Source organism: Photinus pyralis, unplaced genomic scaffold (assembly GCF_008802855.1).
Source record: "Photinus pyralis isolate 1611_PpyrPB1 unplaced genomic scaffold, Ppyr1.3 Ppyr1.4_LG4, whole genome shotgun sequence".
Classification (NCBI taxonomy): domain Eukaryota; kingdom Metazoa; phylum Arthropoda; class Insecta; order Coleoptera; family Lampyridae; genus Photinus; species Photinus pyralis.
This window is the reverse complement of record NW_022170511.1, coordinates 46,669,549-46,741,637: the sequence shown is the minus strand read 5'-3', so window position 1 is coordinate 46,741,637 and position 72,089 is coordinate 46,669,549. Positions and strand designations below refer to the sequence as shown.

General features: G+C 35.5%; 2 protein-coding genes across 2 annotated transcripts; both read right to left on the bottom strand.

Annotated features, from left to right (window-relative positions):
- Positions 1 to 39,161: 39,161 nt before the first annotated feature.
- LOC116167809 (nose resistant to fluoxetine protein 6-like) lies at positions 39,162 to 41,829 on the bottom strand. Its single transcript, XM_031483347.1, has 12 exons — positions 41,556 to 41,829; positions 41,356 to 41,510; positions 41,142 to 41,305; positions 41,020 to 41,096; positions 40,778 to 40,971; positions 40,400 to 40,729; positions 40,099 to 40,280; positions 39,940 to 40,051; positions 39,725 to 39,893; positions 39,537 to 39,679; positions 39,373 to 39,487; positions 39,162 to 39,328 (listed from the first exon to the last, which is right to left on the bottom strand). Exons 1-12 carry the CDS (start codon positions 41,812 to 41,814, stop codon positions 39,291 to 39,293), a joined length of 1,938 nt encoding a protein of 645 aa, XP_031339207.1. The 5' UTR covers positions 41,815 to 41,829; the 3' UTR covers positions 39,162 to 39,290.
- Positions 41,830 to 59,394: 17,565 nt separating this feature from the next.
- LOC116169194 lies at positions 59,395 to 60,340 on the bottom strand. Its single transcript, XM_031485223.1, has 2 exons — positions 60,174 to 60,340; positions 59,395 to 60,127 (listed from the first exon to the last, which is right to left on the bottom strand). Exons 1-2 carry the CDS (start codon positions 60,338 to 60,340, stop codon positions 59,395 to 59,397), a joined length of 900 nt encoding a protein of 299 aa, XP_031341083.1.
- Positions 60,341 to 72,089: the final 11,749 nt, after the last annotated feature.

Sequence of the window (72,089 nt, the reverse complement as noted above, 5' to 3'; positions counted from 1 at the left end):
CTTCATTATCATATAATTAAGATATGGCAGTAACAAATCGCGGTATTGTGTGTGTTAGTTGTGATAAGAAAGTTGGCCGATATGAAGACTCCATTATGTGCAGCACTTGTCGGGAGTTCTTCCATATTGCGTGCGTCGATATTGAAATTGAGGAATTTCAGAAACTTGTTTCAAGTAATAGCGACAAAGCATGGAAATGCAACGCCTGCGCTACTGGATGTGTAACCAAAAAATCCATGCTTCCATCTGATCCTGAGTTAGACACCCCAATTCAGTCTGTTACATTGGACCAACTATATAATCTTATGATCTCCTTAAAGAATAATCAGGATTCGTTTGCCAAATCATTGGATTCATGAAAGCTCAGAGGTAAGGCTACTGTGAAATGGACCTGGCCGCCCTCAAAGATTGACTATTTGACCTATTGAGGGTGGAGCTCCAAAATTAAACTTACTTATATAATTATACTCGTCATTCATGGACAAAGATTAATTTGTAATAAATAAAGAAAAACAGATTAGGGGCTACGCCAGAATAGACCGGGCCGCTCCCAGGATGACATCTATTTGCTCTTTTTAAGAGTGACGCTCAAAAATTGCAATTACTTGTAAATGAAAGCTCTTAAATAACTCGTAATTCATGCATAAAAATTAATTTGAAATAAGTAAACCATAACACGGGAGGGGCTACGTCCAAGTGGAGCTGGTCGCCCCATCGATTATATATATTTGCTCTTTTAAGAGTGGCGCTCAAAAATCGAAAATGCTTGTAAATGAAAGCTCTTAAATAGCTCGTAATTCCAGTACAAAATTTAATTTGAAAAAAGTAATTCTGATCAGTGGGGGGGCTGAGTCCAAGTAGACTCGGCCACCCCATAAGAAATGTTCGATTCCTAGTGATTAAAGCGAGCTCTAAAATTTTAAGCTTGCGATATGAAAAACTCCTAAATAGCTCATAAATTGGATACCATTCTTAAATTGATTCACAATGGTGGGGGGGCTAGGTCCAGCGGGGTATTGTTTGGAGGAGGAGCGAAGCGACGACTCCAATTATTGTCTGAGAACGGTAACCCTTAACGTTCGACGTGCTTATAACATTTTTTGCGCGATCGAAATTAAAATTATTCAACCAATATAAATATGCACTAAGAAATTAACGAGCAGAATAAATCGAAATGATCGAAGTGGTATGGTGTACATCACTAGGTACCAGTTTATTTGTCAAAATTGAAATTAATAATTTCATAAAAATGTGCATGTGTCTGATGTAGTTTACTAGCTTTGCACTTCCTTTATGACTTTATGAGCGTCTTGCTATAGGAAACAACAGCACAAATTGTACGTTTAATGTACCTAATAATTAAAGATTAAATGTAATGTAAGACTGTTGATTTTTAAAAAGGCGTCGGTAAGTATTTTTGCTGTTCTGTTTTTAGATCGGTAAGTAATTTTGGCATCGTCGTAATCATAGCAACTGGTAAATTCTACGTACTGTCATGGAAACACCCATGGTAAATAGTCAGAAATGACCGATCGCGCAAAAATATTAACGTCGTTACTGCTGTGGGCCAGGCGGTTTGGTTATCTGTAAATAAAAGTATGATAGACGTGTGTCATAGGTTATCCAAGAATCCTAATAAACCGAATAAACCGAGAGCTATCATTGTCAAATTTGTCAGCAGATTGGATAAAGATGAACTTTTAGCGCGCAAGAAGGTAAAACGCAACGTCCTTAACTTAACTTTTACGAATCGCGTGTTGTTTGCTAAAGCAAGAGAATATGCAAAACGGAACAATATTAAGTATGTTTGGGTACGTAACGGACACATTGCTATGCGTAAAGTGGAGAACAGCAAGATATTTGTCATTAAATCTGAAATACACTTTAATGATGTTCACTAAGATGTATATAACTTTTCTCTTTCTCATTTTAATTAGATTTTATTTACTTAAGTACCAAAACCATGTTAACAACATAATATTTTTGATGATTTTGTATTACCATATTTTCTCACATTTTGTAAATTATAAGAGGTTAAAGATTATGTATGTGTATATATCGTTATTTTACTTGTGTATATTATTTTTTCTTTCAGTTAAATGTCTAGTATTCTAAAGATATCACACTTAAATGTACGGTCATTGTTAAATAATTTTTCTGATTTTAGAGACCACGTACTGACTGCAAATTATGATGTGGTGGCGGTAAGCGAAACGTGGTTGTCGCCTAATATTTTGGATTATGTAGTACAAATACAGGGATATAAATTTATTAGAAAAGATAGAGTCACTAGCACAAGAGGTTGAGGAGTTGGTATGTACATCAGAAATGATATTACTTTTTCCGTTATAAATGTTGCAGCCACATGTGCAGCTATAGAACAAATTTGGGTCAAAATTAAAATAAATGGGTTAACACTATCACTTGGAGCTATATATAGGAGACAGGAATTTAGCTGCGCTGAATTTTTATCAGTGTTGGAGGATTCTCTCACTGCTCTTTTGCCCAGTACCGATGAACTCCTCTGCCTAGGAGATTTCAACATAGACCTCCTAAAATTTAATGATGTGCAGTGTGTACAATTTAATGTGATGATTGATGCCCTTGGTTTGACGCAAATTATATCAGAACCCACAAGAATTACTCGAGATTCGGCTTCGCTAATAGACTTAATTTTAGTACATAATAATCAGTCTGATAGCTCAAAATTAGTGCATTGTGGCGTTGTCGATATGCATCATGTTTCCGATCACTCATTGATATATTGCGATTATCCATTACATGACAATTTAACTAAATACAATACTTTCTATACTTACCGCAGTTCTGAATATTTTGATCTCAATGATTTCCAAAATGACCTAGAATCTATTAACTGGCACATGATTTACGAAATGCATGATATTAACGATAAAATTGAGTTTCTTAACGAGTCCATTCTCTCCCTGTTTAGTAGGCATACCTTTATAAAAATTATAAAAATTTCTAAACCATATGCCCCTTGGCTTACAAATAACGTCAAATTTATGATGGGACTAAGAGACAAAGCATATAGGAAATTTAAACGTACACACAAAGCAGCCCACTGGGAATATTACAAAACGTTACGTAACTATACATCTTTTGCAATTAAGCAAGATAAAAACGCGTATTTGGAATACAAGCTTCGTAATACTTCCTCTAGAAACTTATGGAAAGAACTAAAAAAATTAGACATTTACAGCAGAGCTAAAACAAAGCACTTACCTTCTCATTTACAAGACGTTAATCAAATTAATTTAAATTTCCTTAGCACATGCAGTGCAAATGATGATGTCGGGCTCACAAATTTTTATAATGGTGTCCTTAAGTGCAACATTACATCCAAACTAAGGTTTTCAAGTGTGTCGGAAACAGATGTGCTCAAATACTTAATGAGTATCAAAACTAATGCTGTGGGGTGTGATGGTATTGGTGTTAGAATGCTGATATTGTGCTGTCCATTTGCTGCTCCTTTTATGACCCACATTTTAAATTCCTGTCTGTGTGTCCAGATATCTTGAAATGCGCTAACGTTATTCCCCTGCCTAAAATTAATAATCCACAAGAATTTAAAGATCTACGGCCCATTAGCATCCTGCCGGTATTGTCTAAAGTTTTTGAAAAGATTGTGGCACAGCAAATTACTTCACATCTTAATAGGTACCATATTCTCCCAGATGGACAATCAGGATTTAGGAAAGGTTATAGCTGCACCACAGCATTGCTTAACATTACTGACGATATCCTGGCTGCCACTGATAAGCGTATGTTAACCGCTCTAGTAATGTTAGACTACTCCAAAGCATTCGACACCATCAGTCATCGCACTCTTGTAGCAATTTTGCATTTTGTTGGATTGGACACTACGGCCATCGCACTTATTGGTAATTGATTGATTGATTGATTGATTGATTGATTTATTGTGCTGAGAGACCGTACAGTCTTTACACTTGTCAGGGTTTGTATATAAATTTAACATAAATAATATAAGACACTATACACCTACATATAAGAGACAAACAAAACACAATTGCAGAATTAAAATGACACGATTATAAAAAAAAGAAAATGTAAAATTAAGAGATCAGGTGACTAGACTCAACGAATTCTTCAAGCGAATAAAACACATGTGTCACTAAAAATGATTTTAACCTGTGTCTGAAGTTGTTATACGGCAATTGTCTGACATTTTGGGGCACAGTATTGAACAAGCACTTTGATTTATAAAGTACACCGTTTTGAGTTACAGCAAGGCGAGAAAATGGACGTCTAACGAGATCTTTTCGTCTAGTGTGGTGTTGGTGGACGTTAAATTGTCTTATAAGTTCTCCTTCGTTCTTCTTTGCATAACATAAAGCTTCAAGTACGTAAACACTAGGAAGGGTTAGTATTTTATGTTCTTTAAAAACATTGCGACAATCTTCTCGGTACCTCAGACTTCCCACGATTCTTACCGATTTACGCTGTAGTTTAAAAATGCGCTTAGACGAGGGAGAACTTCCCCATGCCAGTATAGCATACGATAATAGACTGTGGATTAGGGCGAAGTAGGCGTTTTTAACCACTTTTGTTGACGATATAACATTTAGACGTCTAAGTAAGAAAATGGACTTATTAATTCGCGCACAAAGACTATCACAGTGCAGATTAAAGTTTAAGCGACGATCAACAAGACACCCCAGGAAGTTAACACACGGCATGTTGCTAGATGTGACACTTTGGTTCCTCAAACTGAGACACACAACTGAGGTCTTTTGCGTGTTTAATTTTAGGTGGTTTCTCGCACACCAGCTCTCGATGTGCAGCATCCCGTCATTGACAATTTCCCGTGCCTCCTCCGGATTGCTTCCATTAGGTACCTACATTGTCGTCAGCAAAGAGTTATTTTAAATAATGCTACATCCATGTTTCTTCCCATTACAGGAGGTGTACCCCAAGGATCAATTCTTGATCCCTTGTTGTATACTATATATACATGTAATTTCGGTAGCTGTTTACGACAATGCAGATATAATTTATACGCGGATGACACCCAACTGCACCACACATTTCACGAAAATGATATTGGCACTGCAATCTATGCTATTAATAAAGATGTGGAGTGTCTCGTTGAATTTTCCAAATCGCATGGGTCAATCAATCCTAACAAAACTACAGTCTTGCTTTTTGGGAAAGACAAAATTAAACAAAGAGTAGCTAGCCGTAGTTCAAATGCAATTGTTGTTAAAGGTGTCAATATTCAGATTTCGGATGTCGCTAAAAATCTTGGATTGATGATCGACTCTAAGTTAAGATTTTCAGATCACATTTCTTTGTGCATAAAGAAAGCTATTTGTAATCTCAAACTAATTTATGCTTCTTTGTGAATCGCTAGTTTTGTCCCAATTTAATTTCTGTGATGCTGTGTATGGGCCCTGTCTTGATAGTGCTACCGAAAAAAGGATTCAAAAAATACAACATTCTTGCTTACGATTAATTTTTGGCATTCGTAAGTATGAATCAGTTGAGTACAAGCTGTTGGAAACGAATTGGTTGAACATGTATAACAGAAGAAGGCTACATGCAGCATGTTTATATCACCACATAATTACTACCAAAACTCCCTCGTATCTCTATAATAAAATACAGTTCTCATCACAACTTCATGATTTTTGTTTAAGAAATAAAAGTTTACTCATTATACCTAACCATAAATCGCAGCTATGCAAGCGATCTTTTTCATATAATATTGCGAAGTATTATAATGAGTTACCTCGTTTAAAACCTTAGCCTCTGATCATTTTAAGCTACATGTACGCCATTTCCTAATTGGCAGACAGTAATTTACTCTCATCTTGGGATTAAGTGGTAGAACAGTCGCCTAATTTTGGCAAGACTGAACTTCGTTCCTTTGGACACTCCTTTTCTTCTTTTTTTTAAAAATTGTTTTCTTGTTTTGTTATTATATATTATTGAGGTGGAGTATGTCCAATAAATGGCTTATTATTATTATTATCTACCAATTCGAGTTTATTTCATAATTTTAATGAACCATTTTTGTCATTTATAACTTATTAGGGGACCGTTTTTCTGCCAAGTCTTCCTCCACAGCTTATATACGTCTATTCTTCGGTCTTCCTTTTTCCTTCCGGGCCACCTCTTTAACATTGCTTACATCGTCCCTTCTATCCAAGTGCCCTAGCCATTGTAATCTTCTATTTTTAAAGAAATCTCCTGCCGACTTTTCCCCGTACAGTTCATATAATTCTTTGTTCGTTTTTCTTTCCCATCCCTAAAACTATATATCTCCGCCAAGTCTTAGGGTGAAATTCATAGATATTACTTACTTTCGAATGATTTTTCTGGTTCATAACCCAAGTTTTACATCAAAAAGTACGTTGTCTGTATATGCGAGGCACTGATGATTTTCTTTTTATCACACTATTTCCAGGGCTGCATTAAATAATAGGCATGATATTGGGTCATCTTGTCTTAGATTTTTCTTATTTTAAATTCCAGGCTAAGTTTCGCATTGCTCTTAACTGCTGTGACGTTTTTTTTTTGATTGCCCTTCTGATCTGATTAATTTTGCTGTTATTTTCAGTTTTTTTAGTGCGCTCATTAACTGTTCTCTATTTACGTTATCATGTGCTCTGCTGATCTGCTTTAACATAAAATAAAAAATAAAAAGTTCAATACCATGTGTTGTCAGAATTATTTTATACATATTCTCTCCATTAAAAAAAGGGACTGGCGCACTATCCAATAAAAGTAAAAATCAAGTTTCCTTATCATTTCCTTCTCTCCAATGCTTTGTTTCAATTTGAATGTGGAAGTTCTGAAATATTAAATTTAACGAGTAAGGCCGTTAGCTACAATAAGATATTATAAATGAAACCGAAAAGGTGATTCCAGTCATAATTCGAGTATAGAAAATGTCCCTGCTAGAACTAACTCTCCTCTTTTGCGACACTGTAACAATATGCCCTTCCAGTAGAAGCAAACAGAACGCACGATTAAAAGTTGAGTGCTCTCACAACAGCTAAACCTTCATCTACCGGCTACAAACTATATTCCCTACCAATCAATCCGTGTACCTAAACAATTTCAAATGTGAAATGCAATTGAATCCGTGCAGGGTGCATCCATTTATAGTTGTATTGTTGCAAGCAGGATTCTACTAGATTAATCACCGCTATACGCCTGCGAGCATTCAATGAAACTTTTGATACACCCATCAGTAGTCAATTCAGGTGTAATCAATGGAAATTCGAGCGGAAAACGAGATTCCCTAGGGTTTACTAATCCTAAGGGAACCAAGTAAATGGGAAATCCTCTTTTCCACTCGAAATGGATGTTATTTTTAGTTGATCTATTTTCCATTAAAAAAGGTTACTTTTAAATCACAATTTTCTCTAAAATTCTCCAAAGTACACTGGAAGTGTACACTTCACTTACTTAAAAATTAATTATCCTAATAGAGAAAGGCAAATTATAATAATTAGAAATCAAAATGGATGATTTCTTCGACATTTTTATCTACAAACATTAAGAATTATCTACCATTAGATGAGTAGTAGGTATTCATTGCGGAAAAATGTCCTAATTATAGTTAGTTCACTTTTCATTTTCTTGGTTTTTTGAGGTAGTGTTCTGCTGAGTTCATATGAACCTGGCAGAACATGTAATAATTTTTTTAAAAAAAGAGCATTTAATTCGGTAATAGGGCACTTAATTAGCACCTAATTAGCACCTAATTATAGTTAGTTGTATAATGCCTCGATTGTGGAATTTGATAATAATCATGAATGTGTCTGTCTTAAATTTAAAAAATATTCACTACAATTTCTCCTTTTTGTGATATATTTCGTTCCTGGGTCAAATAGTAATTACTATTTATCTTTTTATAATAGTTTAGATAAGGTGAAGGAAATGTATGATTGTAATCTTATTATTGTAGGTGATTTCAACATTCCAGACCTACAGAAACCATCTAAAACTGTTAAACATTTGGAAAATTTTAAATCAGCGTATCATTTGACGTCCTTTAATACCGTAACAAATGTTTTAAATCGCACATTAGATTTAGTGCTGTCATCTTTAGATAATCTAGAGGTAACAAAAGAATCACCTATTAGTATAGAAGATAAGCATCATCCACCTTTATTAATAACGATTCACTTACCATTCACGAAATATCTCCAAGGCCTTTATCACAATCACTCATGTGAAAGGGACATTGAGCTTAATTTTAAAGCAGCAGATTTTTTAAAACTTTACTATTACTTGAACTCTACAAATTTCGATTCTTTAAATCGCTATGCGGATCCTGATGTAGCAGTCAATGAGTTTTATGATATTTTATACCCAATTATCCATTCCTGTGTGCCTCTGCGTAAAAAAGCAACAAACAAAGACAATAGCTATCCTTGTTGGTTTAACAATAAAATAATTCGCGATATAGGTGAGAAACATTACCATTTTAAACGTTTAAAAAGGAATAATAGCAATAAATATTTCCATCAAATGAAATACGAATGTCTGCGCAAAAAAATTAAAGTCGATATAAAAAGTGCATATTCAAAATATCTGTCCAATCTAGAGGTCGAGATGAAGTCCAACATGAATGCCTTTTGGACACATATTAAAAACTTGCGAAAGGACCGGTCATTGGAGCAGGAAATGTATCTCAACAATGTCACGTACAGCAATTCCTCAGAAATATCAAATGCTTTTGCGACTTATTTCTCATCAGTTTACAAACAAATACCTCCGACTTACAAAATTGAACCAAACCATACCAAAGTAACTGTTTCGGAACCATTGTGTATAACAGAGATAAATGAGATAGAAATCGGTGAAGCAATTGAAGAATTAAAGCCCAAGAAATGCTCAGGACCTGATGGTATTCCTGCGTATGTTTTAAAAGGTTGCAAAGATATATTTGTTCCCGTATTTAAAATTTTATTTAATATTTCAATTAAAGCTAACAAATTTCCTTCTAAATGGAAATCAACAAAAGTATGCCCACTTCATAAATCTGGGTTCAAGAAAAACATTGCAAACAGACCAATAGCTGTCTTATCGGCACCTGCCAAAATATTTGAAAAAGTGTTGCAAAAACGCATATACAATCATGTCAAAACATATCTATATATCCGATAAACAGCATGGATTTATGAAGGGTAGGAGCACTGTAACAAATTTAGTTGAATTCTCACAAAACGTATCGAAAGCCTTAGAAAAAGCAATTCAATATGATGTCATATACACTGACTTTTCGAAAGCTTTCGACAGCGTAAACCACTTTCCGACCGCCTGCTAAAGTTCTTTATATCATATCTTGCAGAGCGTACACAATGGGTTACATTTCATTCCTGCACATCTCATACGTTTAATGTTTCCTCGGGAGTACCACAAGGATCCAATCTTGGCCCTCTCCTTTTTCTGTTACTCATTAATGACTTACCTGACGTTGTAACATTTAGTGATCCTTTACTTTTTGCTGATGATTTCAAATTGAGTCATCCAATACGGTCATTGTCCGACTGTTTGAAGCTACAATATGATCTAGATGCAGTGGTGTAAGGAAAATGATTTGCATTTCAATATTAAAAAGTGCAAATCGTTGAGGTTCTCGCGAAAAAGAGAGGATGCAATATTTCATTACAAGTTGGCAGGTCAAATTTTGGAAACTGTAGATTACCAAGACGATCTTGGTATCGTTTTTGATAAGAAATTGTCTTTTAACATTCACATTGAAAACAAAATTAAAGCGGCGTATTCAAGTCTGGGCTTCATTTTCAGATCTTCCAAAGATCTTAAAAACGGAAGTACGTATAAAATTCTTTATCACACACTGGTCAGGCCACATCTTGAATATGCATCCATCATATGGGCACCTTATGCAAATAAATACCAGCAGGCCATTGAAATGGTCCAGAAAAAATTCATAAGACGTATACAGTACCGACTTACATTAACATATCCCCTCTTTGACCACTATTCGGATCTTTTGCAAACATTTTGTATGAAAAGCTTGAGTGATCGCAGAAGAAATCATCTTTTAATTTACTTTTATAAACTTTTAAATAATCAAGTGAGTTCATCACATTTGCTCTCACTAATTAATTTCAATGTTCCCGACCACAGAACTAGATGTAAATTCATATTATTTAAGATACCTCAATCTAAATCCATTTTATTAAATCACACAGCACCGATTACACGCATGATGACAACGTTTAATAGCTTTCATTCTTTGGAAATTTTCGATTTAACATGATCGCATTTTAAGAAACAGTTAATGATTATTTAGTTAGTTTTTTTTTGTTTTTTCGTTACCTTATACTCATCAATTATTTTTATTCATAATTCATATCACGGAATTTAAGAGTTATTTTAGTCCTCAAAACTGTCATTGGATACAATGTATCTGTTGTTTTGAGTATTCAATAAATAAATAAATAAATAAATAAATAGTTCACTTTTCATTTTCTTGGTTTTTTGAGGTAGTGTTCTGCTGAGTTCATATGAACCTGGCAAGACATGTAATAATTTTTTTAAAAAAGGAGCTTTTAATTCGGGGATAGGACACTTAATTAGCACCTAATTAGCACCTAATTATAGTTAGTTCACTTTTCATTTTCTTGGTTTTTTGAGGTAGTGTTCTGCTAAGTTCATATGAACCTGGCAAGACATGTAATAATTTTTTTAAAAAAGAAGCATTTAATTCGGGAACAGGGCACTTAATTAGCACCTATTTAGCACCTAATTATGCAATATGTTTGATTGTTCTGCTGACCTTGCTTTGCTAGGTTCATGGACATGTAATATGTGTCGAACTGGAGAACAGCTATCTCTATCGTCTATGTGTTTGACATCAGACATGAACTAATTATTTCTTATTGTTTCCATTGGACCGAATTTGACCCCCAGGTAGTAAATTGCGCCAACTGTGTCACCGGATTAAACTGGGTCAATAGTTTAAGCTGGGTCACCGAGTCAAGAGGGGTCACCGGGTCAAGGTGGGTCACTGAGTCATGATATGCTTGACCCAGTCCAATTCTAGTGATCGCTGAACCCGCAGAGGTCTCAGTAAACATATCTAAACCCTTTTTTTAACCTCTGCATTTGGTTTGTTGGCAATGTTGCCAAAGTACTAATTTTTTTCGAATAATTCTTTATAAGTCACTTTGATAAATAAACTTTGGTGAAAATTGATACAGGGTGTTCACAAAAATGGTAAAATTTCCGTATTTCAGAGAGAAAACTAACACTGTTCCATTTCTCTATTCGATGGTCTTTAGTGTGCTCTTCACTTTTTTATAAGAGGTGTCTTGTACCTAAACCCCATAGTTTTTAGGTTATTTAGTATTTTTCACAAAAATAGTTACACATGAATTAATTACATGTTTATAAACAGTAGTAGGCCGTGATCCGTGATAATAAAAAACCAAAGATTGTTAGACTGTAAGCAAGTGCCGTAAATTAATTATTTGCTGCAAGTTATTTCGTAGTAAAATAAGATTAAGTAGTTCATATTTTTAGACATTCGCCTTTTTAATTAAACCACTTAGGGGGTTGATGCCAGGGATGTAGATTTGTAAGTAAAAAATGTCTTCCTTCAAACCAAAATCGACCTATTTCCAAAAACTATTTCCATACGAGACCTCATTTATTTCTCAATTAAGATGTTTAAAAAAATGTTGAAATTCAGAAAAGAATTTGGTCATAAAAAAACAGTCTACTAATCAGGCGGTTTGTGTTAATCGAACCAAAGTTCCAACAGTTCACAGACATTGGGGGTAGCACCTTGTTGAGGTTGAGTCGAATTTTCAAACCTTTAGAAAAATAGTCTGCAAGATAATTTTTATCATTTACTTTTAGATCCTGTTAAACGTGAGCTCTCAATAGTTGCACTTTTAAAGCAATTAGAGTTGTTTAACCTACTTTTAACGCAAAAATCTTTTACTAGACGCCAATAGAAATGAAAATGATAGTTTCCGCTAATAAATTAGCTCAAATCATGCATACATATAAATAAGTAGTAGAAAATATGCAACCGTGACAGTCGAGCGCACGTTACAACTTAAAAACACGCACATCCATGTGCATGTAGGTTTTATTCAGCAAATACAACAATTAAATTATAAATAACTTTTTTTTCTTTTATAACAGAGCTACCTACATGCCTCGGTAGGCCTTCATTTGCATTACACGTTCTGTATAATATCAAGTGAACGTACCAATAACAATAAATGATTACATACTTCATACATTCCGATCTGAGTTAATTATACCTAGCGATCGTAAGTAGATATACTTTTTAGTACACCCATACACAATAAAAAACGACATTGAAGTATCTAATTAATCTAAACACTCTGGATTATGCCTTTTGAACCAATCAAACATGTTTCTACTTTAATCCGGACATCATCAAGTTGCATTTTGCTGAAAAATGTGAAAATCGTAATTTCGACCTCGTGGATAATAAAATATCGGATTAACATAACCAATATTAATTAATTCCGTTATCGTCGTATCACAAAGGGAAATGTCACATGCATATTTGATTTGTAAAACCAAATCATTGCGTAACTCATGTTTATCACCGGGCAGCTGCTTAATTTATACATACGCACCTTTTAGTGGTATTATTCTTTGCGCCACCCTTTATTGCCTGCATTTAGCGACGTGTGCGAACGAAATTCATGTACGGGTAAAAATTGCGTAACTTCTTTATTATGCAACCGCCTGCATTTGCAAATGAAATCAAGGTTGGTGAACGAACATGCAGGCGATTTCCTGAGGGGGCGCGTTTGATCTATATTAATGTTACCGATGCAGACAATACTCTGCCCCCTTTGACTCTTCGAGAACAAGTTGAAATTATTCCAATTATACGTCAGAGGTGTTACTTTCTAGTTTGCCTCGTTCGTTATAAATAATTGAAATTATTCACGAAAAAGAAAGACAAAGTAAAATTATAGGAATTCGCGTGCTCGTTTAAATAGGAGAATGCAGGCCGAACGTTAAAACGAAAGAGAAACTATTGCATGTGTGCGCTATTCTAGGTCACGTATTAGCAAACAACAGTTTAATGTAAAGAGCTCGACAAGGACCACTTTTATTTCAATGTAGAAATCGAGATTTTGGTTTATAATTAATAATTTATTTAATTATAGTATGGGCTTTACAAAATTGTAAGATGGAAGATATGAGTAGATTTTTGCAAGCACAATTTCTTCAAATTTCGAAAGTGATCGTTGTCTCGATAGGAATATGGGTAATGTAATTAACCTTCAGGTTGCGGTGGAGAATGTCCATCTCATTTATAAAGACGGATATAGCTATTACTGTGATAGATGGTTTCCCGTTGTCCATAGACTAAAAGTACACGAAAAAACACGACGATAGTGTTTGTCTTGCAAGCCAGGATTCTTCCCCAAACACTTTTTAAGAAGCAGACACGTACATGTGTTGCCAAAGTGCAATGGGAAGTAAATTAAAACGCGCCTTTGCCTTCCACCAAATCAATTTCGAAAACTCAAAAATAGTTCTAAACACTTTAAACACTAAAAAAACCCTAAATCATAAACTGACATGGCAAAGGTCTAACTTAGTTCCTTGCCACAAAATATTTATCCCCATCAGACTCATCCTGACTCTGCTTCTGAATCATCATGTACCTAAAAAGGGTCTTTACTTTTATGGTTGAAGGCCCCAGATCCGTTTAAGACACCGAACACATTTGATCCATTCTTGTCCGCCAAGAAAGTCTTTCCATTGACAACGACAAATAACACACTTCTTCTTTGTTCTTTTTTGTTCGACTCCATATAATCCCGCAACATCTTTTTTCATCTAGTTCAAAGCCTTTGGCGAAAGTTGTGGTTTCATGGCTCTATCTCTGACATCTGTAGAAGCAAATTCATTATCTTGATCTATTGTTTTTACTGGATTGAACTTTTTTCACTTTTTTCCTCGGATTTGCTGCACTGCCAAATAGTGGCTCTAAATCCAGATACCAAGGCTTACAGTCTCAGATATGCCATCTAGAGAGAAAATTTGGAAACTGCTCTTTGGGAAGATTTCCTGGATATCGGTTTTATTTCCGCCAATTATCCAGAATATTCCTTCAGCACTTTTTCAAAACTGCCTTCTTTTGATAATGTTCTCCAGGAATGCTGCCTTTAAAGTCTTCCTAGTTAACGTTTTTCGAGATACCCGGTCTTCACGGCCAGTTTTTTCGGCTTCCTGGTAGGACTTAGATCCAAGGGTTCTTTCATAGGTCCACATCAGTTTTAGTTACTATTTATCTAAAGCAAAAGAAAGGGACCTGAAAAGGCAAAAAAAATCATAAAACAACATTTAAAGCCCTAAAAGCTTATGAGACAGATCAGTAGCTTTCAGGCCACGTGACGTAATAATAACTAGATTGTACATATCTAATGCTGAAACGCCTAACGATCTTCGACTACAGTTACCGAGACCTCGATTGAATTAGAAAAGGAGACATTCAAAGGAAATTCATAAATTATCAACTTCAGGAATGTTTGATCAATTAGGTGCATGATTCAGGGGCCGGGGGCGCAGGGCATACCTCTCAACCCCATAATCCACGGTGATAGTTTTGGCAACAACAAAGAATTAAGTATTCATGAAGATGTCATTAAACTGATGTCCATGAAGAATAAGTACAATATTAGCAGATTTATGCAAATTTATGTACTAATGGGTTAGTGAATAAATATAAGAAAACGGCGCGACCAAGTCACAATGCCGCCAATAATACAGATTTGGTGGCCGTTCTCATTTATCATCAACGAAGGTGACCTTTGAAATATATAATTTGGAATAATATTTGCCTAGCTACCACCTACTATCACTTTAATTTAACATGAAGGTCTTCTCCATTATCTTTGGTATAAGATGCTTACGTTATTAAGCACACTTGGTTGCAATACGTTTCGTCATCACCATCAACAATATAAAAAGACTTTACAAAAAAAAGTAGGGTACGTTAAATGTCGCACTTTTTCATAAGTATGATGGTCATATCGAGGGTCATATCAACGTAAACACAGTATACACTTTCAGAATTGACGGAAATACCCCAAATCTCGAACCACAAATGATAAAATTGATTGATGTCTCGTTTAATATATACCTACGCCAATTAGAACACTGACATTTTAAACCGTTACTAAGATTCATTTAAACTCGTTAAAATTAATTGTTTCTAGTACGCTGTTTAATTTTTCGTACCTAATATTGTTGATTCTATTACCATGGTTACTATACCTCGAGAAACATTTTTTACTTAGACATTTTTTTTCAGTTTTCTTTTGTAATAAAATCTAAAAAACTTAAAAATAATTTCTTAAAAGAATAAAAATCTGGCTGTCATATTAATTAATTTGATCGTACTTCTAGTTTCCTTCGTGTGCGATGTATTCAACTGAAGAAATCGTTGACATTGTCAATTGGTATAGTGCCGGTAACAGTTTAAGAAGCGCGGTCGACTGCACCCAAATTTCTCGGGTATTAATTTTGGTGCGTAGATTCGTAGATCAGCAGGGTCAAACAACCTAGTAGCCCAATCTTGGAACTGTTTGAAATTATGGATTCTTTCTACGGGTCGATCTGAGACAATCGGGGCTCAAAAAAAGCAGTGCGACTGCACCAAATTTCTCGGGAAAACACTTTTTCTTATTAATTTTGGTGCGTAGAATCCAAAACAATTCGTACTTTTTCGATCAGGCTTCTCAATCTAAAGTTATAGACTAGAAACCAATTTCGAAAGAAAGTTCAAAGGGCTGTAACTTTTGAACTATTAGCCCAATCTTGGAACTGTTTGAAATTATGGATTCTACAGGCCACATTCTATAAGAAAAACTTTTTTCCGGGTCGATCTGACACATTTTTTTCTTCGGGGCTCAGAAAAAGGCAGTGTACATACAACCTTCCTTTTTTACCAAAAATCGACTGCACCAAAATTTCTCGGGAAAACACTTTTTCTTATTAATTTTGGTGCGTAGAATCCCAAACGATTCGTACTTTTTAGATCAGACTTCTCAATCAAAAGTTATAGACTAGAAACCCTGAAGAAGCGTAAGAGATTTATTTTCTGTGATGTCAAAGCAACAATATTCAAATTAATTAATATGACAGCCAGATCTTTATTTGTTTTAAGAAGTTATTTTGGATACTTAAATTTAGGTGCTCTTCAGAAGAAATTTTGTCATTTAAAAGTAGACATAGGGAAAAACTATGTACGTAAATCCCTATGTCTACTTCTTAATAAATATCACTGTATATGAAAGTTGTTTAACATTTTATTTCCCATAATAAGGCAGCGTTCAGTTGGTTTATTTCAGAAAACAAATGAGTAACGAAAAACAATTGAATTTTTTTAAATGGCAGGGCACGTTTTCATTCGGCTTATTTGATAAAGATTTTTTTCTCATTTCGATGATGTAACACGTTAGCACCCTAATACAAGAAAATGTTTCAAAAAATCTTATTATAATCACATTAATAACGTTAATCTAGATATCCTACTTCAAAATAAAACAAATGAACGTGTACGTTTCTTATTAAACCTTGAAGACAAAATGAAATTAGCAATAAAATTGTAACAAATAAGTTTTTCTTTAATTTTCTTGTATTAGGGTACTAACATGTTACATCATCGAAAAGAGGAAAGAAATCTCTATCAAATGAGGCTAATGAACTGCCATTAAAAAAACTCAGTTGTTTTACGTTACTCGATTGTTTTCTGAAACAAAAACAACTGAATGCTGCCTTATTATTATTTGAAATAAAATGTTGAAACAACTTTAGTATAGAAAAATTTGGTATACTTTGGATATTTACCGAGATATATTCCATACATAATGGGCACCCTGTATAAATAGAACATATCCGTTGCTATAACTAACTGTCGTAAGAGATACAGAAAACGTTCCTCCCTTGGTGCAAGCCTCAACACCATAACAAACCCAATAGACAAACAAAGTAGCTCTTAACATAAAAATTTAAAAGAGACACAGCCGTAGGGACGGACAGATGGATCCACGGACAAGCGTACAAAGTGGCCACAATAGTACATTTTTTTTTTTTGTGGAAGGACCTTGTCTCTGCATACGATCAATCCATTTTCTGACGTAGGTTTTCAATTTTCGTTTATAAAAAGCATATATTCGGTTCTGCTAATTCCATTATTTCAGAAAAATTGCTCCAGAAATAAACGAATTGAATTTGCGCATGCGCAATCTTTTTTACATATGCGCAGTACCACCTTCGGTTAAAATTTTCAAAAAATTCGTTTAAAAATAAAAAGTTGACTTCTAAACCGGTATGTCCTTGAGGTGTGTTTTCAATTCATTTTGTAAGAACCGTCTCCTGTTAAAATTTCAGAAAACAGTGGTTCACAAGTAAGAAAATTAGATCCGTGCATAAGTAATCCATTTTTTTGGCATGTGCATTCATTTTCCATTTGTAAGATGCAACTTCTGTAAAAATTTTGTAAAAATCCAACCACAATTTGCAATTTTTGATGTGCAATTTGATTTTATAAGAAGAATCCTACTATAAAAGGAAAAATGTCTTGGTCTGATCTATTTTTTAGGTAAAACTCTCAATGGAGTAACAACGCTTTTGTTACCTCAAATTCCGTCAGTTATTCAGACCATGTGTCCTATAGCATAGCAATTTCACTAAAAGAATTCCGTCAGCGGCCCAAAAAGGTCGTTGCCATAATAAATTTTCACGCTTTCCAAGGGTGGAACTATTGCAATTGTGAAAATATTAGCCTGACTGTGACCGCTTTGCATTGCGTACCTGCTACATTTACCAGTTTAATAAAAAAAAACCTGGAACCGAAGGCGACATTAGGTTCAATGTATGCCGCCCGCGGCGTCTTGGTTAGCGTCGAGTTGTTAGCGGAGGCCCGCACCCCTGGTGGGAATTGTTCTTGGATATAAGGACATCATTTGAATATGCACGAGTTAATCCACCCTGACAGTACATAATCAAAAGTGCCAAAGGGGTGACATTGCATTTGATTGGTACTGGCTAGACCCACTTTCAAGTATCGGCCCTCGACCTTTTTAACTCGTCGCCCTCGAGAATATAAACACCACTATTATGCCCTTAATACATAAATAACTATTATCGACCGTAAAGAGAAAATACTCGGGAGTTTTATTAATTGCCTACAGTATTATTAACACACTCCGCGCAACGTGTTTATCGAAAACGAAATTAAGGTGAAAATAGAAGTAAAATTAATGCGTTTTTAGCTATGCCAGAGAATCTCAAACGAGAAATTGCAGTGACCATAAAACAAATGCCACTGTTTATGAAATGTTAAAAATAAACTGTTACAAATGTTGTCGATTTTTACATGCTTTCAATCCACGAATAAAAGGATTTAACTGTTCTAAAAAATTACACCCTAGAACCTTTGTTTTTTTCTGATGGATTATTACCGTCTAATCTGCAATTTCAGGATTTATTCTTTCCGTATCATTGTAAGGAGTCCTTTCTGATCTTATTATTGTGTCACCAGCGTTCTGTTTACAATTCATTTATTATGTCAAATCGGGGATTAAATATCCATAAGAAAAATCCTCATAATTTATGATTGTTTAAAGTGTTACTGCAAAGAAGGGAGGTTCAACTCCTGTTGCATTGCAGTTCATAATAATCCTTCGGTTGACCAAACGAAACTGTCCACGTTCATTTCTACATTAAGGGCAGAGGGGAATTTCTAATGAAGGGTGCAGTATAAAAAAGAATAGTTCTGCTGGAAAAAAAACCTAGTGAGTTTGTTTTTACTAAGATATTTTGAGAGCCAAACTGATTCAGCAATAATGTAGGTAATACCTATATTTTATAATATAATATTATATAATCGTGCACGTTCACTTTGCAGAATCCATCGATTAACCCATCGCTTTTGATCTCGCAGAGGCTTTCATACGCCTTTACAATATACGAGACGCGATGAATGTTCAATTGCTTTCCGATACCCTTGGTGAAGGATTACATAAGCCATTGTCTGCGAAATTCAATTGCGATTACGTAGCCCCTTCGCAAAGCAAAGCAACTAAAAATAACCAATAATCGTAAATATCGCCCCGCATTTTTAACTGGCGGCCGAGCATTATGTGCGAATGGAAGGATATATGAAATTTTTGCAATATCCCATTTACGACGTAATTCACACCGCAAGCCGTGTGGACGCTATAATAATTTTACGGTGTGTTTAAAGGTGGCCAACCATTTTTACGATGTATGGCAACATTGTTAGGGGTTGATATTTAAATTGCGATGCTTTGAGAATCGATCGAGGCACTTGTTAATTAGGCGTTTTATTTCCAGCCTACGACTCGTTTTGGGGTTGAAACATCTTGGAGCTATTCTTATGTTTGACTTAATCAGTCGGCCTCCGCCCCCGAGAAAGGGAATATAATAGCAGCTCTCGCAATCGTAATTGGAAACCCAGCAAAGTATTTTCCGTTTGAAATATAGCTAATAGCAAAACCCACGTGCGAATAAAAACGGACGGCAAATTTAGCTTGATCTAAAGACGTAACAGGATTAGTTTCGGGTGTAATTTCAAAGGAAGTGGATATCCTTTGCAGACAAGTCAGTGATACACGAAAAGGCATCGAAAGTCCATTGAAACAAAGGGCTCTTTGATACATTACTCTATATATAAAATTTAGGGATCGAAACCTCTCCACGTTATATCAGTATCGTTTTGGGCTATTTAGCTTGAGTTGTTAGCGTTAGTTGCAAATTAGTCTTCTTGCCTATTTAGTAATTATACAATTAACAATGAGGGGGCGTTTTTATATATCCGGGCTGGGCTGTTTTGAATTTTCATGCCATTTCTCATTATGCTCTGTTTTAATCACATATACTTTCGTAACTTGTGTGGCAATTCTCGAAACAATCCCAACATTACTATCATTTATTTTATTATTATCATTATTTATTGTTCTGGGCCCTCAACAGGCTTGTGCCCAATTACAGGGTGACTCGCGTGGTGCCTTTTTAAAGCTGCCCCTGCAGAAAGTTACGAATCGGGAAAACTACAGGAAAACTTAATTCGGAATAGCCAGCAGAATGCTCGAAACTGATCTAAGGAAATATGTCACAGATGAAAAATTCTTACCTCGGCGCAGGCTCGAACACCTGATCTCCGGCAATGCAGCCACATAGTTCACTATTATTATCTGCCAGTTTGTGTCGTCAAAACAAAAAACAATTCGAACTTTTTCGATCAGACTTCTCAATCAAAAGTTATAGACCAGAAACCAATTTCGAAAGAAAATTCAAAGGGCTGTAACTTTTGAACTAGTAGCCCAATCTAGGAACTGTTTGAAATTATGGATTCTACAGGCCCAATTCGATAAGAAATTTTTTTCCGGGTCGATCTGAGACAATTTTTTTTTCGGACCTCAAAAAAAGGCAGTGTACAACCTTCCTTTTTTACCAAAAATCGACTGCACCAAAATTTCTCGGGAAAACACATTTTCTTATTACTTTTGGTGCGTAGAATCCAAAACAATTCGAACTTTTTCAATCAGACTTCTCAATCAAAAGTTATAGACTAGAAACCAATTTCGAAAGAAAATTCAAAGGGCTGTAACTTTTGAACTAGTAGCCCAATCTTGGAACTGTTTGAAATTATGGATTCTACAGGCCACATTCTATAAGAAAATTTTTTCCGGGTCGATCTGAGACAATTTTTTTTTCGGGACTCAAAAAAAGGCAGTGTATAACCTTCCTTTTTTACCAAAAATCGACTGCACCAAAATTTCTCGGGAAAACACTTTTTCTTATTAATTTTGGTGCGTAGAATCCAAAACAATTCGTACTTTTTCGATCAGACTTCTCAATCAAAAGTTATAGACTAGAAACCAATTTCGAAAGAAAATTCAAAGGGCTGTAACTTTTGAACTAGTAGCCCAATCTTGGAACTGTTTGAAATTATGGATTCTACAGGCCACATTCTATAAGAACATTTTTGTCGGGTCGATCTGAGACAATTTTTTTTCGAGGCTCAAAAAAAGGAGTGTATAAACCTTCCTTTTTTTTTTACCAAAAATCGACTGCACCAAAATTTCTCGGGAAAACACTTTTTCTTATTAATTTTGGTGCGTAGAATCCAAAACAATTCGTACTTTTTCGATCAGACTTCTCAATCAAAAGTTATAGACTAGAAACCAATTTCGAAAGAAAATTCAAAGGGCTGTAACTTTTGAACTAGTAGCCCAATCTTGGAACTGTTTGAAATTATGGATTCTACAGGCCACATTCTATAAGAAAATTTTTTTTCCGGGTCGATCTGAGACAATTTTTTTTTCGGGCCTCAAAAAAAGGCAGTGTATAACCTTCCTTTTTTACCAAAAATCGACTGCACCAAAATTTCTCGGGAAAACACTTTTTCTTATTAATTTTGGTGCGTAGAATCCAAACAATTCGTACTTTTTCGATCAGACTTCTCAATCAAAAGTTATAGACTAGAAACCAATTTCGAAAGAAAAATTCAAAGGGCTGTAACTTTTGAACTAGTAGCCCAATCTTGGAACTGTTTGAAATTATGGATTCTACAGGCCACATTCTATAAGAAAATTTTTTTCCGGGTTGATCTAAGACAATTTTTTTTCGGGGCTCAAAAAAAGACAGTGTTATAACCTTCCTTCTTTACCAAAAATCGACTGCACCAAAATTTCTCGGGAAAACACTTTTTCTTATTAATTTTAAACTTTGAATTGGAACAAACATCAAACGACTCTCAATTCTAGAAATCAAATTAAGCAATTAACTAAGTAGATCCATAATCAATTAACGAAGCGCGAACATCACGAACTTCGTGCAATAATTTTGGCGTTAGTAGGTCACGTGTAATTCCGACAATGTTCAAGCGAGAACAGGTGCTTATTGAATGAATTGTGTCCCGCGCTGTATTCCTACACTTTCACTTCACTTTCACTATTTATAAAACTATTGATTATTTTATTAGTCCTTTTTTAGTAATCTTTCAATTGAATTGCGTGTATGGTAATGAAACGTTCTAATTTTAGACTATTCGTTTCCTAATTTTATCCTCAATTGCTATTTCTCGTTAAATGTCAATCGTGTAATCAAGTTAAATATTTATAAACAGCGTACTGCAACATTTGCTACTAGAATTCGTGGTGAATGATAAATTGTCAAAAACTTAGCGTGCTCGGATAATTGCTTTTATAATTTATGGCCTTATACCACCCGAAAATGTCATGTAAACAAGCTTGCTTGCGGGAAGTCTACTTACATGGGTGTGCTGTGGGTTGCGTGTGTTTCTAAACCTAACAATAAAGTTTATTCGTTTCATATTCCTGACCGATGTCAAACGGAGTCATCCTGCATGTACTTTCCACATGAACAAATAATAGAGGGTAACCACAAAACTAGAGGGTTGATTTTGTTAACTTTAATGTCACCCTGCATTCACAACTTGATTCAATTAACATCCCTTACGTTACGAATAGTGGGGCATCGACGAAACAGTCTCTTCTAATGTACAAGTTAGCTTTGTTTGATAGTAAAGTGAAAATCTGTAGACAGTTTCCTCGGAGTAGGTACGTGATCATCATCATTAGTTTTCTGCTAATTCTCTCTTCTTCTCTTTACCCCTTCATATCATTCTTCTCGCTCCTTCAGATTGTTAACAAATTTCTTTCTATTTCCTTTCTCCCTGAACAGTTCCCTTGATTACTTCCGTTGTTTCTTAGTACATTCCTTCGCTTTATGATCTTTAACACTATAATTCTACTTAATACTTCTACATGACTTATCTTACCATTCCATTTGATGTTCATCATTCTTCTTCATACCCACATTTCAAAAGCTTCCCGCTCTTATTAATTCTCAGAGCATTCTCTGTTTTCATTTCATTTATATTTTCTAACAATATCTTAAGTTCTTTTTCACTCCCAGCAAATACCATCCTGTCATTTGCAAATCGTATATCAACGATACTCTTCCCTTTTCCAACATATTTCCGCCATGCTTTTTACATATAAATTAAACAGAGTTTGGTGATAAACAGCATCCCTGTCTAACTCCTCTTCCGATATTAATCCAGTCCGTCTTTTGACAGCCAACCTTGATCTTTGCTTTTTGTTTCATTTATAAATTTCGTATTAGTCGTCTTTCTCTCCTTTGACATCTTTCCTTTTTACTATTTCCAAGAATTTCTCCCAGTTTATCCAATCCCTTTAGAATGTCAATAAAAGCTACAGAGAAGATCTTATCTTTCGTCGATCTTTCGTCCTATTGCGTCTCTCATGCTCATTCCTCTTGCTTGCTAAGTCTTTGACCCAAAAAGAGATATGAAATCTTCTCCTACTCGTTTTATATTTATCTTACTGTTTTACTATTTACTTTTATTGTCACTTGGTTGCTCTATTCCGACTATAACTTGTATGAAGAACAGATCTACCATAGTCGTGTATAAAAACTGAACAATAGTTATTTATTATACACAAGACGATAAAGGGATATTTTAACCATTGAGTGAAAGAAGACTTTCACTAGATGGTTTAATTTAGAGACGTCAAAAATAGCAAGCTTAGGTTCTACTGTCGTGATCGTTTCTATAGAAAGAGAATTTTCATATGTTCTGGACGTCATTTTATATCGTGCATTTGAAATAAGAATGACAGGTGTCATTAGAATGCACACTCACCTATTTCACTTTATCTACCTTTATAGTTAAAGTGATCAGTGATCACTTTATCTATCCTCACGGTTAAAGAACGACTTAGCCTACTCATTCAAACCTATTAAAATGTAATTTCAAAATATGCTATAAAATAAAGTAAATAAGGAAGTACCCCATTAAAAAAAGTTTAGTCATTATAATTTATCCCCAAAATTATGAGATATAAGCTGCACTGTCCGAGATATTTGTTACAAATAAATTGGATTAACACATTAACACTTCATTATCCATTGTATAACGAAAGAAAACGCGTAGTTAAAAATCCAAGGCAGCCATTGTCGAAATAATCGTTGTTTTTAAGCTACTCTTAAGCTAAGCTCTGCTTAAATTTGTCGGTTGCAACCGCCATTAGTGCCATATAACACATCCTTCACGCACTCGCCATCAAAGAATGCAAAAGTACGCAAAAAGGTACCAGTATATCTTACTATGGAAATAAAGGTAACGAATCTTTAAAAGTGGTGGTTGTAACATTTGTAGTATCTACATCAAAGATTGCTTTTGATTTTGTAGATTGTGTTCAGATCATCTACCATCAACTCTCTAAGGGCATCCTAAAAATAAAATCTCCTCCCATTTTGAAATTACGTAGTTATATAGAAAACTCTCTCACACATGTTAACAATCTTCAAGTATGGGGGTTGTACATTCTTTTATCATGTATTTTGGTTCCCTTGATGAATTGCGTTGATCTACCAGCCATCCTCTAAGGGCATCTTAAAACACAACCTACCTTGCAACCTACTTTCTACAATTATCTAAACTTTTAGAAATCTCGCCCTTACAATCTTCAGGGTTGTAATGTGCAAACCCTCTAAAAGTCTCCTCAATTTAATATTTCTTCCTATTTTAAAATTACGTAATTTTCTGGAAAACTCATTCTAGGACTACTATTCAAGTATGGTAACTTTTGTAGTACGTCAAGTATATTTTTGTTTCTTTGATGGATTGTCTTTAAATATTCTATTGGCAACCCTCTAAAAGCCTCCTAAAAATAAAATCTTATCATTGGGAAATTACTACGTAATTTATTAGTTCTTTGTAATCAGTGTTTCATCGTGAGCTTTCTCTGTCTTCCTCCTTTGTTGATGTACTTGCGCCTCCATGCCCCTTTTTTGCCAACTAATCTTCCGCGCTTTCCCCTATTTCTCTCCTCATTTCGACCTCAGCCCAACCGTATCCATTCCTTTCATAGTATTTTATTGTGTCACTCCTCGTTGTCACGCATTCTTTTACTGATTCACTTTCTCTTGTTGTACTCCTTTTCTCGAATCTTACCGCCCTGCGTCCAGACGCTATCTGTATCGTCTCCTTTTTTGCTTCCTCCTATAGGTATATATTTTTATACTGGGCGACAATTTGAAAACTTACCACCCCCGATATCTTAGTAAATAATCGAAATATTTAAAAAAAATCCGTTTCGGTAATTCGGAGGGGAAATCACAATGACATAGTTGGCGACGCACCCCCTCACACCCCCTGCGCCCTAGCCACCCCAACTTTTAAATCTTAAATAGTGACCCCCCATGTGTGATACGTCGTTGGAAAGCTCTGAAAAAATGCTTTCCAACCATACCAAATAGCATTACATTTACGTTCGTAATTATCGTGCAAATCAAAAAATAAACTAATATGACACATTTCCATTGCATTGGGGTAAAAAAATGCCCCCCCCCCCACCATTTTTGACGGAAATACACGTTTTAGAGCATCAGTAATCCGAGTCAAACAAAATCTCAAAGGCATCTGTTAGTCTGTCTGCCTGTACTGTCATTTCTTGCTAAACAGCTGTACCGCTTGGAAGGATGGGACAGATGGACGAACAAAGTGGCCACAGTAGCGTATTCTTTTTTCTGTGGAAATGCAGCATTCACAGTTAATTCAGTAGCAATTCTTATTGTATTTGAATTTCATTAGGGGTTCTTAAAACCTCATATGGTTCATAGGGACGAATGTTCCGCACTTTCCATGCGTTAGTGGTGCGGTATCTTTTGGAGTCATTTTTTCAAAATATTTGACTATATTACCGCTACTAAGGAAAGAGAAATGTGGAGGAAACTAAACTATTAGGACTATGTCTTGGTGAAGTTGTTCACCAATTTTGGAAATTTGTCGATACTTTACATGGTGTTCCTATCATCTGCACTTACTTACTATCATGGCTAAGTAGTATAATATAATATAATATAATATATATTTAATACACAGGGTGGCAATTTGAAAACTTACCACCCCCACACGATAATTTAAAAAAATCAAAATCCGTTTCGGTAATTCGGAGGGGGAATCACATTGACATAGTTGGCGACGCACCCCCTCGAACCCCCTGCGCTCCAGCCACCACAACTTTTAAATCTTAAATAGTGACCCCCCCCCCCATGTGTGATACGTCGTTGGAAAGCTCTGAAAAACTGCTTTCCAATTATTATTATTATTATTATTATATTATATAATTAGTAATCATTGTGCAAATCAAAAAATAAAAAAAAATGATAGGTACATTTTCGAAAGTTGGCTTTTATTTCAATAAATTTTCAAAATGGTTTCCGTCATTGGTAAGACAGTAGTATCATCTATTCTCAAACTCTCGTCCAACCTTTTCAAATGTTGGTTTTGCAATATTTCGACATTTTTGAATTATTCTCTGTCTTAGTTCGTCTATGTTCGCCGGTTGAAATGTGTCATATTAGTTTATTTTTTGATTTGCACGATAATTACTAACCTAAATGCAATGCTATTTGGTATGGTTGGAAAGCATTTTTTCAGAGCTTTCCAACGACGTATCACACATGGGGGGGGGTCACTATTTAAGATTTAAAATTTGGGGTGGCTGGGGCGCAGTGGGTTGGAGGGGGTGCGTCGCCAACTATGTCATTATGATTCCACCTCCGAATTACCGAAACGGATTTTGATTTTTTAAAATATCTCGTTTATTTACTAAGGCATGGGGGGTGGTAAGTTTTCAAATTGCCACCCTGTATAATATAATATAATAGTTTATTTTAGACTTCAAAACAGTCACAGAAACTGGTATCGAAGCCTTAAAACTAAAATTTTACAAAAGAAGGTTATCATTAACAATATTGATTTTACTGTCCTATTTTATTTATAAAATAGGTCTTCAGATTTCTGTGCCTTTCGCCTACCCTCCAATTCTGATTTTGGAATGGAATTACAGCATTGAACACTTCTGTAAATAGGGGAATCCTGACCCTTTTTTGTTTTGGTATAAGACGTTCTTAGATAGTTTTTGTTTTCGTTCATTGTAACTATGACTGTATTTGGTTTATTAAAATTACGTAAATTTCATTTTAATAAGTTATTTTGTAAGCCAAAATTAATTTTGTTAGTTCAAAGGATTGTAATTGTTCTACTTTTAGGAAAGAATGATCTTTCTAAATATCTAAACTTGTGGTCAAGAAAGGCAATTTATTAAAAAATAGTCTTTATGACTTTATTTTCTGCTCTCTGTAGATACTTGAGTAGGTAGTTTACTTGCGTTGCCCCTGCAGGGTGTAAGCTATCTTAGGTGGAGTTCAATAAGACTGTTATACAGTAGGTAACATCTTGCTGCTCCAATGATTGGGGTAATTTTTTTAACTATGGAATTAATGTGTGTATTCGAAGTCAAGATATTTGTTAAATTGAGACCAAGATATTTATATATTCTGTGGTTTAATGCAGAGATGTATTATTTAATTATTTAATCTAATTACAACCACTCATAGTACCTCTCTAGATCAGCATTTTCTGTTTCCTCTTTGTTATCGTCTAAAAAACAAGCATCGTAATGGTACAAACTCACCCAAGCTGTGACGTAGAGTAAGTATAAAAGAGGGCCTAAAACTGAACCTTGCGCAACCCCTACTTTTACTTCTGAATAACCACTACACTTCTTGTTGATCACTATGCAATTGTTCCTGTTTATAAAGTAAGTTCTTAGGAGATCTTAACAAACTCCACGGAAGCCAATTGAAAATAGGTTTTTTTTAACATGTGTCAAAAGCTTTTTGTAATTTAATAAAGACCGCAACGGCGCAACCACACACTTGTTTTGGTCCAGTTCGCTATGTAAGTATTCCAGAAGTAGGTACAACACCGATATGAAAGTGAGATGGAGCTACATCTCACGTTACACCTCGGATTAATTATAATCACATCATATACATCTCGCGATTAATGTGATTACGAATTATATCACGTGATTCTAACATTGGAATTACCTTGACCGTTTTATATAGTTTTGTACGCACGAAAAATTCGGAAACTATGCTTGTTCCCCCCCTCCACACTCTATATTATATCCTGCTCCATTTGGAATCAAGAATCAACATGTCTAAAAGTTTCCCAAAAATGACTTTCCCCTTTTTCCAACTACCAGCAGCGTATAGCTCTTTTGAAAATTTCGTATATAATCTTGAGTTTTTTTTGTTATCTCACCGAGGCCCCTCACTACCTTCAAGTACCTCTCCTTAAGGGTCCCTAAAAACTCAAGATATGGTTTTTGCCTAAATGATCATTTTTACGTGCCTATTAGATGCGATTCCTAAGGCTAGGTTAACAATAACGCATTTATTTCTCAGGATTTGAGGCAACCAAGAAACTTACTCACTAAGTAGACAAAAAGAACCTTGCAAACGAGAAAATTAGTGCAATGGTGGATAGATTTCGAACCCCTTTTTTTAGCGAGAATTTTTTTTACAGAAGAAGTTTCAAACGGTAACAGGCTCTAAGCAAACAGTTAGAGTATCATCGAAAGCCATCGCAACCGATTCCCAATAAAAGGTTGAATAATTTTGCACTTGGAAAACTTTGGAGTAGGTAGCATGTGCGGCCTACAAATCGAAAAGATACTAATTAAAGCAGTTCGCCGGAGCTTTCCTCTTGCGAGCCTATCTTCAATCAAATACAAATTTAATTTATAGAGCCGAGAACTGTGTTGTACATAAAACCATAAAAGTTCCTCGTCTACTAAATGGGCTTAAAGTTTCCAGCCACATATTAGGTTTCTGAAAGTAAGTCTAGATAAGAAAACCCAAGTTTGCGTTTCCATTAATATCTATTTGGGGCATTTTCGAAAGGCGATTTTTTTCAAGGTGCCCGTTTCCCGAGACGTTGGCCATCACGTGCGCGGAAATGTGATTAAAAGGCGCGACGAGGGGGAAAACGATTGCGGTGATTAAGGGACGCGATATCAATATTGTTTTCTCACAATGCCACTATAGTAGCTGCTACAGGAATTTATTTACTTAGTGATAGTGTGCAGTGAACCTAATCGTTCTTAATTAGTTTATCGGGGTTTTGTTTTAGTATCAACGCGGGTCTACCTTGTTCAAGTAGTCGAGGGAGCGAGTGTAAAAAGTTGCAGCCCGCGGAATTAGGGGTTTAACTACATATTCAGTAGAGTGAAGTAAGTTTACGCTCGACGGAATTTGGGTTTATTATTTTCGGGTTTCATCTAATCGTGAAGAGTTGTGTGATGTTTCTCTCTCTTATCTCGAGATGTCATAAATTTCGCCGTCTCTCCGGATAAAATCTGAGATTTTGAAGCTTCTCGTAAATTTTCTTTTACGTTCGCTGCGCGCTTTTGGGATTCGAGTGTATGTAAATTATTTATAAAAATATTTACGCGGAGCTATCATTAATTCTCATAGCGGAACGTCACCCAGATCTGCTCATTTTTAAAATAAAGTGCGTCCCAATTTAATTATAAATGCCATTGGAGCGCTCGCGCTCATTTATTGCCTTAAATTATCCGATAAGGAAAGACGTTTCTGGGTGTTTAAACGGAGTTTTATTTACTGAACTCAATTTAGAAAAGTCGGTGTTATCGCGATTAATTTACATTTTTTCTTTGCAGTTGGCTCGGAACGGTGCATTGATCGGCGACATCTGTTTGCCATCCCGTGAACTACAAATCGACGCTTGCGTGAAATTTAGGGTTACAAACCGCACCCGATGGACGCCAGTACGGTCGGAAACATGGACAAAGACGCTTTGAAAAAGCAAATAGAGAATATGAAGTACCAGGCGTCAATGGAACGTTGGCCGTTATCGAAAAGTATTGCCGCGTAAGTACCTTTTGAAACTGTTTTCTCCGAAAATTGCAACCGTGCGCTTTTTACCCCCCAGTTGCATGAGCAAATCGTTCGCGTTGCACTGCAAAAATCACACACGCTTAGGGGTGGCATCGTCGAGTGCAAGAAACCGCATTTATTGTTGTCATCCCTTCAATTTTAATTAACCGCCGCTGACCCTATTATACCACTGAAAGTTCTGCATCGATTTGACGTCTTAATATTACACGAAGACTAGAACAAAGGGCGTTTGCGGCATTCAAATTTCACATTTCGGTTTCTCCCGCGCGCGTTGCCTTCGTGCAGCATCCAAACAGTAGTAAATTGCAGCATTCTTTAAATCAATACATAACCTGATTGTTTACATCAACTTTCCTGCTCTCGCAATTTACTAAGTAGCCCGATATACTAATCGCGTAAAGGAACTCTATTATTATCGGTTTTCCGTTTGATAAGGCGACTTTTTTTTAAATCTTGCGTTATTACCACTATTAAGAGATTCATATAAAATTAACCAGTCGTTAAAAATATGCATAACGACCGTTGTAAATGTGTAGTGTACTGTCGACGGACGCAATTCGCAATTTTTATGGGTTTCGCAGTCTGCATACGCAAAATGAACAATTAATCGCTGTGCGTTCGAGTCAAAAGTAATTTGATGTCGAAATATCGCAATTATATCGCTATATACTAGTTTTAAATCTGTAAGGGTGGCACAATAGTTTAATTGTGCAATCTGTACATTGGAATCTATTCCATCTATTTCTTGCTGAAACGATTATGCCTACCTTTTATACTATACTATAGATAGTTGTGCAGAAATGCTATTTAATCCTTCTTCCCCTCAAAATGTATAACCGTACCTAATTCAGTTTCTAAAATGACTGACTCGAAGAAACGACGGCAGTTGGATGCACCAGTGTATTACCTCATATTTATTTACTCTAAGCTCAGGAATACCTTGGTGCCATATCCCTTGGATTTTGAGACGACAAATTTCGGGCCATTTTCGACGAAAGTAAAGCGCTTGTTACGAAAGGTGGCCGTTGCACGTGGAAATTTTTGTTCGGGGTGTTTCCCTAACTAGTCCAGTCAATTTAGACAAAATAAGGGCCAAACCCGGAAATTTGAAAAAACAAGCTGAAAATTGGCGGACATGTTCAGGATAGTGCCAGAACCAATTTCCGAAAAGTCCCAAAAGATCCCGGTTGGGGAACGGACGCCATCTTGAAAAAACTACCCCTAAACTCGATTTCTCGAGTTTTGAGCAAAACTAATGAACCAAAAATTGTCTGATTCTCGTTGCTAAGGTGTCAAAATGTTTGTTTTAATGTGTATTTGGAGTAAAAACATAATTCGGCACATAAAGAAGCCCTTAGAAATTCGAACTTTTTAGGAAAATCACCCCCAACCTGAATTTTTCACGTTTTCGGCATTTGTTGTTTTGTTTGCGCAATCCTAGGATTGGTTGGACGAAGTCCTCCACCTTTTCCTATCCTGCGCTAATCTTTTCAGTTCTACATAACTACCCTTGCCTACGTCCCTAACTTGTGTTTAAGTCTCTGTGGCCCTTGCTTGTCCTCTCTGGTCCGGTCTTGCCCTCTGCCCTACCTTCTATAGCTTGTAGTGCTATTCCTCCGTGTCTTAGCACGTTCGCTATCATTGTATCTCGTCTTCTCTGTACGGTTTTCATTTCCCTATTTCCTGTACTAGCTCCAAGACTGCTTCGTTTATTACCCTATCCATCCAGCTAATCCTCATTCTATCCTACTTCTGCCTGCCTATCGTCCAGGTTTCGCACCTGTATCCACTCCATTTGTACGTTTTTAGCAATCTTTTCCTAATTCCTATATTTATCTCGGATCTTAGCAGGTCCCACTTTTATTCCAATGCTTTTTTAGCCTGCGCTATCCTGGATTTTATATCTTCCTTGCAACGATTACCTTGTGTAACCTTACTACCTAAATAGCAAAAGGAACGGTAATCTTAGAAAGGGTTCATTTATGTAATACGGAAACTGGTTTCCTTATCGGCAGCTAAAGGGGCGCTAGAAGTTAAATCACCTTCTGTTTCCAATTCCTAAAAGAAATAAATAAATCTGGAAGCTACGGTTTCTTAGTAACGAAACATCCAAATTTATATCACGTTTCGATACCGTGCGTTCAGGTGTAACGGTTACTTTTCTAAGAGTAGATCGGTGTCTGATTTTTACTCATAGTATAGATTTTCGTCATTGTGTTGTCGTTCGGTCTCAGAATGTTTCCAGTTTAAAACCTGTGTATGGATTGATTATTTTCACGCCGTTTTTCTTAGTTATGTGCGAATAGTTGAAAGGATTCCGCTTATTTACATTAATTGTAAAATGCAATTTAAATATTTTTTACGTGCAACTTAACCTGACTGCAAATAATAATGAAAAATATAATGAATAAAATAGTGTTCATTTAGTTAGTACTCTCAATCTTGTTCTGAACTCTGAAGGTTTTTTTTAAACAGAAATTTTGACATTCAGATAGAGAACGTCAAGAGGAACGATTAGAAACATCAATACTAATTTGCCGAATCTTTATTTAACAACAATAGCCGGAAAAGAGAGAAACCCATGATTGGGGTGGTTTTTTTTAAAAAGGTCACATTTGCAAGGGCATCGTATTATACGAAATAATTATTTCACTCAAAACAAACATCGAAACAACCATTTTGACACCTTGACGACGAAATTTGGACCATCCGTTCACTTGTTATGCTCAAAAATCGGAAAATCAAATTTAGGGGTCGTTTTTTCAAGATGGCGTCCGTTCCCCAACCGGGATCTTTTGGGAGTTTTCAGGATTTAGTTCTAGCACCATCCTCACCAAGTATGTCAATTTTCAGCTTGTTCTTTCAAATTTCTGGGTCAATGTCTACTTTTACTGGATTAAACGTATTTTTTAGCAACGGTACGTGTTTCTGCTATGGGGAGATCTTCTTTTTAAAATGGGCACCATTATAGGAATATCCATTATATATTAGCATTCCAGGCCTAGAAGGCCCACTGCTTGATGGGTTATCTTCCTCCATTGGATCTTGTTGGTCAGTTCTTCTTTCCACCTACTTATCCCTAGTTTCTTGAGGCCTTGTTGAACTTCTAGCTTCCATGTACGTCTTGGTCTCCCCCTTTACTTTCATTGTAGTGTTACCTAAGTATTCTTCTGTAGTTCCTGTGTTCGCCATTTTGTCAACGTCTTTTTGCCTTTATTACTACTACTATGCTTGGCGGATCTCTTCATTGATCATACGCCGTTTTGATGCTTTTCCGTTAAACATTTTCCTTAAGGTTTTTCTTTTGCATATCAACAATCTATTTTGTTCCTTGCCATTGATTGTATTACTGTCTTGTATATTTGTATTTTTGCCTGTCAGTATTCGAACGCATATGCGTTTCTATTTCCCGCAATTGTTCTTGATAGGATTTCCTCACTATTTCCCGACTTCCGTGTGAAGAGCGTTCCTTTTCCAATAAGTACACTCCCCCTTCTACTTCTACGAGCTATGAATTTTTCTCCTTCAGGGAGATTACCTATCCATTCAGTATACTTTGTTTTCCTGTAATTGATGTATAGTTCTATTGTCGCTTTGTCTAATCTTGCTGTTATTCCGAGTAGTTCTCTTCTTAGAACCACATCGTCTGCGAATGCAAAAAATTGACGGTTTTTCTGCTCCTTCTCTGTGAATTCTTGCTTCGCGTATAACTTTTTCTAGGCATAGATCAAACAACGTTGATGACAGTGAGTCACCCTGTTTTACACCCTCGTAAATTTTTGGCGCATTTTTGGAAAAAAAAACGCTATTATATTCGTTATGGCTGGCTGGCTGGCTGTCCGGCTGAGATCTCACGAATTAAAATTGCTAGAGACTTCAAATCTTCACTAAAAGCTTTCTGCTATAATGTAGATGTGCAGGCTCTAGTCTATTTTGAGTTGACATTACTCGTGAGATCGATAATTTTAAACTTTACTAATAAAATACTGATCTGTATTACCAAGCATCTCTAATCCTAGTGTAGTTCTTCCTTCTCTCTCTATGCATTTCGTTTCTTGCAAGGCCACTATTATACATTTCTCTAATTCAGTGCTTCAGATTCCCTTCTTTATATGTGCCTCTCACGTTCCATGTCCCAATCTTTAATTTCCCCTTATGGTTCTGGACTCCTTTTTTTCTTAGTTTTCGGTTTCTCGTGTTTATAAATCATGCCTGGTCCTCCTTCGTCCTCTCCTTGCTCTCGTGATCGCTTAATCGTTTTCTGACTCTCTCTTTTCCACACTTTCTTTACTGTAATTCCACGTCCACTCCATACATTTCTTGGCCCAACTTTGACGACATTTCCTTTATCTCTCTCTCTTCTTGTGCGATTCTTCTTATATTTCTTTATGAAAAATTTTATCCTTCAGTTTTGCCTTATTTTGCATTACATTACTCCTTTCTTCTTGATCCTCCAGCCCAGTTCTATCAGACCAGAGCTGGACAGTATTGGATTTTGTAAATACTTTTTAGTATTCAAATCCTTTAAAGTATTCAAATACTTTGTAATTAAATACTTTTATGAAAGCAGTATTTGTATTTGTAACTCAAATACTTTCACAAATATTTAGTATTCGAATACTTCGCAAAGTATTTGAATACTTTGAGAAGTATTCGAATACTTCGCATTATAGTATTTGAAATTTGAAATTATGGATTCTACAGGCCACATTCTATAAGAAAATTTTTTTCCGGGTCGATCTGAGACAATTTTTTTTTCGGGCTCAAAAAAAGGCAGTGTATAACCTTCCTTTTTTACCAAATCGACTACACCAAAATTTCTCGGGAAAACACTTTTTCTTATAAATTTTGGTGCGTAGAATCCAAAACAATTCGTACTTTTTCGATTAGACTTCTCAATCAAAAGTTATAGACTAGAAACCAATTTCGAAAAAAAATTTAAAGGGCTGTAACTTTTTGAACTAGTAGCTCAATCTTGGAACTGTTTGAAATTATGGATTCTACAGGCCACATTCTATAAGAAAATTTTTTTTCCGGATCGATCTGAGGCAATTTTTTTTTGGGCTCCTTTTTTACCAAAAATCGACTGCACCAAAATTTCTCGGGAAAACACTTTTTCTTATTAATTTGGTGCGTAGAATCCAAAACAATTCGTACTTTTTCGATCAGACTTCTCAATCAAAAGTTATAGACTAGAAACCAATTTCAAAAAAAATTTCAAAGNAAATTTTTTTCCGGGTCGATATGAGACAATTTTTTTTCGGGCCTCAAAAAAAGGCAGTGTATAACCTTCCTTTTTTACCAAAAATCGACTGCACCAAAATTTCTCGGGAAAACACTTTTTCTTATTAATATTGGTGCGTAGAATCCAAAACAATTCGTACTTTTTCGATCAGACTTCTCAATCAAAAGTTATAGACTAGAAACCAATTTCGAAAGAAAATTCAAAGGGCTGTTACTTTTGATCTAGTAGCCCAATCTTCAAACTGTTTGAAATTATGGATTCTACGGGCAAATTCTATAGGAAAATGTTTTTTCCCGGTCGATCTCAGACTATTTTCTTCCGGCCTCAAATTCAAATATTTGAGAACAATTTAGAAATGTTTAGGAAAAGTTTCCATTGTCACAAAATCAAATATAAAAATCCGATACATCTGAATACCGAACTCGATAGTCTACGTAACTTAAAAACAATAGGGACCTTTCTTATATCCTTAAGACCATGTGTGCCAATTTTCAAAGCGATCGCACGTTTCTAAACAAGTTATCATGCACACGGACAAACGGATGGTCAAAAATGGATCTGTTCCAAAATCACTAGGATTAATTTCAGAAAGGCGTACGTATCATGTGCACGACGTACGATCGCTTTGAAAACTGTTACACGTATTCTTAAGGATAAAACTGGTGTAAGAAAGGTCCTGGTAGGTACCTCCTATATAATAATATAATAATAATAATACGCTTTTACTCCCCTTAAATTTGTATATAACAATAGAAATATAAAAAAGCTAACCCCATACAAAGTATAACTTGATTTTTTATCTAGTATACTATTTTAAATTTTTAATGTATTTGAGTGACAAGTATTTGAATACTTTTTACTGTATTCGAATACTTTTCAAAGTATTCGAATACTTTTTATAGTATTCGAATACCTTTCATAGTATTAGAATACTTTTGAAAGTATTCGAATACTATATTCGAATACTATATTCGAATACTATATTCGAATACTATATTCGAATACTATATTCGAATACATTCTAAAGTATTTGAATACTTATTTTTGAAAGTATTTGAATACTTTTCAATGTATCTGTATCTAGTATTCGCTTGTGCTGGACGTAAAAGTAGTTAGTATTTACTATTTAGTATTCAAATACTTTTTGAAAGTATTCTGCCCAGCTCTGTATCAGACCTAATTTGAGGGCTTCTTTTATTTTGACCCCTATTCCTAAGTGATTATTAATATTACTTACAGATATCTTCCTGTAGCACTTTCGGTCATATGTGTCGATTGTAATTCCATTTACTACTACATTTTTCCTGTTGTTCCTCTTTTATTTCTATTGTTTCACTTCTTATAATGATTTCTCTGTTTGTATATTTTCCTGTTTTAAGCTGATGTTTTCTGTTTTTAGTTTATTTTCCGCTAGAAGTAGTTCGCTTGCTTGATTGCTCTTCTTTTGATCCTTTCCTATTTTTTTGATATCGTGTGTGAGTTCACTCATCATTTCTAATTTTCTCTTCTTCTTTTCCTTTTCCTTTTTGCGGAGTTCTTTGAAGCCATCGACTCTTTTTAAACGCTTTTTCTTCCCCTATTGTACCATTTTCTGTTTCCTTTCTCTTTGTGCTTTCCTCAGTGCTTGATGCTTCAGCGCTTTCTATTTCTTTTGTGTTTCTTTTTAGAAATTTATCCATTAATCCCGAATTTTGTTCTTTGTTTCGTCGGTTCGGGAAAAGTAGCGCTCACTTTTTTCCTCTGAGTTGGTTTCTAAAAAAAATATCCATTTATACAAGTTTCGTACTCCTTAGTAAAGGTTTCTGATTATTTGGTAGTTTTCTTGTACCTTGTGTCTCCATGTATGTATTTCCTCTCTTTTGTTATAATATCCTTTTTACCTTCTTCCTTTGTTTTTGGTATGTCTTTTGCTTCTGTTGTTTGTTTCAGCTCCCTACCTATTTTGTTTCTTCCAAGTAGGCCACTATGTCATACTGGAATTTTCTAATTTCTCTAATTCAGTGTTTTAATTTTCCTTCTCCATGGGCGTCTCTCACGTTTCACGTCTCCATCTTCGATTGGCCCTTCTGGCGTCGCTTTCTTACTTCTTTTTAATGTTTTCCTTAGTTTTCAGTTCTATGTCTCTTATGTTCCTGTTATAAATCATATTCTTTTTGATTGCCTGGTCATTCCTCTCCTCGCTACAGTTGGTTAATCGTTTTTATCTTTTTTCTACTCTTTCGTTATGTAATTCCACTTACACTCCACATTATTTATCCATACTTTCCTTGGGTCCATTCTGACGACTTTTATTCCTTTATCTCTCTCTTCTTGTGCAATTCATTGTTATGTCGTTATTTATGGAAATCTTTGTTTCATTATCCTTCAGTTTTCCTTATTTTGCATTAGTCCACTAGTTCTATCAGACATGTTAAGTGCCTAATTTTCGGGATTTTTAAATTATTTGTTCGATCCCTAAATATTTCATAATAAAATTGACTTTTAAATAACACAGATAATTAAAATTCAGTGCTAATAATTTGCCGCAATGGCGTTGGAGAAACATAAAACGCTGCTGAAACTGCTGTACACTTATGAAGTACGTTGAAATAAAACTTCTTTTACTTAAATTTTCGTTCTGAAAATAAATCAATCAGTATAAAATCTTTGGCACACAAAATGAATCAACCTTGCATTCTTATGAAAAGAACCGCAACTACATTTCAATTAAATTCTAACCGAAAACAAGTCAAGCTCCTAAATAATTTCATAAGGAGTTATAATTATAATTATTATAATTATACAGGGTGTCTTAAATTAAGTAGGATAACAACCCGGTATTCAATTTTATTCATTTCGATACATTTATAACGCGCAACGATACACAGTGCAGATAATAAAATTAATAATGTTGCAATAATTGTGATGTAAATTGCCACACAAGTTACCAATATGTCATCACCTAAAAAAATACTAAAACATGTACAGAAAGCAGTAGGAAATCCACAACTAATTCGTATTGTGGGTATTACGACAGGAATTGATCTTAAATTTTAAGCTTGTGTATGTTATAACTGCATACATTTATTACGGTCCGTCTGTAGTATTTTAAACCATTTGATGTCTTGCCAAAGTTTGTTTCTTTTTACCTGACATATTTCCATCATTTCAACTTTACAGTCCCCAAACATAACATATAACGGTTTGTTATTTTTATTTATCTAAATATCAGAGAACATAATTTTACAAGACAATACGAACAGTACGCGCTTCTGATATATCTCGCTAAAAATATCTCAAAATGGGTTTTCTAACTATAATAGTATTCCCTCAATTTATATTCTGTGCGAGTTTCGTAATGCTCAAAAGACATGTTTTTAAATTAAAGAATTAAGACCAAAGGTAATTAAACTATTGAGAGAATGCGCTGAAACGAGTATAATACCGACATACAAAATTGCACACTCATTTTATTTGAAATTAAATTTGATTTCATCTAAATCCACACAAACCCGTTAGCGATTTATATGTCAAAGCAAGCTCGCAAGCGTGTTTATGTATGCCATTATGTTTATTTACTATCTGAAATAAACAGGCTAGTGCCTAATTACCATTTACTGTCCAACTAAATACGAAATTTCTTTTTTTCTTCATTTGCTTTTTTTATGAAATTAGGTACATAATGGTATTACTTCCTACTTTCAGAATACCACGCCCCTGCCTTGGTAATTGAAACTACTCCAAACACTCGAATTAGAGAAGTAACAGATTATCTCCTAATGTCACCGTTTGTTCACACCAACACCTCACTTGATTGTTCCATTATTGGGCGTCACAAAAATAGTTATTAATGATACCAAGTTCGTTGTGAACACCATAATGAAACACGCGCAACAAGAGTTTCAACTTTTCTTATTCTTTACAGTAGGATTTACCTACTGTATTTTGTAGGTAGCAACTTTTTTTCTGCTTCTGCAACAAACCACTTTAAGTGACATTTCCGTGGCAATCGAGGAAAGCCGCCCACTCAATCAGAAACGTATTAGAGTTAAATTCGATAGGATTTTATTTTATTTCCCTTATTTTTAAATCATATTTCGGGTATAATAAACGCATGTATAATGTGTTGATTTCGCAAATAGTCAGAGGTAAGAATCGGACAGTCTCCCGCGACGGGCTACTTTGTTTTTGACCCCCTTGTGCTACGAACTTTACCTAAAATTAAAAATTAAAAAGATCATAAGCGAATGCATACTCACCTGTAGGCGTCTTCCATATTTTATTTGAAATTGAATCTACTGGAGATCCAAATGCCAGCGTTAATGCAACAGAGAAGAAAAAGATCATAACATAATTAATCCACAACGTTTTTAACTGAAATCATACAATCATGTATACAGTTTATGACATTAGTCGACGATACCATGAAGCCAGTGTCCCAAACGGGCATCATCTGGAACACTTCGAGAGCTATGGCTTGAACAAAGACATGTGATATGAAGGCGCTATATGATATCCTGGACAGTAGTCTGAATTTTGCACTTGATAGAAATCCATTGACTATACCTGAAGTAAGGGACTAGGAAGGTAAAATGTTGAATGCCTACTCACCGCCATATCCGAAGTGACAAGCAAAAACGACCCATCCCAGTGCTAGCGACCATAGAGGGCGACGCAGTGCACTGTCCCATGCCGTTTCCAGTGACCTATTGCTGAACCTCAAACATGAACAAGCTAAAATGATAGCAATGGCAACGGCCCAGAGGACCATAACGTGAACCTACACAAAAAATAGAATCCATGTCACTTTTAAAGACCAAACTTGCCTTTTTTAAAACTATCGCAGACTTCTTGGTGTTGTAAACGAAGTAGCCCAAAATAATTCCCATTAGCCACGCCGGGGCGACAGCATACGGCGCCTTGGGCTTATGAAACGGCCTAAAACACATAAAAGAGCGTGTTGTATTACGAAAGTAGCGACTTACAAATTAATCGAGTCTTTGCCAAAGAACAACGTGGAAAGATAGCTCAATCCGATGCAGAAGAGTGTAAGACATCCTGTTGCGTATAATGTCGCTTTTGGTTTTTTCAACAATGTCAGCAGTAGTAACGGTGAGAGCACGTAGAGCTGCATATCCACGGAGAGGAACCATGACTGCTCCACGCACTAAAAATGATATCGCATTTTAGTTTTAATTTCGACAAACTTTTTGCGAGGTCTGAGTGCTGAGATCTCAAGACCTTAGGCGGACGAAATTCACGCAGACAGAGTGAATATCAACTTACCATAGGTTTTCCTAAATTAAAGTTTTGGATATAGAATACAGCCGTCCACCAATATTTCGTACAAGGATCTGATAATTTGTTAACGATAGGAGGCCACAGTGGGCCAGAACCCAAATGCCTCACCAGAAAGGCATGCAGAATGATAATGACCCCCAACGTTGGCGTTAAGCTAAGATATCGACGTACGTAGAATGCGACCCAACTGAACTTCGCTTTCTGCTTCGAATTTACCATGAAAATATACGACAATATTAATCCGTTCATAAAAAACAATGTGGTTATGGCATTATTTCCTCCTAAAACTATCGGATAAACGTGCGAGTAGAAAAACTAAAATTAACAACGTGAGGAGTCAAGTTATCATTAGGTGCCTGTTACTTTTTTGATGAAGTTCCCATTTTGAATAGGTAGTTTGTTAATGAGGGTCTGGTGATGTGCCATAATAACCAACATCACGGAAATCACTCGGAGTCCATGCAAACACGAGATATCCTCTTGGTTTACTGTTGTATCACTAAGCCTCTTTGCGTTTGTGTAGCACGAAAAGGAAACGAGAGCCCAATGTGCTGGTGCTAAAAAAAATTTAGATTATGACTGATTGTAGCTTCTAAACCACGAACCCCTGTTTAAACTTTGCATGATCATATCGTAAACTGTAGAAATTACTATCAAGCAAGCCCAAAGTCCCAGGAACGCCCTGAAAATTTCATCGGTTACTGTGTTTTTTCACATGAGCACATACAAAGCGAGTTGAGCGTTAAAGTCCAGCTTGGGTTGATTTTCTTCAGTTTGGCAAGTATCTTCGTTAATAAGCATTTTAATATCTTTATAATAACTTTGGATTTCTTTTGCCTTACACGCTCTTGGCATGCAAACTCCCAGGTTAATCACACTTTCTGTCACGTTCTGAAAATCAGCACACGTGTCATTCATCAAACCAAGATCTACTTGCATACCTTAACAGACACCGTAAGTTTCCCCATGCAGTACTTTCCAAAAATCGTATCTTTCCCTGAACCTTCTGCGATCTTTAGGCATTGTTGAAACGATCCCAGCTCGTAGTAGTTACCTCCGATCACTCCCGCTGGAACCTGACCCGACGAGTCGAACACTAAAACACCCCTTTAGCATCCGACTCTTGTACCTTCTTACCTACTTTTGAGCGCCCAGGTCTGCATATTGGACAAGTCTTTTGCATACTTATTCAATTGACTCGAACATGCTTCGGACACGTGCAAACCTTCGAAGGTGTCTTCGCGAATGAGCGTCTCAAATTCGATCTGATGCAGTTTGTCTATTGCGGCAAACGCTTCTCCAAAAAAGTGGAGTAAAAGGCACACCAAGACGTTTATTTGTTTCATTGAGGAGACACACGTGTTTGCGGATTTGGAGCTAAATCTCGTGTAAAGGTACATTTTTGTCGATTTAAAAATACGCTTATCTTAACGCAATTCAAGGGTACCTATATATTTATCAATTTGAAAATTCAAGTGCTGTTATCAATAAAGTAAACAAGTCAGTATTTCGTTGATATAGGCTTTTTGAGAAGGAAAAATTATTAAGTTCCAAAATACACAACAAATGAGCACCCTCTGCAGTTGGTTTTCCTTCAAACTTTAGAACGGACCTGTTTCCCCGCCAAGCATTCGATCCAAGATTAAAACAACACTTAAGCATTAGGTACACTACCGTATAAAGTGCAGAATTACGAACTGCTGATTATCTTCTTCTCAACCACCAGCAGGGACAAAGCTTATCAAAATCACGAGCAAAGCGACGAGTAAAGTAACTTGTAAAATTACCCAAAACCAGATGCCAAAAAAGCGAATGAAAAATTAGAGCATTTTAAGAACCACCCCTTAGCGTTAGTAATTCTGGTGGGAATGTGGAATTGAATATTCTTAATGTTACTTAGGGGTTACTGGGGATTTGGTGCTGGAATTGGAGCTTCCACCATTTCGTTACCTTAATCATCGGTCTCCAAGCACTTCTTTGGGGCAAAGTATAGAAAATGGCAAATAATATAAGGGATGCTAAAAGCGTTGAAGTGTGTTTATAGGTTTACAAAATCACAGCACTACCCGTCATCGTAACTTGACACAGATAGATTAATACAAAACAAATATGATTAGATTTGAAGCACTTTCAATGTCAAAACAATATTTTCTCGAGTTTCCTCAGAAATTCAAAGAAACTTGTTTAAAGCAAATGCACAAATGCCAGACTCCCCGAATTTTTGTACAAATCCATAGAGATAGTAACAGTAAACAGTTAGGTGAAAGATTGTGTATTGTAGAAGACTAATAATAAGTTCTTCTTCTTCTTCTTCAACTCTGATCCTTATCCCTTTCAGGCGTCGGATGCGGGTTTCTTGTGCTGTATCCAATTCCTGTCTTTTGCTAGGATTTTCATTTCTTCTACAGTTTTTCCTTTTTCCATCCCTATGTCTCGAATTTGGTCCACACATTTTCTTCTTGGTCTTCTTCCTTGATTTTCCCATCTCCATTATCCTTCTTGTAAGTCTGTCTGGCTGCATCCTTAGTATATGCGCGAATATTTTTTCCGTTATTGGCTCTTCTTCTGCTCTTTCTCTAATCATGCCATTTCTTACCTTGTCCCATTTAGTTTTTCCAGCAATTTTTCTTTCTATAGCATTTACTTTCATCTTTTTTTCATTAGTGTCCTGCTTTCATAGGCGTATTTAATGTTTGGTATTTGTTGCAATTTTTCAGTTTATATACATTTAAAATTATTAATAATCAAGTTATATGAACAATTATGTTGGAATTGTCAATAAAAAAAGTTGTATTCGTTGCAATTAAAATTTATTCATCAAATCGCGAACCAAATTATTTTTTGCACTGACAAAATTCAGTACAGTATTGTTGTTACATTATGTATTTTTCTTTTCACCCCTATGTCTATATTTTTATGGCCTAGTTTTGTGTTTTTTATGTAATGTATTCTTGTTGATTTATCAGCTCCCCTTCTATTTTCCCATCATCCGTTGTTATACTTCCCAAAAATTCGTATGTTGTTACCCTTTCCAATAATTTATTCTTGCATTTGATTTCTATGTCGATCTGGGTGTCTGTTTATTTTTCATTTACGATCATTATTTTTGTTTTGTTTGTGTTTATTTCCATTTTCACGTTTTCAATTTCTTTAGTACAGGCGTTTACTAAATTTTGCATTTATTTGTCTGCGTTGCTCACTTTAACTGCTTCTAGGTTCCTGTACCCAATGACGGTATTATATTTTCCTTTAATTTGTTTAGTAACTTTGTCCATAATAATGATAAAAAGTAAAGGGCTTACCTATGCTGTCTCCTTGTTTTATTCCCTTATTCATTTTGAATTTGCACCCTTGCTCTTACTGCTTCATTTGTACTTCTTACTGCGTTTATCAATCTGTTCAGTACATCCAGTTCCCTCAGGGGTTTTCATACTTGTCTCCTATCTACAGCATCGAACGCCGCCTTTAGATCTACGAAAGTTAGATATACTCCCTCTCCTTCTTCCCTCTTTCTCTCTGTTGTATTTTTTCTTCTTTACAGACCTCCCATATCTATTCTATTCCTTTTTTCCCCCAGCCATTTAATCATCACCGGTGCAATGCCACCTTCTCCACTTTCTTTTCCAATTTTGATTTTTTGTTTTGCCTCTTCGACTTCTCTCTTAATTTTTTGTTCCTGTTCCACTTGTTCTTCGTTTGTTATTTCGTCTTCGATCTCAGTCGTGTGTAATCTCTGTTTCGAGTATTCCTTTTGTGTCTGTTCGTGTTTGTCCCTGCTTATTTCTTTCCTTTTATCTCCCCTTAATCTTTTTATTCTCGCCTATAGTCTGTTCTGTGTTCTTCTGTTATCTCTTCCCCAAACTCCTTCCAAGATTCTTTCTTTGCTCTTTTTGAATTCCCTTTTTTACCGTGTTTCTCCTTCGAATATACTCCTCTTTGTTGTTTCCATGCTGTTTTCTTATCTTTTGTCAGCCTTTGTATGTCGCTATTCCACCACCTCGTCCTTTTGGCGTGTTTACTGTATTTTCTCTTCCCACATACTTTCTCTGTTATCTTCAACAGTATCTCATTGAAAGTTATCCATCTGTCTTCTAAGGTCCAGTCTGGTTTTCCTTTCTCCAATTTTCTAAATCTGTCTCCTGGTATTTTTCTTTGTTTTCCTTATCGCTGAACTACTATGTGTTCTTTCTTCCTTGTTGCTTAGTCTTACTCGGTAATATTGTTCTTAACTAATTCTTAATTCTTTTATCGTTTTAATTCTTTGTATTGTCCCTGTTAATTCTTGTGTATATATTGCGTAGTCTATCAAGCGTTTATCGTTTCGTATTTGTATTCTATTGGCTGTTTCCACATTGTTTTTCGCATTATTAGGTCGTTCTCTTTGTAGAAGTTTATCATTTTTATTTAATTTCTATTTAGTGTATCTTCCCCATGTATTCCCATACATATCCCATTCCTCTGTTGTAGTCCTTTTCTACTCTACTATTCCAGTCTCCTATTATCATTGTCCTCTCATTTTCTTCTTTCAATTCATCTAGTATTTGTTGTAGATTGCTATTATTCTTCCGTTGATTGCATTAAAATCCTTTGTTCTTTTGTTCATTTCCTCTGTAACTATTATTCCTACTTCCTCCTTTGTCCTTTGTTCCAGTTTCTCTCCCGAGTAGTATAGTATGTGTTTGTTTGATAAGTACATGCTTCCTCCGCCCTTTCTCTTGGTTTTACTTATCCCTATTTCTTCATTTCCTATATCTTTGCCTTTTTTCGTGTTTTTTTCATATCCTGTTTCTTTGTTTGTAGCGTTTTAAGTTCTCCGTTTTGTGAGGTTAGGTCATATTTAAGTTTTTTGGGATCATGCCAGTGTTACTATTAGATCTGATTATTTTCTCTCCTGCACTTCGAGGTACCATGATGGGTACCCCCGAAAATGGTCCGCCCTTCAAAATAATGCTCAACAATAGTATTTAGTGTAAGTTCCAACATTGACGCCGAATTGATAAGTAGTGATTTTACGCTCGTTTGTTATAAATTTTACTACAAGTGCAGAGTGATAACAATTATCTGTTATAAAATAATTATTAATTAATTATAAACAAATAAATAAGATAATTAAGATTTATATCTTGCTTAATGAGACCTTTAAATTGTTTATTTCACCGATATGGTTACCTTTACACCTTACTGCAAGATTTTGTGTATTGCATTTTTTATTATAGTCAAGATTTTCCCTTGTATCGATTTTTTATATTTTATTCATATCGGCATCGGCAAACAAGCCTATTGCGCTTTCAGAAAGTATCAATCTGTGGATAAAAAATGCGCTAACGTTTGTCCCGTTTCGGGCGAATTTGCCGAGATAAGCCTTCGATCGCAATAGCGTGCGAGTTCTAGAGCTCAGCTTGCGACCATGAGGGTTTCCAGAGTTTCAAAAATCGTTCGCGCAAATTTCGTAAAGCGTCTGTGGATCTGAATTGGAGTAGGACAACGTCGCATTTAAGGTGGCATAACGAAAAACCTCAAATATCGAAGAAATTAGCGAGTTCGGTGATCTCGATTTACGTTTTGGAGCATTTTGGCGCAGTTTGAATGGGAATGAGCCACAAAAGTTCAACAAGCGATCCTGTTTTCAATTTTTCTTGGAGGGAGTCTTTTCAAGGGATAGCCGTGTTCCTTTTAACCTAAATAAAAACACCAGTATCAGCGATATATGTAAGTTACTTTCTCTTTTTGAATTGTATAAATTGGTCGGTGGTCTTTACTTAATCAAAATCTATCCAAAAAAAACACGGAAATGTTTAATGTAGATTGCAACCCACACGAAGGAGAATTTCTGTACCCGATAGAGACATTTTCTAAAAACGTAACTCAAAAAGAGGAATGGGATTTATTTTTATAATACAATTGAAGGGCCATCTAACCATAGTTTTGCACAGAAACAAAAAATTTTGGTATACTACAAGAGTTAAAATCTTTGCAACTGACGATTGCTATATGCAAGTATGAATTTTGCAGAAACCGGTGCCAGTTTATAGGAGAAGTTTTATTTCAAAAGCGCAATTGCTGGAGGGTTGATGTAACGGTAGCTTTAAGTTTGCATTTAAATTTCTTTAATTTTTCGCCTAGATTTTTAACAAGAGGAGGGGTGGGGGGGATCAAGTAGGTTGGTCTTTGCATATCATAGACAATTTAAAGGGTGTCAAAATTAAGAGGGTCGATTGGTTGTTGGAATTGTAATGAGAGATTCGCAAGCCGTGATGGATTTGAGCTCGTTTTTTCTGCGTTCTTTAAGTTCTATAGAGCATTGTTTTTTAATACTTTTCGAAAACCTCGGGGGTTTATAGTAGTATGTTAATTACTGCTATAATTTACGTCCAAAAATTGAAACTGCTTTAAGTTTTCGGTTTCTGGTCATCATAAGTATCGGAGACATATTCTAAAACCTCAATCGCACTTCTAGTTAAACTACTTTAACGTATTTACTTAGCTTTACTTACCTATTGCTAATAATTATACTCACTTAAATCGGCAAGATGAAATTTCTAAATTCATACCTCTAATTGGAATTTAAGAGAGGGTGAAGACCATGAAAGATAGCTTCTTTACTGATTTTGTTGGTAATTAAAAGCAATAGAATGTTTAGTACTTCCCTAACAACCTTTTAGTTAAGTTTCCTACCTCTAAAACTATATATATTGTATTAAAATGCATTGGATGTGGAAAGTCGACAAAGTCAAAGGTCAAGGGTCTCAGAGGAGACAAGAGTTGTGTGACACGTATGAGCTCGAGCTTAAAAGAATGTTTTCTGAACGACTGTTACACCTTAAAAATTAAAATTTAATGGCAACTTTAAGAAAATCTCCTTGGAAAAGTGTTAAGTGTAATTCCATCGTATCCGATAAGTAACAAGCTTAATATATTCCCTAAGGACACGTTATTAATTACCTGCGTACGACGTAATCTGAAAGGCCTTTGATCATTTACAGTATATCAATTCGATTTCACTAAAATAGGTCACATTATCAGATGAAGTAGCGGTCAGTGCCGCAACGTACCTACTTCTATTTCAATTAATAGTAATAATTTATGATTTTGCTGTAACATCAAAAAGAGTGCAAAAATCTCTAACCTTTTTAGGGGAATTTTTCGAAAGAAAAAAATTCCCCTAATGTAATGGTTTTGTTAAAGATTTTTAAAACTCTTCAAAACCTCACGAAACTGTCTTCCCGAAATTGAATTTTGCATTGCAGTATCACATCGTTCGAAAATTAAATTATCGGAACGGAGGTAGTTGTGGTATATACTTATCCTTATCAACTCGATAATACTATATTTTGAAACGATTCAAGTGTTGTTATGCTATAACAAACCATCGAGGTAATTATTTTTATAACTATATAATAAATTACCTGCTTTTATATGAATTGCAACTTGGATGTTCCAAGTGCAAAATACTGACAACCTCGATGCAAATGTGGTGTGTTTTTGCGTCGTTTAATTTCTATAGAACACTGTTTCTTAGTGAGTTTCGGAAGCCTCTATATGTGTCTCGTTTTCTTAATTATTCTTATTGGGTTACAATTGGAAGCTAAGCATTAGGTCACTATCTTGGTCAACAAGATTTCGATAGATAACCTTACCCAAAAGGACTTTAGGTTGTCTATTCGTGACACCGACTGGGAACTTAAGGGTGCAGAGACGCAGGATGGAAAAATTATGCAATTTTGTCTAACTTCCATGAACAAAAATTGGTGGAGGGCGATAAGATCAAGCCACAGTTATTTAGATTTTGATTAGTTCGATGTAAACAATGAGAATTTTAATAACTTCTTACAGCGAATAGAAATCTGATTAAGCTTAAACTGTTATATGAATATAACCTATAATTTAGGGGATAAAATGTGAAAAACTTCAATGTGATAAACATACAAAACAAAATCGGACTCAAAATTACTTCTAAATCTTGTAAATCGTATGCATTCATGTCAAAATCCGCCCGAATCGAATGTTAAACATAGCACTTAAACCTCAACACACGACCACAATAAAGCAAGGTTTGCCCCATGTAGCTAGTAAATTTCTAAAGTAATGCCCTCCGTCTGCCGAATACGATATCAGATTGCGTTTAAATTTTTTATCCACCCTTGTCCGTCTGCCCTTTTCAACCGCAACCAAAGCATTTTGCACTTTCGTGTTTAACTATTGACATTGCGCGATGCATGTTTTCGAAGAAAATCCCTTGGCTTTCGACATCAAATCCTTACTTCATGCGATGTAATATTAAACTCGAGCTTTGTAAACATATTATCCGCATAATCTCGATCGCTGCTTCGTTTCCTTCCAGTCCGTAATTACACTAAGATTATCAATCCTTTCTGCTTGAATATTCTGATAAAAATCTGATGCTTCGCTCCAATTTCGAAAGCCACGCGCGTGGGTTAGGTATTTTTCAATAAAACGGAGTAAAGGTTTCCAATTACCCTTCGTCATTCAGCCAATGCCCAATTTTTAATTTATGTGGACAAATACCTTGTTGAATACGATCGGCGACAAGTGCCTGTAACACGACCGTCATAAATTAAATCTTTTTAAATTAATTTCGACCCTAATAAATTAGATTATTGCAAATATCAATGCAATGCTTAAAATTTAGCTTTCACTTACGGTACAGGAAACGGCTTCGGGTTCGTGGTTCAATTGACGTTTATCTTTCGTACTTATTTTCTAGGCTAGCTCAAGTAAAATTGGGTTAAGAATAGGAACGAATTTAGTTAATTTCTCTTTCACTGATTAACTCATTAATTGTTAGAAATTCGTAACCAAAATTTGGAAAAATATTAATCGGATGCTGTTCACTGCAATTCATTAGATTATCTACAGCTAATTGCACTTACTTAATTTTCCGGATAATATTGCTCTGTGCAATGATCCCAGGCCAAAAAGGAACCATACACAAAGCACAATTTAAACCTTCAAATAACTTTTCGCTGTACAGATCCTCGCCCCGATTCTGAAAGTAATACTTGAAGTATCGTTACGTAGCACCTTTAAAGCACGTGTGTTTTAAAGGCCTTTTTTCGCACGCATTTGAGTGTTTAAAACGGAGATTGTGACTCAGGTATAATAAATTTAATCCTGACCTCAATTTTTTTTACTTTCCTGCAGCCAATGGGCAAGATTAAAATCTTTAGATTCCAAACGAACTGTTACTAAATTTTGACTAACACTTAAAATGAGCTTTGGACGAGAATCGTAATTTGAACATGAAACTTCTCTGTTCGTCGTTAAAACAGGGTCCGTATTAACACACAACTAGCGTAAAATTACACTGAGAAATTGTATTTTACACACACAAGATAATAAAAAGAGAAACATCCTTCACTGTTCCTGTTAAAATGGAGATGAGGGTTCAAAGCACTACCAAATCTTAAAATTACTTAGACTTTTCTCTTTCAAACAATATATTCGTGTAAAAATCGTACACCCAAATCACTAATTGAACTAACTGAAGCATACAAAACACACACACAAAAATGAACACGTTTTTCAACCGTCGCGATACCAGCAGCAGCCGCGTTGTCTCCCCTCCCGTATTTAAGAAAACACCACTTCCATTGTAAAACTTAGTCAGTCAGTACAAATTTTTCTTTACGAACGTGTAATAACCGTAGTCCTACACATGAAAGAGATGCGGCAGTGGCCATTTTCCTAATGAAAGATATTTCCTCCCACTAAATTCGCTACTACCTTTTCCAAGGTTTTCTTTTTACGGCTATTATATTAAGTAATTTTTTTTATTGTTACGGCTTTCAATATTTTTGAGGTTCAACACCTTCCCTTTAATGTTCAGACGGCAATTTGAACCATCCTCAAGGTTCACACCACAAGCGTTTAACGTCAAGCTTTAATCTTTAATAGCGATTTGAGCTTCCAATTTCTAATTTCAAACTGGAGGCTTCAAGTTTCTTGCTTCAACATTAAAGATTGAAGTTTTATTCTTTACTCTTAATGCTTCAATTTCATTTTTAGTTTTACGCTTCCAGATTCAAAGTTTTTGATCATCAAATGTAGGTAGGTAAGTAATGAAGGCGGTGCTACAACAAGAATTAAATAAACGCACAGCACTTTCTAATTCGTTAACTAACTTTGCTTTTCTGCCATGCTATGTTTAAATTAGGAAAGCGCCTATTGCATCAGAAGTTTACAAAACTTTCTGAAAATAGACATTTGGACAGGTCTTCCAACGCGCTTTCTGCAGCTTTGGTAATTTCTATTCCTCTTGTTTTACAATTGAAAAGAGAAATATACCTGTGTCGTTTTTCTTCATGGCTCAATTGGAAGGAAAGAACGGTTCACTGCACAATAAATGTTTTACGAGACACCGTATTGGAGTTTCCCATTTTCCTCTAATATGTTTAGTGTACATAAAGGATAGAAATGCACTAGCATAATGAGGTGCTTACATGAAAGGAAATGGGATACAGCAGCGACTTCAACAACTTCACTCGTCGCGTATAAATTTCACCTTTCTAAATATATCCCTCGAAGGCCCCACGTATTGATTTTAGTTATATAATTAATTCAGCCAATTTGCATACGGTAGTAATAATAGCTTTTAAATCCAAATTAGCGCAAAACAAACGTAAAGTAACATGGGGAGGGTTGATGGGTAATTTAATAAACCCAGTTTACTTCGCCTTGATTCCCGACACAATGCATTTTTGCTGTTCCTCTGCTAGATATTGCGATACCCGCAAATTGTGGCATACTCAATTTGTGTAACGCTCGCAAACAATCTTGAAAATTGTGTTTTAGGTGAGTTTGAAGTTAAGTGGGGTGTTATATTAAATTATGTATTAAATTTGACACAATTTGCGTATAATTTTCCGGAATACGACGAGAATGAATCTTTGAATAGTTACAGGTTTGGCAATTTTTCAAATATGCGACATTGTACTTCACTAGCACTCACATTACAACGATTGGGATACTTACACTATTTTTGCTAGTGGCCTCTATGTGCTTTTAGGGGTCAGGGTACCAGTTTTTCCCATAATCAAACGATTGCTATAATAGTACGATTTTCAATTCGGATTTTCATTAGTTTGCGCGTACGTCATCACTAAGTATGTTTACATAGCATCACGCAATCAATTTGTTCTCGACTAGTTTAAGATCTCGCATTCAAAATTTGAACCTTAATGATATAATATAGGTCAAAATTTTACCTTTTTACAAAAATCGTAAAGCTGTCAATCGAATTTGGCAAAAATGCAGAAATACAACTAACCTCTTTCTTTATAATTTTTTCTTCGACATGGAAGGTTTGGAATTCTTACGGCTAATCTTGTCGAATCAGTAATCTGGGGTAGTTAACAAGTGTTTTCAACTGGAATGCACTTTGGATTGGAATTTTTGATGATTGATTGGAAAATACAGGCTGGCTCCGGATGCTAACTCTTCTGTTGGTCAGTACAATTTTGGTGGCGAAATGAGCACCCTCCACCCACTCAATTTAAATGAGCTGTGATTGAAATTTGATTGAACTTTTAAGAAATCCCTTAGGCAGCTTGTACACTGATTATCTTTGTCTGAGCGGCACGAATAAAGAACTTATATATTATCTGGGTTTACTAACAGTTTTCTTTGTTGTAATTTCGGGTCGCGCATTAAATAAATCCCACTCACTTTTAGTTTATTGCACTGCGCCAATAAGCGGTAAAGTTTTTTCAGAAAGGCGCCGATGAACACGTTTAATTTCAAGGACGGGCTGCGTGACAGGGATGCGTAAATATCCCTTTGCTGTAACTTTATACCACTTACTCCCTTGCCTGTATATTCTTTATCCATCTCCGTTAATTTTACCAGATCTCTTTCCTTTACTCTTTTTGTGACTTATTAATCCTTTCAATTTTATTTCCAGAGCATTTTTACCCACTTCGTATCTCTCTTCAACCATGATGAAATCAATCTGCTTTCGATATCTGTGTCCAGGGGATTTCCAGGTGTAAAGTTTCCTTTTATGATGTTCGAGCTATGCAAAACTTCCTTTCCTTACGAATTCAATTAGACGTACACCCCTTTCATTCCCTGCAATCCATAATCTCCAACGACTCTGTCCACTCTACCTTCTAAAGTACTACCGTCCAATCCCCCGTAACTATTTTGCAACAACCTCTTCCTTCTCTCTCTAATAGACATTCTATTTTCTCGCAAATTTCCTATATTTCACTATCTTCATAATCACTAGTTGGCATGTATAGGGGTGAGTCAACGATAAAAGATATAAAACCTGGAATCAAAATTTAAGTAATAATTTTGACAAAATAATGACCCTAATAATGACACTTGCAAATGCCCAAATTTTCTTAAAAATCGAATTATCTTTATTTAAAACTACTAGCTTTTCGGATATTAACCATATAATAAAAAAGACGTACAATTACACGTAGAATTCAAAAATACATTCAAATACAGAGGGTTCCATTAAAAAATTACCATTTTGGCGCCCTACTTTGTAGGCGCACCCTGTACAATTCCAAATATTTTTAAAATGTGGAGAATATTCAACCATATCGTAATACAAAAGCACTCTATCGAAAAATCTTACTTTCAAGGCATTAAGTTACTCCGCGCAATCGTTGACTCACCCTGTACACTTGTACAACAAAAAAACTGTTTCTAGTAGTATTTAATTTTGCTGCTATAAGTCTATCTTCTTCCCTTTAAAATTTCCGGTGTAGTTCCGTCTTCTTGTATCAGTCCACTTCCATCCTCCCTGACTTCGCTTACTCCAATAATATGCAATCTATTTCGTTCCAAAGGTTATATGAAGGAGTGGGCGAGAATTAAAAAATTACCTTTGAAATTCGGTTCGCAATCTTGTGAGATCAAAAGGGCGCGTTCTGCCTGATCTGTAACAGACAACAACACAAACAAACAATTAAAAGGGAAAGTGAATTGGGCGACACATGAAATATTGCGTAAGCAATGCTAACGTATGAGCCAATTCGTAACTAAAAATCGTCACCAAAATCTACTCTCGGTAATGTATCTTCGTAGCGAAACAAGTAAAATCAGGAGCAATTTACAAGATCGTTAATCTCCATAGTACTTGCAGTTATAGGAACTATCTTGAAATCTCCAGGTGTAAAGAAATTCCATGTAAGTAGGCAGAATCACATGTTTGGCGATGAAATCTGCCGGTAATGTAGAAACTCACCCACCGCGTTGTCCGCCTCTGTCATTCTTGCTGAAATGGCGGGTCCAGGTAAAACTGCAATGTTATTGGCGTACTGCGTAGGTTAAAGGTAGACACAACGTAAAAGGTAATCCAAAAGAAACTTAAATGGTTAAGGGAAAATTAAAGCCCTAATGCGAAAAATGCTGCCTAATCATTTAACATACATCGTATAGTTCATATGCAAATACAGATCCGTAAAAAACGATTCAATGGAGCCACAGCCACAGACAGAGAAAGGGAAACCATTCCAAAGGTAAATGGTAAAGTCAAAACCTTTCAAGCAGGTAGACAAAAGTCAAGAAAGCAATGTTGTGCCAAAGAAAAATTTGCAGAAAGCAGAAACTTCACTGAGGGGAAGAAGGCGAATGCGTAAAAAGAAAGAAAAGAAGGGATGGAATTAGATGTACCATGGAAAGCACCTGCGTGACCTCCGTCGGCGTAATAAGAAATCGGAACAAATTTACTACAGGAATAACCTACATCTGAGCTAGTGGATTACAAAGTAAGTACCCAGGTGGCGATTAGAGCAAGAATTTAAATAAGAGCACACATCAAAAGTTACTTAAATAAAATTTAACCAGGAATATCAATCGGTACACTCTTTCAACAAAATCTCGAGCTATCTCTTCGTGGACAAAATTTTCCTTACCAATGAGATGACATCATTGCTCTTACACTCCTTTAGCATTAATTAACATCAAAATGAGTGGTGTATCTGCAAGCATCTTTCATGCCAAGTTTATATGCTTTGTAACATTTTAGTTGTAGATAACGCCATTGTATGCATGCAATTTTTATGTAGGTTGTAGATTCTAAGCCTATGGGAACTACCCAAAATCGTGGATACAATAGAAAATGGCGTCTCGCGTAGCTCTCTCATAGTCTTCCTTTCGCAACCACACAGAAAGTGTCACATTGAATTAAGTAATCTGATATGCAACCATTCAGTTCCCCTTTTGCCCTTTGAGGTACGAAAATACACGCATACGATACAATACAATTTTTCTGAATGTACCTAATGACGCAACTAACTAAGAGAAGCCTGATTTTAATTTTGTTTGCTTTGTAGCCTGAAATTAATTGATCATAATTTTTAATGGAACCTAAACGTGTCGGAAAAACTCGAACAAAGGACGGTACTTTGCAATATTAAATTTACTCTTAATCAAGTCGGTAATTAGGCAGCTACCCAATGGAACGGGAACATAAAAATCGACCTGGTGGTTTTTGACACTAAGTAAATTGCCCATTCCACATTTACCACAAAGAGAATTGAGGAGGAATGAATTTATGAATATGAAATTATTCGGGCGTAATGTTTTAATTTATAAATGGAAGTAAATTTGTGCGTTATATTTAAGACTTTTCAGATCGCGGTTTTTTTCAGCCTCATTAATTCTACTCGCGCTGCTATTGAGGTTTGCGAGGAACGCTCTTTTTAAAAGTGAGAAAAATGAAGGTTCACTTTTCAGAATTGCAAATAAAAGATGAGGTGTACACACAGCATAACGTTGTATCGTGCGGGTTATTCAAAAGGTAAACAATGAAATTGAAACCATCGAAAATAGGAACGAAACCCCGAAATGCAATCTCGGGAAATTATTTGTATAATTTATAAGCTGGGTCGGTTTTACAGCACAACTTAAAAATTAATCGTGTAATGAATACATAAAAAACAACGCGATACAATATAATGTTTTGGTCATTAAATTAAAATGTGGTTTTCGGGCTTTGAAGTGAGCTTTTCATTTTTCAGAGTGGTTTTTCATTTATACGTACTATAATATTTTATGAGTTTCAACTAAAAACCCATGAATGTAAATGGTTCAATATGCTTTAGTGGTTCCATTAATTATTTCCTTCACTTGCTTTTAGCATTGAGACACTTAACTTAGACAACCGGTAAGGTGCGATCGTTCAAAATCATTTTCAGTTAGTGAAATTTCGTACTAATTTTGTGACCTGATACAAATGTTAATGTTAAATTTAAAATATTGTCGATTGCACACATCCGTCAAGTTAAAACAATGAAAGCTCGGGTTAATTCGCTGAAGTGGTGGCATTATTGCCTATTCAACCGTGTAGCTTGTGATAAATGTGTTACAGTGATTTCTTCCAAAAAAATATGAAAATATGAATTGGAGGACGTGGATCAAAATGAATAAAAAAATTTTGTTCTACGACAAGTGGAAGAGCGTTGTATTTTATAAAAGGGAGCAAGAAGATATAGAACCCTTTTAACAATTTTTAATCGGCGTATTAATGGTTGTTCTAAATGTTTGGCTTTACTGTACAGAAGTAGATCATACGCAACAGGGATATTACAAGAGAGATTTATACACATAATTTATATAAGGGCCACTGTAATAAATTTGTCAGTTATAACACTTTATGTAAAGGGTAGCTGTTCCGTGTTTGTATTAGCTACCAAACTACCCTCGATGCGACTAAAGAACAAACCTATCATACTTTGGTAGTAATTGAAAAAGTTTCAAGTTACAGATCAGATTTACCAAAGTGAACAACCTTCAATCATGATATTTGTCAAAAATAGATTTCAAATTTTCTGTTAGTTCTTTAAGTTCTTGAATATTCAAATTCCACGTTCTTCGATTAGGACAAAAACTTTCCACCAGGGAATCAGCCCTGAAAAAAGTAGTATAAATTTGTATTAAATATTGACCTCTCCTAACTGCAACATTTTTAAGCCCCACGTTGGGCGCCATTATGTAACAGGTTTGCATATTAAGAGGGTGGACTCCTATTTCCTTGAAATAGGTGATAGGAATTGATTTTCCTAAAATGAACTTTAAAATTTTGTAGCCAATTTTGCAAATTTATTTATTTATTTATTTATTTAACCAGAAACCATACAGAATAAAAATTCCAATTACATGGCACTGGGGCTCTGAACAAATATTAGGACTAGGATCTAATTTTATTTATTATTGAATTTAGGGGATCGTGAAAAAAGTCGATATCATTAACTGAGGATAACTTATTTAAAGCGATCAAGATCTTAATAAGTGGGGAAGTTGTGTTGTTAACTACAAAAATAGTATTATTTTGCCTTAGCTTAACAAATGGTACCTTAAGCTTAATTTCTTGAAGTAATTCGGAAGAGTATAACAAGTTGTGTAAAATTTTGAAGACAAACATTGTGGAGGCAATGTACCGTCGGGTTTCTAACCTCGTTATATCTAAGCCGAAAGTACTATTTAAGTAATTAAGCTGGGTACCGTAAGAGATCAAATGTGGATAACTTTGGGTTGACCTAAAAAACATTACTCGGATGAACTTTTTCTGCACTTTTTCGATCATGTCTGAGTATTTGAGAGTTTGAGGAGACCAGATACATGCAGCATACTCCAGCTTGGATCTAATAAACGCATTATATAAGGTTAGCATTGTCTGTATATTCATGAAATTGAGTGTATGCCTGATAACGAAACCAAGAAGTTTGTAACACTCATTTGTTAGGTATTCAATGTGTAAGTTAAAGTTAAGGTTGGTATTGAAAAACACGCCCAGGTCCTTAACGGAGGTGACTCGTAGTAATACCTTTCCATTCATCTTATAGTCAAAAAGTAAGGGATTTTTCGATCTAGTAAAAGTAAGGACTTTACACTTATTGATATTTAGTTTTAGTTTATTTTTGATACACCAGTTAATTACTGAGTTAATGTTCTCTTGAATATTTAAAGTCACTTGCGGATTGGACTTCATTAAAAAGTTTTAGGTCGTCCGCAAATAGTAGTGCTTTCGAGTTTTTTTATCACTCGCGGTAAATCATTTATGTATAAGAGAAACAGAAAAGGACCAAGAAGTGTTCCCTGGGGAACGCCTGATGAGGGATAAAATTCGGCTGAATTCACACCATTGAATTTCACTCTTGTTTTACGGAAAGATAAATATGATTTGACGGTCGGATTACTTACGCAATTTAAAACAAGTTTACGGAGCAAGACTTGATGGGATACTGTATCAAATGCCTTCGCAAAATCTGTATAAACACAGTCCACCTGGGCTCTCTCATACAAGGCTCCTGCTGAGAAATGCGTAAACTGCATTAAATTTGTAATCGTTGATCTGTTCCGCGTGAAACCGTGCTGTTGATCTGCAATTATACTGTTGAGATGGGAATAAAGTCTAGTATAGATCACTCTTTCGAAAATTTTCGCTATTGCTGGTATAATTGCAATTGGGCGATAATTCTCAACTAATTTCGGCTTCCACTTTTGTGAATTGGTGTTATTCTGGTGCATTTCCAAGCTTCAGGGAATGTACATGTTTGCAAAGCTAAATTAAATAGATGTAGTAAGGGGGTTAGCAATAAAGATGCACATGCTTTCACGATGTAGGGTGGGATTCCATCTTCGCCTATAGCCGACCTCTGTTTCAATTTTTTAATTGCTTCCAGTATCTCGGATTCATGTAACTGAGTCAAGTGCAATTTGGATAGCACCAGGTCCGATTCCACGTCATCTTCCGGTCATCGTTCCTCTCCATAGTGTAGACTGACTCGAAGAAGGATGCAAAGGCGTCCGCAATGCTTCTGGCGTCCGTTAACGAGGTGTCTTTGTACTCAAAAACTCCAGGTAGTTCTTCCTCAACGACTTGATGTAGTTCCAGAATTTATTGGAATTCTTCCGCAGATCCATTTCAATTTGATTAATGTACCTCTTATGAGCAATGTGGATCATTCTTTTGAGTTTTTTTCTGGCTTCAATGAAGTCTTCCGATGGGCCCTGTAACCGAAACTTATTTTTCTGTTTGATTTTCTTAATAATGTCTATATTAAACCAGCTAGGATACTTATTGGCACTCCTAATTGTCACTTTGGGGACACATTCATCGAAAATGTTCATTACCGTTTGATTAAAGCTAGTTACTGCATCATCTACCGATTTGAAATTCTTCAGGATAAGAGACTCCTTCCAATTGATATCGCGAAAAAGGACGTACATTTTAACAAAATCTGCTTTTTTGAAATTGAAGTTGGTTAATTTGGTAATTCGCTTAGCTGGTCTATGGACTTTGTAGACTATTTCTAGTGCAGGATGAAGTGGATTAATTTTATCCAGTGAGTCGACAGCAGATTTAATTTCCGCGTTTAAGTTAGTTAAAATTAGGTCAAGGGTTCTATTATTGCAGTTTTTAAGTTTAACCGTATTAATGAGTTTTAAGTTGTACATCGAAGCTATATTTTTAATTACTTTGCATTTAGCACTCGCGTTTTCGAAATTATACGTGGCGTCAACAATTTGTGGTAGGTTAAAATCGCCTGCTATTAACACTTCCGATGAATGCAACATGTTTTCAATTGTTTCTAAACTTTTGGTAAAACTCACGTACTTATCAATACCAGATTTCGGTTGAAAGTAGACAACACCAATAATGTATGAAGTATTATTAATTTTAAGTTTGACCCATATTTCATTTAGATCACTTTGAAATTCCAATTTTTCAGCATTCAAATCGGTCTTGACTGCGATTAAAACTCCGCCTCCCATGGTGCACTTCATTTCTTCGTAATTACGGTCATTGCGAAAGACCGCATATTGATTGTTTAAATACTCAGCGTCATGAAAATTTTCCGTTAACCAGGTCTCAGTCAGTAGAATAATGTCGTAATTTGTAATTGCCAATTTATTTTTGAAAGATTGCGCTTTCGTTCGCATTCCACTTACGTTCTGATAATAGATTGAGAGCGTTGATCCGTTCCTATTTCCTTGCTTGATTAGTGTTGGGGATGGCCTAAAAAATCAATTCTGCTTCTTTCTTGATCGAGTCGTTTTTTGTAGACTGGGCAATCAACACTCCAGGCCGGGTGCTGTACATCCAGTTTCATTTTTAGTTTCTCAACGGCGTTGGCACAGTTACTGCATTTGATTTCCGCGTCCGAAGCTTTACAGCTCGCTAGGTCATGGGCTCCCGCACATTTGGGGCAGGTAGTAGTTTTGCTACAGTCAGTTGCCTTATGTCCGAACCCATTGCATTTGTAGCATCTTCTAGTTGTCACAGCATCATAAATTCTGCAACGGTCCCATCCTATGTTAAGCTTTTGTTCACTTAGAATTTTCCGGTAACTATTACCGTCAACCTCAGCGTAAGCCAAATACCTGTTAGGATTTCTTTTATCTTCCGTTATGTGTACGACGTTTATGTACGCGGCTTCGTCGAGGAATTGATTCTGCGCGAGAATCATTTCCTTCATTTGGGTACTTCCGATCTTGTCATTGAGGCCTACGATTTTAATCTTCGGCATCTTCTGTTTTGGTAAGGAAAGAATGTAGTCGGATCCCAGTTTCGTTTCGGCTTCCTCCTTAAGTTTGGCTGCAGCTTCTTTATTTTTACATTCAACAACAATGGTTCCTCTACGTAGAGTTTTCATTCCGGTAACTTCTCGGGTAATTGGATCCGATATTTTCTTTGAGGGTGGTGAAGGTTTGCTTGGAGGGTTGGTTCGCGTCCTTGGGCTTAACAATGATAACTGGGTCATAGGTTTTCTGTTTCAACTTGTCCGCATAAGTAAGCTTCACTTCAGATTGAGTTTGGAGAACTTGCGCTAGATCCTTGCTGATGCTGACATTTTGGGTATTTACCTGGTCTAAAGTATCCTTTAATAGCTTCTCGTGGTTCATCAGTTTCTCGTGCTGACTTTCCATAACTCTATCCCAGTTCATCGTCACTTTGTTGATGTTAGTCAAGATATTCCTGAGGCTGTGTGATTCGTGGATAGCGCAGGGGTCACAGAACCAATTAAAGTTCTTTTTTGAGTTAATAAATTTAACTTCATCGTCACTGACTTTAACGCCCTTCGTGTGAAAGTAAGTTTGGCACCAACTAGCACAAAGAATAACTTTATCTGTACGATTAAGATCCACCCGACAAACACCACAGATAGCAGTTGGCATTGCGGCGGCAAGTAAGGGTGGTACTCCCCCTCACGATTTGGTTTATATTAACAAATTAGTTCTATTCTTAATTGACACTTATAATCGCGATCGACCACTCGTTACGATTCATTGTTGGCAATTTAATCAATTTATTAGATTGAGATGTAGAATGCGTTTGTGAATTACCAGTAGAAGAAACATTTGATTCGGCACGGCTTTCAATAATGTTGCGTGCAGTGGAAATGATTCGAAAATATTTGTCCTCAAATTCCTCTAACTCCTCTGAATAATCTTTATCAACTTCTAAACCTCCTAATTCGCGCAAATTTAATTCGAAATCAGTTAAGAGCGATTCGCCCCGTTGAAGACGAGCCTTTAATTCAGTAATATCTTTGGTATGATCAAAATTTGTGACGTAATTGTGAAATCTCGTTAATGACGATTTAAGTTGTTTGCGTTGATTTAAACATGAATTTAACGTTAATTCCGCCATAATTAATACGTAAGGAATATGAGTACATATATCAATTTACGAACTATAATTTGCAATAAATTGGCAAAAATGTTTGTACAATAATAAAATCTTAGGAATGTATTGACAAAGGATCGACTTACTAATTTGGCCTGGAGTACCTGCCTCAGAACAATAGATTTAATGAGTTCCCGAGCTGGTGTACAGTTGCTCCATAAACCGACGATTGGAATGTTGCTTTCGAAAAATGTCCTTGGATGATTGATGAGTCGTTCTATCCTTTACCTGCTTGCTGGAAGTTTGCTTCGGCTTCTCACAAAACTTTTTTATTAATAAATTAAAAATCGCGTTTATTTAAATTTCGACTTCTGATAATCCGGAACGAATGGACCATAAAATATGTTGTATTCTCTTCGTTAAAAAATAAATACTCGTATGTTCGTTTAAATAATTTAATAGCAAATAGTGGACTGTATCAACTTTACTCGCCTACATAACTAGTACGAATGCCAAAAGTGGCTTAAGGTATAAATACAAGAAAACTAGAGAGGGGTAGTGCAGCAAGGTCAAGTTCTGTACAATATTTAACATTAATCGTGTAATGAATACATAAAAAACAACGCGATACAATATAATGTTTTGGTCATTAAATTAAAATGTGGTTTTCGGGCTTTGAAGTGAGCTTTTCATTTTTCAGAGTGGTTTTTCATTTATACGTACTATAATATTTTATGAGTTTCAACTAAAAACCCATGAATGTAAATGGTTCAATATGCTTTAGTGGTTCCATTAATTATTTCCTTCACTTGCTTTTAGCATTGAGACACTTAACTTAGACAACCGGTAAGGTGCGATCGTTCAAAATCATTTTCAGTTAGTGAAATTTCGTACTAATTTTGTGACCTGATACAAATGTTAATGTTAAATTTAAAATATTGTCGATTGCACACATCCGTCAAGTTAAAACAATGAAAGCTCGGGTTAATTCGCTGAAGTGGTGGCATTATTGCCTATTCAACCGTGTAGCTTGTGATAAATGTGTTACAGTGATTTCTTCCAAAAAAATATGAAAATATGAATTGGAGGACGTGGATCAAAATGAATAAAAAAATTTTGTTCTACGACAAGTGGAAGAGCGTTGTATTTTATAAAAGGGAGCAAGAAGATATAGAACCCTTTTAACAATTTTTAATCGGCGTATTAATGGTTGTTCTAAATGTTTGGCTTTACTGTACAGAAGTAGATCATACGCAACAGGGATATTACAAGAGAGATTTATACACATAATTTATATAAGGGCCACTGTAATAAATTTGTCAGTTATAACACTTTATGTAAAGGGTAGCTGTTCCGTGTTTGTATTAGCTACCAAACTACCCTCGATGCGACTAAAGAACAAACCTATCATACTTTGGTAGTAATTGAAAAAGTTTCAAGTTACAGATCAGATTTACCAAAGTGAACAACCTTCAATCATGATATTTGTCAAAAATAGATTTCAAATTTTCTGTTGTGCACTTTAAGTTCTTGAATATTCAAATTCCACGTTCTTCGATTAGGACAAAAACTTTCCACCAGGGAATCAGCCCTGAAAAAAGTAGTATAAATTTGTATTAAATATTGACCTCTCCTAACTGCAACATTTTTAAGCCCCACGTTGGGCGCCATTATGTAACAGGTTTGCATATTAAGAGGGTGGACTCCTATTTCCTTGAAATAGGTGATGGGAATTGATTTTCCTAAAATGAACTTTAAAATTTTGTAGCCAATTTTGCAAATGACCCATCATGATATCGAACTAATTTAAACTCCCATTTTACAGGTTTTCTATTTACAGCTTCCCCTATGAATTTTTAAGCTAACAAGATCTTGGACTCATTTACTTGGAAATTTTCATTACAAGAAATTAAAAACAATTTTAAATTTTTTCTAATAATTTGAATGTGAATGAGTTTGCTCAAATACATATAATACAAAGGACTAACATTTGCCCACAGAATGGTGTCTTTAAGAAGTTTACGTTAATCAAAATTATAATTTACAAATTGTTTCTTCAAGACAAACAACTTATTTAAATACACAAATTATACAAATAAAATAACTGGGAAAAAAAGGTCGTCCTACAGATGTTGATAGAAACCAGATTGGAGTTATTCCTGGCAATACAATACTCCTTGAAGAGATAGAATGGTGCGGCCTGTAAAATGGATCCGTCGGAGACATTTTCTTCTACAAACTTGTCAAGGAGTCGTTTTCTTCTGGATGACGATTTCCGGACGTTAAAATACCAATGTTTATATATCGCAAGCGATTAATATTTTTAACTACCACAAAAGTGCGTTGCTCTTTAAGGCCTCTTTGTCTTTGGTATTATTAGGAAAAATTTCCACCACGCAAAATCGTACACTTTACTTTTACAAATGCTTTTTTCTTATACGCGTATTAGAAATCACTTTATTTTCTTTACGAATTCTAATTAGGTTTTCGATTTACACACTAATTTTTTTCTTAAACACATTCGAATTTATCCCTTTATGGGTGTTATTTGACGACCCTGAACCCCGCCGCAGTGACTTGCTTACATGTTATAACAGTAGGGTTAGGCTGGTGCCTCAAACCCGCTTCAGAAACGACCTGCTAGTGCATGCTAGTAAAAAATAAAGGCTTGAGGTCTTCCACAGCGGCTGATTTGTTTCGGGTATTATAATCTTTGGTGCTTCTTCAAAAACTTACCATTAGTTGAGCGCAGAGCTGGACAGTATTCGAATTTGTAAATACTTTTTAGTATTCAAATCCTTTAAAAGTATTCAAATACTTTGTAATTAAATACTTTTATGGAAGCAGTATTTGTATTTGTAACTCAAATACTTTCACAAATATTTAGTATTCGAATTCTTCGCAAGGTATTTGAATACTTTGAGAAGTATTCGAATACTTCGCATAGTATTTGAATACTTAACCTTCCTTTTTTTTACCAAAAATCGACTACAACAAAATTTCTCGGGAAAACATTTTTTTTTATTAATTTTGGTGCGTAGAATCCAAAACAATTGGTACTTTTTCGATCAGACTTCTCAATCAAAAGTTATAGACTAGAAACCAATTTCGAAAGAAAATTCAAAGGGCTGTAACTTTTAAACTAGTAGCCCAATCTTGGAACTGTTTGAAATTATGGATTCTACAGGCCACATTCTATAAGAAAATTTTTTTTCCGGGTCGATCTGAGACAATTTTTTTTCGGGCCCCAAAAAAAGGCAGTGTATAACCTTCCTTTTTTACCAAAAATCGACTGCACCAAAATTTCTCGGGAAAACACTTTTTCTTATTAATTTTGGTGGGTAGAATCCAAAACAATTCGTACTTTTTCGATCAGACTTCTCAATCAAAAGTTATAGACTAGAAACCAATTTCGAAAAAAAATTTAAAGGGCTGTAACTTTTGAACTAGTAGCCCAATCTTGGAACTGTTTGAAATTATGGATTCTACAGGCCACATTCTATAAGAAAATTTTTTTCCGGGTCTATCTGAGACAATTTTTTTTCGGGGCTCAAAAAAAGGCAGTGTATAACCTTCCTTTTTTACCAAAAATCGACTGCACCAAAATTTCTCGGGAAAACACTTTTCTTATTAATTTTGGTGCGTAGAATCCAAAACAATTCGTACTTTTTCGATCAGACTTCTCAATCAAAAGTTATAGACTAAAACCAATTTCGAAAGAAAATTCAAAGGGCTGTAACTTTTGAACTAGTAGCCCAATCTTGGAACTGTTTGAAATTATGGATTCTACAGGCCACATTTTATAAGAAAATTTTTTTCCGGGTCGATCTGAGACAATTTTTATTTCGGGGTTCAAAAAAAGGCAGTGTATAACCTTCCTTTTTTACCAAAAATCGACTACACCAAAATTTCTCGGGAAAACACTTTTTCTTATTAATTTTGGTGAGTAGAATCCAAAACAATTCGTACTTTTTCGATAAGACTTCTCAATCAAAAGTTATAGACTAGAAACCAATTTCGAAAAAAAATTCAAAGGGCTGTAACTTTTGAACTAGTAGCCCAATCTAGGAACTGTTGGAAATTATGGATTCTACAGGCCACATTCTATAAGAAAATTTTTTTTCAGGGTCGATCTGAGACAATGTTTTTTTCGGGGCTCAAAAAAAGGCAGTGTATAACCTTCCTTTTTTACCAAAAATCGACTGCACCAAAATTTATCGGGAAAACACTTTTTCTTATTAATTTTGGTGCGTAGAATCCAAAACAATTCGTACTTTTTCGATCAGACTTCTCAATCAAAAGTTATCGACTAGAAACCAATTTCGAAAGAAAATTCAAAGGGCTGTAACTTTTGAAATAGTAGCCCAATCTTGGAACTGTTTGAAAGTATAGATTCTCTGGTTGAGCGCCACCTAGTTTATTGAACTTAACTCTACCTGTATAAAAACTAGGAGAATGCAAGAAAAGTAACATTTCCAATTAACGTTCGCTATCGGCAGATGGCCAAGGGCGTCGGCACTCGCATGAAATAGCGAATTTAACCCAGGGCCCTGAGTACTCTAACTCTAACACAAACAAACGTGAAATAAAAACTGGAATGTAACGTAAAACGTGCACTTATGGAACGTGAACCCTAAAAGAAATCAAAGGTAACCCCCCTAAATGACATAAAATTTGACCAGCCAAAACTTAAACAAGGTGCACGATAAGCAAGTGAAATCAAACTGGAGGTATTAACGTAAAAACAGGGCAAAACGCAATCTCCAGCACAGGCGAATCCCGTCTCTTTATTTCGGAATTCCGAACTTATGAATTCAGTTGCCAGAGTGATCAATACATTCGGAAGATGGTAATTAGAATCCCATGCTTTCTACCTTACGCTTTCAGCTTTTTTTAAATCGACGTGTACTTCAATGCTGTTTGCGAAGAAAATAATTAAATATGGAAACCGAAAATGCGCTCAAATATCTGCGCGGTAACTCCTCTAGTAGGTGGTGCTATATGACCGCTTTAGTTGTTACAGGGGTTCTCCGACAAACAATAATGCTGTTAACAATAATAATGCTACGTTACAAATTGATAATTTATATTTCATCTTTCTGCTTTTTTTTTGCTGGAGAACACTATGTTAATCCCTATGTTTATGGATTGTAGGCAAGCAAAATTTTACTACCACAACAGTTTTTGGTTGACGAATTTTATAAAGGTTCTAAACTTGTGTTGTATTACCACAAAAGCAGAAACTTCTACAACAACTCAAGACACTTTACTTTTATGAATGTTTTGCAATGTATGTGTTCAAGACCAGTTTACTTTTTATTGAGAATTCTAACTAGAAAGGTTAATCTCTTTCACCGGCACGTTTAATAGAATTGTCCTCGACTGAATGCGGTAATAATTTTGCGCGGCGGTAATTCGTCTACCCAACTGTTCAGGTATTTTATCGTATTTTCTTTACACAATAATCACTTTCTGTAGTGTGTAAAAAACTGTCACATTAAAATCAATTCACTTTATTTAACTGTAAACGCGTTCAAGAAGATCGCCCGCAATCAGAAGTTGGTGAGCGAATGCCTTCACAACATTTCCCACAATGCAGAAACCCCTTACGACGCGGTTTGGAGCAGATAAAACCAACTAACATAACAACTTTGGCTTTTGTTGCGTTGAATTCTGTCAACAGATTTCGTAAGGCTATTATGAGAACAATACTCAATAGAATTTAAATAGGCAGACCAAAAACATGATTGCCACCTTAAAAATGAAACTCGCGAAACAAGGCAATGACTACTTTCTAAAAGTTACAAAAAATTGACTCCAAATTAAGAGTCAGTTACCGTTACAACAATTACAGTAAGTGCGAGCACCTAGTAGATAAATATAGAAGTAATGGAGGGCGACGTGCAGAAGCATCACACCTTGTAATGGCAAAGTATTACTTGACAGAGAAAAAGGAACTAGATCTCGAGCAGTACGGTTTGTGATTAATCCAAAAGTTCCATTTTCTAATCTCCTGGGAAAAATCTCATATATTATATGACAATAGTTATTACATCGAGGATGACTTTATACGAATGAGGAATCTTAATAATTTAACAGCCCCAATGTTGAGTAGTATGTCCAACTTTCGCAATACCTCCTTCGGGAAACATTTTCCCTCGGTGGGTTCTCCCCCAGTTATATAGACGAGAAACGTTTGGAAAACGCCGCAAGCCCGTTAATCACCTTAGTATATCTCGCCAAGTTTCAGTTTTCAGCAAAAAATGTTGCCGTAAATCCTCTTCAACCTGACACGCGTCTTAGATATCGATCAGCCCCTTCATTAGTGGGCTATTTTTATTTGGGGCGGAAAGGAAAACTGTGACGCATATACGGAATCTCTCGCCCCCAATTTACGTAAAGTAACGCGCTACCTTTAAAAGAGGGCAATTTTGTTTCGTCGTCAAACAAAGGGAAGAAAATTGTTTATTCGCGCGAAGTAGATAGTTTTATTCTCTTTGTGTCTCGTGAGATCTAAACCGCGGGCGCGTTCGATGTTTATATTTTGCTTGGGATGAGATTTAATGATCTTCTCGATGAATTAGTAGATGATGAAACTGCCACGGGCGAGGTAGGAAAATATTTCATTTTGTTCAGTCAAGCTTCATGTGGGTGGATAAAATGAAACTTCTATCAATCTAAACTGAATGTTTAAGTAAATCAGAGAGATTTCTTATCCGTTATTTATATGTTTTGGGATACGCTGTGTTTTAAAGTATCCGAGGGATCCGGATATCTGGAGGGCTTACAAATAGAGGGATAAAAACATGCTTTGTGTTCAGAACTAAACCTGAGCAGTTAATATTCCGCAACATTTGTGCGCAGTTTCGTCCTATTTTTATTACTTTTTTTAAATTTCTCGCCCGGAAAAGTCAGTGCGCTTCCACTTCATTAAATCTCAATGTATAAGACAACACATTTTCAAAGGGGTCACTACAGTTACTACCCTCGAATTGTTGTAGTTTGTCTCAATCCAAATTCCGGATTTAAATCAAAATCCGAGTGGAACTACCACGCATTTTGTTGGACGTTTAATTATCCCACGCATCCCCGCAGGGACAGAAAAGATTACACCGGAGTGGATTGTGGGCCGACTAATTCCTCATGTTTTTCTTGAAGGGCGCTTCAATTTTCACGTTGTAAAACTAAACGCACGTATTGAAAAATTTGCCCTCAAAAATTGGTTTAAATATCCCTTATGTCACTTTAACCATAAAAGATGCGACTAGGGGGTGCCTTATTAAAGAAAAATTCGAAAGTTAAACGAGTTTTATACGCTCTTTTGCATTTCAATCGCGCATTTACATAGATAAGCTTCGAATAACTCTGTTTTCATTTCCTACAATTAGTTACGAGTGCTCTATTTAAATTTTCAATGAGAATTTTTTGTTCCCTGTCTCCTCTGTAAGTTCGTATAGATTAAGCGAAACTCGGCCAATATTAAATGCGACGCGCTGGTCGCTTCTAAGTATATTTACGGATTTTGAATGGGGGTATTAGTGACGGTGCCTCTACAAAATGAAAAGCGAGAGATGCATTTATAATCGTGATATTGGCTACAGATGGCGAACTGGATATTAAATCGGCATTTTGACGTCCGTGATTTACAGAGATCAGCAATGAATATCATCAATATGTGGAAGTGACGTATATGAGTGCTTTTTTTGTTGGAAGGGCTAGGAAATGTAATTTGAGAATGGCATAACCGACCCTGAATTTTAATGTTCGCTCTGTTGACTTTTGCTAGAGTTTGTTTAAGTTATTAATGCTCTTTGCCTACTATGATTGTTTATGGAAGGGTATCGCTGTAAATGGAATAGCCGCCCAGCAAACAGCAATACAATTGGAGTGTTACGTGGCAAGTTACTTTTTAAGGCAACATTGTAGCAATAAAGAAGTAACATTGTTACATTGTGGTCATATAACAAATCATAGCACTATGTGGTTCTTATATGGAAGACGATTTTAAAAAACAACTTTAATTTTTCTTACAACGTTACAGTGAGAATAAATTAACTATGACTAGGTAAATTAGAAAAAGCACATTATATTTATAATGTATTGTTATCGAAGGGATTTGCTGATATTGTGTGAAGGGCCGCCATAACTCCTCCATCCTTAAATATAAATCCTAGGGATAGGATTTGTTAACTTGATGTCGGGGGTTTCGTTTTTGAGTTTTTTGTTTATTTAATTTCATTTACAAGTCGCTTTTTAACATCGAGGTCATCATCGACTACGAGTGTATGCATATAAAAGCTCATTTAACAAAGAAACACAAATTTTAGAAAGGAGAACATAGTCAAGACATAGAAGTTAAATTAATTGGTACGTTGGTGTGTTTTTGATAAAGCTTTTCTGCATACGCCGAAGCTTTCACTGTTATTTGAAATTCTTGCACAAAGCGCCCCTAACTTTAGTTAAACCGGCTATTTTTGATTAGGTACATATACCCGAAATTTGGTTTCTTTGACGAAAAAACAATTACTTTGGGTAAGCCACTCGTCCAGTTGCTAAGTAGGTATATTTATGAATCAACGGTTTAATATCAAATTAAATAAAAGGAACGCCGACTGAAAATTAGAAAATTGATGTAATTAGGTATTAATTACAAACTGGAACAGGGATGTAATTTGAGTGTTTACGTGCGGTATCTAAGGCCAGTTTTATTGAATATTTAAATTTCTGTTTAAATATGAAAGACGCGAAGAAGACGCTTTTTGCCAGTTTTGAGGTCGAACTGCTGTCCATCGTCTATTCGTCGTATAATGTTTTCTACCCCAAGTTTTTGGTTCGCGTTGATAAAAGTTAAATGACAAAACGCTTTTTATTACTTGAGGGGTGTCGATAACTGTTTACCGGCATCAAGCATGGAAAATAAAGTATCTGTAAAGTACCTGTATCTAGATCCTTTTTGTTTTTGGGTATCTGTTTTGGTAGGTATCTAGTTACAATTATTAGGTTGTATCTGTATCTATGTACCTATAGATCCAAAAATGAAAGTATCTATTACAACACTGTCTAAATATTAATTTGTGATATGTGTGCGAACCCCTTTTGGATATTTTGTTCTTGAAGAAGAAAAACTGTAAGTAATCTTAAGTCGTAGTAGTTAAATTGTAACGTTTGATTCTCATTTAATTACTGTGTGTCTTTGTAAAATAAAAAGTATCTGTGTAATTTCACGTAAGAAGATGTGTGTTAATTCGCACCCTTCTTTAAATTTGACCAAAGCAAGTTCATGTTCAGATCACGATTAACGAGTTCATTTTGAATGATAAAGTTCCTTTGAAATTTGGGGATTTTGGGCTTACCCACTGTCTGCTGTGAGTTAAAAAAATTAATTGAGTCCAGAATTGAATCATCTCTCTGCATAGGTGAGCATCTGTACCGGAAAAAGTAAAATTGAAGAGCTAGCTAGGTTTGTAGCGCTTTATGTATGGTCCTTCTTGACCTGGGATCAATGCACACAGCAATATACATTCCCTACTTTGTGCCATCCAAAATGTGAGGGTGGTGGGGGTCATTTGGGATGCTGAATTAGGTACTGATTCCAGTGACAAAACTGTAGATGTAGGAGGAAGGTTCTCATCTTGTTATTATTTCGGTGTAAACAACAATCGCACAGCTTCTATGTCTCCTCCGAAACTTTTCGAGATATTCGCTCTTAAAGATTTGAGATAACTAATGGATAAGGGGTCGAGGAGGACGATTCTGGTTGCTAAAAATTAATTCCTTTTGCTGTTTAAATAATGTATAAATTGTTTAAACAATGAAAATCTAATTTGTACTGTTTAATTCATAGTTTTTGCTACAGGTAATAAAAATACAATCGGAAACTTAAAATCAACTTTAAAACTCGGTTTTCCGGCAGAACTAAGCGAGTACAAATTCTTTTGAGGGTACAAATTAGTCCTAAATTATAGGCATTTTTTTACTCGATTTGGGCAAAGTGGGAGTGCCAACTTTATCGACATATCATGTTTTAAAGAAAACCAGAAAATCACTTTCGAACATATGCCAGAATAACCGCAACTTGCCGATTTCGTTTTTATATTCTTCTGATGTTATTTGAACAGATACAAAAAAATAAAAAACACTTTCTCATTGCCACTATTTGAGCTCTACAAGACACCGTTGAGAGATTTTCATTACAACGTTAGAAATACATCGATATACGCACACACAAAAAACAAAAATTTGACGCTGTTGGTTTCAACAGGATGGTGCATCCGCGCACAACGCCGTAACCGTGACAGAATACTTATCGGGCAAATTTCCTGGAAAACGGAAAATATGGACGATGGGTATTTTTGCACGATTAAGGCGTTTTCCGTTTTCCAGGAAATTTGTCCGATAAGTATTCTCGCACGATTGCGGCGTTGTATGAGGGTGCACCATCCTGTTGAAACGAACTGTTACAGTTACATGCTACTCAATACAGTATATACTTTTTTTTACGGCCATATAAAAAAATAAAGTTGATATGATTTCTCCGAAAGGAAAAGTTGTACTGGCATCTCGTATATAGAGCTCAAAAAGTGGCAATGAGAAAGTGGTTTTTTTTATATTTTTTTGGCAAAAAGGCACCACAAGGTAGCACAAAGGCATCACACGCCACAGTATCAAAAGGGAACATCCAAACCCAAGAGTAAAGCCAGGAACTACAGTGGTAAAAAAATAATTCGATAGTGAAATTCAGTTTCCTTAAAGTCACCATGCTCTAGCAGCCTTCTCCCTCCTGACGTCCAAGCTTATTCCAAAGATAAAAAATTGAGAGATTAGAAATTATATTTTACTATTTTTAGTCCAGGCTAAATAGCTCTAAAATAATTAAAACAGCTGAACTTTTCCGCGAGTGAAATCCCGGGGGTTGAAAGGGGTGGAAAGTGGCTATTAATTTTAGACGAAAATGTTCAATGTAAAAGTTATAGAGATTTAAAAAATGAGCAACTTTTGTATCAGAACTATTTTCACATAACCGCCAATTTTCCTAGAAAAACCGTTTTTTATTCTTATTTTTGCGAA

What these genes read in the sequence shown, in the direction of transcription:
- LOC116167809 (XM_031483347.1), bottom strand. Translation starts at nt 41,814, where the DNA reads ATGTACCTTTACACGAGATTTAGCTCCAAATCCGCAAACACGTGTGTC. An exon ending in GCAGACCTGGGCGCTCAAAA is followed by an intron (nt 41,511 to 41,555) that starts GTAGGTAAGAAG and finishes GGGGTGTTTTAG; the next exon opens with TGTTCGACTCGTCGGGTCAG. An exon ending in TTGTCACTTCGGATATGGCG is followed by an intron (nt 39,680 to 39,724) that starts GTGAGTAGGCAT and finishes CCCTTACTTCAG; the next exon opens with GTATAGTCAATGGATTTCTA.
- LOC116169194 (XM_031485223.1), bottom strand. Translation starts at nt 60,340, where the DNA reads ATGAACTGGGATAGAGTTATGGAAAGTCAGCACGAGAAACTGATGAAC. An exon ending in AAGCTTACTTATGCGGACAA is followed by an intron (nt 60,128 to 60,173) that starts GTTGAAACAGAA and finishes GTTAAGCCCAAG; the next exon opens with GACGCGAACCAACCCTCCAA.